Source organism: Hesperophylax consimilis, unplaced genomic scaffold (assembly GCF_061612785.1).
Source record: "Hesperophylax consimilis isolate HC1 unplaced genomic scaffold, BYU_Hcon_1.0 scaffold_32, whole genome shotgun sequence".
NCBI lineage: Eukaryota > Metazoa > Arthropoda > Insecta > Trichoptera > Limnephilidae > Hesperophylax > Hesperophylax consimilis.
Window position 1 is genome coordinate 2,781,758 of NW_028301262.1, and position 72,089 is coordinate 2,853,846.

At 35.5% G+C, this 72,089-nt stretch overlaps 3 protein-coding genes across 3 annotated transcripts; 1 reads left to right on the plus strand and 2 right to left on the minus strand.

Moving 5' to 3' along the window:
* Window positions 1-424: 424 nt before the first annotated feature.
* LOC149409297 (salivary endonuclease-like) lies at window positions 425-14,915 on the minus strand. The gene is made up of 6 exons (XM_089649966.1): window positions 14,561-14,915; window positions 12,523-12,707; window positions 11,903-12,194; window positions 11,250-11,503; window positions 4,365-4,520; window positions 425-1,193 (listed from the first exon to the last, which is right to left on the minus strand). Exons 1-6 carry the CDS (start codon window positions 14,802-14,804, stop codon window positions 942-944), a joined length of 1,383 nt encoding a protein of 460 aa, XP_089506092.1. The 5' UTR covers window positions 14,805-14,915; the 3' UTR covers window positions 425-941.
* A 13,807-nt stretch (window positions 14,916-28,722) lies between these two features.
* LOC149409298 (uncharacterized) lies at window positions 28,723-33,967 on the minus strand. The gene is made up of 6 exons (XM_089649999.1): window positions 33,952-33,967; window positions 32,640-32,882; window positions 31,207-31,836; window positions 30,710-31,021; window positions 29,599-30,113; window positions 28,723-28,968 (listed from the first exon to the last, which is right to left on the minus strand). Exons 1-6 carry the CDS (start codon window positions 33,965-33,967, stop codon window positions 28,723-28,725), a joined length of 1,962 nt encoding a protein of 653 aa, XP_089506125.1.
* A 5,192-nt stretch (window positions 33,968-39,159) lies between these two features.
* Window positions 39,160-40,229, plus strand: LOC149409299 (uncharacterized). Its single transcript, XM_089650001.1, has 2 exons — window positions 39,160-39,531; window positions 40,164-40,229. Exons 1-2 carry the CDS (start codon window positions 39,160-39,162, stop codon window positions 40,227-40,229), a joined length of 438 nt encoding a protein of 145 aa, XP_089506127.1.
* The last annotated feature ends 31,860 nt before the right edge of the window (window positions 40,230-72,089 follow it).

Consider the following 72,089-nt stretch of genomic DNA (forward strand, 5'->3'; position numbering starts at 1 on the left):
AACTGTTTTACAAAGGTGATGAAAGAAGCTTTTAAATTTTAAATATTGGAAATATCGAAGTCAAACATTAAAAAGTTAAAAAATGGTTCACCTTTTTTCGTCTAAACATTGAACTAAAATGACTAAATATGAAAAAAAATGAGTCAAATATATAATATATTTATCGTTCTTTGTCATTTTATATAAAAATTAATAATACAAAATCCAAAAAGTTTCATAATTTTTTTCTCAAATCCCAGCTTCTATATCATCAAGAAATCAATAAGACAGAGGCCTGAAGGGTTAGGTTTCATGATAGCCTCATGACGTTTTTTGTTTAGGTTAGGTTAGGTTAGGAAACAGTAACAACTGTAGGTTGGATAAATTATGTTTTAGAAAAAAATATATCATTATGCAATAGCTTTTTATTGTTAAGAATGCAAGATTATAAAAAATATTTACATTGATATCAGATCAGGTGGTCAATGTTAGAATTTGTAGAAGAAAAAGCCTAATAATGAAAGTTTAGGTTAGGTTGTTCCAACCTTAGGTCAGGTTGCGCAGATGTCCACTATAAGAGTCCAATGACAGCGGTGAAGTCAAGAAACAATGCTAAATACCCACGTAAGAATTCTGCCAGTTGGAAGTGGAGTTTGATTAGGTTGGGTTTCACAAATCTTAGGTTGGGTTGCACAAATCTTAGGTAAGATTGCGCAAACCTCAGGTCGGGTTGAACAGGCGTCTACGAGATAAAGTGTGCCGTTAGCGGTAAAGGCGAGCAGCCTTATGTCTGAGTTAGTTGATTATGCACCGGATGCTGAAGATTGAACCCTCGTCGGTATTCTACCAGTTTTAGTTAGGTCGTGTTACACAAATATTAAGTTAGATTGCACAAATCTTAGGTTGAGTTGCAAAAATCTTAGGTTAGGTTTCACAAATCTGAAGTCAGTTTGCACAGACGTCTAGGAGAAAAGTCCGCCGTTAGCGGTGAAGGCGGGCAGGCGGGTGACGACCGCCCTGAAGTCCGCGATATTGCAGCAGATACTGAAGCCCATGCCCACGTTGGTGTTCTGCCAGTTGAGCCAACTGAATGCGGTGTTGCCGGCGCACCGGTCGGTGCAGAACGCCAGAGCTCGCGCCTCGGCAAGAGTCACGTGCGGGTTGTTCAGTCCCAGGAAGGCGGTGGCCTTGCCGGTGCTGGGCTCGTGTACTACCTGCAAATTATAAGTAGCTTTTAATGAGATGGTGAAATGTTTCGTAGTCAATTGACTGTAATGTGTGTTATCTCGGAGGACAGGTGCTAATGAATATCAACTACAGTTACTAAATGAAACAGCAATATCAGGACTCTGTCATTTAGATTGTTGCCTGTATCTAGATTGCTGTAGACTGCACTGGATTGTTCAGGATACTGTTGGGGTGACACAGAGATGAATCATCATTGTTCCCGCATAGCCTGCCAAACGTTCAATGGATGCTGGTTAATTGAAAATGGCCTCGCGCAATCCTTTCAACAAATTTCTACCCGGAGCTAACTCATTCGGATTTCGCGGGGACCTGTCGTCCTGCTCACCGCTAGCGGACTCTCCAAACATCCTCAGACATGACAACATGATCAAGGTTCTTCAATGCTATCACACATTCTGCCCTCCTTGCTTTAGCCCCATCATAGCCCTGATGGTTGACAAGGGTCCATGCTCATTTAGGGTGGATCGATTTTTTGTTTTTGTGTTTTTCTTAGCAGCGGGGTGTGGAATGGATGCTCTATGGGGATACCTTTAAAAGTCATTATGACAGCATTAAGATATTTTGAGTGCAAGTACTGCCCCAAGTCAATTCAAATTTAAAAAAAAACAGCGAGAAACTAGAAAAAGAAGGGTTTAATCTTTGCTCAATAAAAGTAGTTAAAATATAAAAAAAATTACATTTCATTTACTAATAATATTATCTACTAATCAAGAAACAATAAAAGTACCATTGCTACACAAAAAATTACAAACAATGTTAAAAAATAAAGTCAAAAATCATAAAAGTTATTGTGTTTTAGAGTCCTTCTTCGAATTGAATACTGGCATTATACGACAAGATTCTAGCTTGTTTTGTATCCACCCTTCACGTCTTTCAGGGCCGCAAACAGTAGAAGATGATGCCGTTACCATTTTGATGCATCTTTCCGTGGCTTGCGTGTGACAGGGCATCAATCGGAACCTACACAAAATGTTGGATTCGATAATTTCGTGGTCTGCAATGGCATCAATTATTGTCTCGCTAGATATCAGTTTTGTAAGAGGTGGTTCTTATGGTTTTTCCCATTAGATCAAGTCAATATAGTCTGCTGCGTTTAAATTAAAATTAGGTAGCTTAAATACTCTTATTGGAGAGAACCCTGACCTAAGTTCTCGAATACTTTGAATCCGTCTCAGAGCCAACTCTCTAATTTGTTTTCGTTCGTCGTTTAACATACTAATAGGTATATTTTCGCTGTGTCCAAAATACCCGTTGCGTTGAATTACGGAATCGACCACCTTTTCCAAATGCTCTGGAAGGTAACGAGACAAGTTTATGGTTTCGTGGAGGTGTCTCGCCCAGTAAACACACGAAGGTTGTGTTTTTATTTTAAACCACATCGGAGCATACACTCTTAGCACAAATTCAGTCAATAACACCTGATTTTCTGTCGGATTCTTGGTTGAAATGTAAAATCGGAGAATAGTTTTGGCTGTTGTTAACCAACGCGAATGACAGATTTTACCCGGGTTTCTTTTCGCTAAGTTTTCGTTACATTGACTTTCGGCGATTGCTCGGCACATTTCCAATAAATAAAGCTGGTCTGTTCTAAGGTCGTCACGGGATTTTGTAATGTCCGGTAAGTTGCATTCTATTGCTTGAAATTCTATCACAGGAAGATGTTCACAGTTCTTGAGTAACTTTCCTAGTTGGTCGCTAAAGCTTCTAGGATCTGTTGTCGTTCCATCAAGGTATTCGAAAAGGTGTCTCAAACTTAACTCGTTAGCAAGTAACTGACAGACCAACCTCTGAAGTGGACGATAGAGTTTTCCTTCAAGAAGTCGAATAATGTCAGACTTAGTTCCATTATTAACTGCTTTTCCGTCACATCCGATGCCTACAATGCACGCTAAATCAATGGATTTTGCCACAAAATATGCAAACAATTTGTGAGCTATTGTTTTAGCATCACCGAACTAAACGCCTATGTGGCAAATGTATTGTTTGCCAAGTTCTTTCAAAAGACTGATATGTTTTTCTCTCACAACTTTTCTGCATCCATCCTCCATGATTAATGTTTTATACTTTCGACCGTTAAACGATATGCAAATGCACGAATCAAAATGGGGCTGATTGATGGCAGTCAGTGTGGTCCTAGCGTGGTCCTCATTTGCAAGCAGCGATATCAAATAACGTCTGGCTGCGTCTTTTGAAACCATCCAGTTTTTTAAGGTAACTCTCACTATGCTTTCTACATTTTCATGGTTTAAGAATCGCCCGATATTTTTCATGGTAGTCCTTTATTCGCGCCAAAATTGTGAGATGTTCCACAATTGGTAAAGACGCTCGTTTCTAAATATTTTCTATTTTAGTAGCAACAATTTCACTAGTATCTCTTACCAAATCCTGGAATGGTTTTTCTGTGCTTTGCGAGACGTGAATAAAATATTTCATCATATCTTCATAACTTGGTAACACACTAGCTGCTAATTACAATTGTTTATTGATGATTGCAATAACGCATGCAACACCCCCGCGGCCCCGCGTAACTGCGTGCGGGAATGCGCGGTGCGCGAGCGAGGCACGAAAATGGACTCAGCAATTTGTCAAATTTTTGCAGGAAAATAAATATTATCACATTTTTTTATTAATATTATTTAAGGCGCGGCAATTTTTATTCATTATGAAATATAAAAGAAAAAAATTAAGTATTAATATTGACACAAAACTGTTTTATAAAGGGACAATTTTTTACTAGATTTTAAATAATTTAACTGCTTTGGGGCAGTACTTGTTATCAAAATTTTAAATTGATATTTTGTATGCTTAATTGTATGTACCTAGAGCATCCATTCCGCACCCCGCGAAATCTGATTTATAAAAATAAAATTTTTCCATACAATGGCGATCCACCCTAAATTGCTCATCAGACGTGACAATTTTTAATTATATTATATTATAATGCATAGGCCCAGGCAGACGATGTCCTGCCACAGACAGCCTAAAATAAAAAAAATTGTAGTTGTATGTGTTTTTGGATGAGAAATCTAAAAAATATATATATGTTGAGAATTATTATTTTTTTAACTTAACATCAGCACCAATTATCGGGTCCAAAATTTTCACATCTTTATAGAGAGAGATGTGAAATATCTTACCTTGTAGTACCACAGCGGCACAGGGATCTTATTTCCTGAAGGACTGAGGTAAAGGTTCCTTGCAGTTCCACTGTTGTCCTTCAGTTGAAGGATACCCCAGGTGCCTGTGTAGACCTTAGTCCTTGCGTTTGCAGCCCCAATACGCAATCTCAAGTTCTGAAACATTATTTATTTATTGGATGATTTTTATAGCGCCGCTTTTGCGAAATATCACCTCAATAGCGACGTTAATGGATTACTTGCGAGATTCTCGTTTTTACATCTCGGTTTTTTGATTTGGTAACTAATTCTACAAATTTATTAAAAAAAATCGTAGGAACCACATTTTTTAGTATATTAAATTTGTTTCGTGCAAGATAAACATCTATTATCCGTCGATTTACCTTGAAAAAAACGAAAAACCGAAAGACATAAATAAATTATACGTATTATTTTTTGGAAAATTTAGAGTTAGTTAGTTAGTTAAGTTCAGCGAGTAGTTTTTGTTTTTTGTTATTGTTTCAGCTGTTTCGGCTTTCAAGGCCATTTTTAAACTGTGGTTTTAACCACGTTTAGACGACTTATTTATATGGTTCAATTTTACCCCCTACCAATTTAAAATGATTTATTACCGGTTAAACCGATTTACTGATAAAATAATTGTGACAATAGATTTCATATTCTGTGAGGTAATTTGAAGTCTGTTTTCCACACAGTAATGTTATGTTTATTGTTTAATAATGATGTATCTGCTATTAATGTATTTAAATTTGTTATATTGTTTAGGTTTTGTGAAAATATAAAGAAGCGGGGAGTAAATAATTTTCTTTACTTTTTAACTAACGTAATATTAGGGTCATTGGTTCTTTTATTGATTTCTAATTTTTTTTTTTTTTTTTTTTTTTTTTCTTTATTCATAAAAATATATTTGGATACAGGTTTTTTACATGCATTTCGACTACCACACTAGACACATGTCCGTATTATGGTAGTCGAAATTTGTGTATAATTATATAAATGTAATACATGATTCATTCAGTTGTAAAATAGGCATAGGTTAAATAGGTTTTACTGAAAATAAGAAAGCGATGAAAGTAAAGATAAATTAAATAATTATTTTGAAAAGAAATTTTAAACAGAATTGAAATGAAAAAAAAGAATAATAAAGCAAATGAACTTATTTAATGATGTCAGGTATTCTTCAAAATAATTCTTTCCCTTCATAAATAACCAATACTGAATATATAATATTATGTACATGATCACATACAGGAAAAGAATTGGAGTAGGTGAATCTTGTAAACATAAAGATAAAAATAAAAATAAGGTAGGATACAAATAAAAATAATAGATAATGCTAGGGATAATAGAAATAAAAATAAAAATAAAAATAATCGCATCAGCGTAATATAAAGTTTTTGATGAAAGTTAATTAAGAGATAAAATTTTTACTCGAAAAATAAGAACACTATTAAGTTGTAAGGCATTCTTTATAATATTTCCTTCCTTGAGCAAATAACCAGTTCTGTACACTAATGGCATAAAGATCATCAGTTTTCGATGTCTTAATATCAATACTCAGTAAGTTGAACATTTTAGGCGCTATATAAGAGAACTGTCGCTGGGCGAAGGCTGTTTTTGTTTGAGGAATTTTACATTTTTGGTGTGATGAGTAGCGGGTGTAAATATTGTGTTGAGTTTTGAGTGTTAAATCATTTTTCCTTATGTGTATAAGAATTGTCTTCACGTATAATTGTCTAATGTCTAGGATTGCGAATTTTTTAAAAAGTGGGTCTGAAGGGTGAGATGGGTGACATTTTAATATAATCCTTAGTAGCAGTTTTTGAATTAAGATCATGGGATTAATAATTGAAGCTGCACAGCCTCCCCATCCCACGATACCGTATGTAGCTATTGATTGGAAAAGTGCAAAATATATGCATCTCATTTTTTGAAGGTTTAGGATTGATCTGAGAGAGAGAAATATATAGCACAATTTGCGGAGTCTTTTTGTTGTGAGATTGACATGATCCTCCCAACGTAGTTGATCATCTATAACAACCCCTAGATATTTAATTTGGTCGGATTTTTTTAGGTTGGTGCATGAGCAATTATTGAGGAGAGGCGTAGGGGTAATATGGTTTTGTGGGCATGAGTGAATGATAAGATTAGGACAGTTTTGAGGAGTAGTGACTTTGCGTATGGAGAAAAGTAAGTATTTTGTTTTGTCAATATTAAGAGTCAGAAGGTTGTCGTCTAACCAATGTTTTACTTTATTTAGGCCCTTATTTGCTTTTTCCATAGTTGAGTTCCAATTATCAGATTCAAAGATGATTACCGTATCATCAGCAAAAGAAATTATAGTTCCATCAATTGCCAAGTTACATAAAGTGTTTATATATATTAGAAAGAGAAGTGGGCCCAATACACTGCCTTGTGGCACACCGTACGTGATTGGTAAACTTGTACTTCTATATTCTTTAGCAGAATTTATAAGAGACGATTGCGATCTATTTGTTAAATAGTTCTCAAACCATTTAAGGGGAGTACCTTTTATTCCTACCTGAAGGAGTTTCTTCAAAAGTATGCGGTGAGAGACAGTATCAAAGGCTTTGGCTAGATCCAAGAAAACAGCAAGGGGCTTGCGGCCTTTATCAAGGTTATCAGAGACTACTTTTGTAAAATTTGCAATTGCATCTGCGGCACTACGACCTTTGCGGAAGCCATATTGATTTCCTGAAAGAATGTTATTGTCTTCAAGAAATTTGTATAGCCTTCGTTTTACCGTTTTTTCAATTATTTTTGATATCGGACTCAGCAAGGATATTGGTCTATAGTTATTCACTGATGATCTGTCCCCTGATTTATAGATAGGAATAATTGTTGAGTGTTTTAAAGAATTTGGGAAGAGGCCAGTTTGAAAGCTTAGATTTATTACATGTTCAAGGGGCTTAGTGATGATTGGTTTGAGGTGTTTGATCAATTTAGTGGATATATTGTCGATTCCAGTTGAATGTGTGTTTTTGAGTGATGAAATAATTTCAGTGATTTCTTGTTCTGTGGTAGGAGTGAGATTAAATGGATCATAACAAAGATTTTCAATCGATATATTATTTGCAAGATTGTCTACTAAATTTAAACTATTGCCCTTTCTTTCTATATGTAAGGGTTTAAGTTCATTGTTGTCAAGCGGGACGTGATTATTCACTAAAAGATGTTCTGCGAATTTTGAAAAAGTGCTTTTATTATTATTACAAGCCCAGAAAAAAATAATGTAAAGGCCTATGAAAACTGCTTTTAAGTTCAAAATCTCCTACTTACGAACCCATTTTCGGTTATGATTTTATTGTATAATGTGGCAAATTAAGTTATTTATAAAATGATTGAAAAAAAAATTAGATATTTGTTCCTGAACATCCACAAAATAAAATAAAAGGCACTTTTTGGCCATGTTTTTTTCTTGCATAAATCAAAACAGGCGGATGGTGTTAAGCGGGAACTTAAACCTTATCGCCATCGACGTAAGGGTTGTTATTGATAGCGGCTCAATTTAAAATATTACACGACGTAGTGCATCGCCTTAAAACAGCGAATGATTTGAGACTAGACTATGTTGTTGTTTTTTAAGTTATTGATTGAATATAGAATTTCCAATATAATCTCCTTGTAAGTATGATTAAAATCTGTAATGATGGATGGCAGCTTAACACTAGAAAGACCGAAGCGGTCATTTTGACCGTTTCTCGATGTATTATGCTGATATTTTGCTTAAAATTTATGGTAATGATCTGATTTTTTTTTACTTTTCATGATTTATGATTTAACGACTATGGTGAAAAAAACAGGTATGTACCTTATTTATTTATCGGAATATAATGATTTATACCTACAAAGACCGCCGCGGTCATTGTGACCGCTTGGGCCATTTTAAGCTGGGTTTGTTTATGATCTTCTTTATCCAAGTTTAAATATACCCATTCCACCTTACACATGTTAGTACTAATTTACCTTTCTCTTTCTTTCGGTATCATTCTTACTCGATCTGTACTGTGGGTGTCGGTTGTTAGTATTCTACCGCATGTTGGTCTGTGCGTATGTATTTCAAGTCACCGAAAATTTCGTTTTATTTTTGTAGATTGTGTTCTAATTATTTTTGTTATAGTTTTATTGACACTTTGGAACATATTATCATATCGATATGAGTGCTCGTAGAAATCTTACCGAGTTGGATATAATGGAAGAACTAGCAAGACTTCAAAACATTGCAGAGGATCAGTCAGAGGAAGAATGTTGTGACAGTGAAATTGATGACACCGTTTTTGTTTTGGAGCCCAATATTTCTTTATCGGACGCTACAGAATCAGATGAAGATCTTCAGATGACATCGACACCTTTTCCTAGAAATCCGATTTCAAATCGTCGTGGTCGAGGGGTTAGAATAAGAGGCAGCCGTGGAGGGAGATCTACACAACTTGGAGGACGTTTTTCTGCAAGAGTAACAGAACTTCCGGAAATTGGAGATATTCAGGTTGCAGTTGACGGTACAGAATGGACGTGTACATCACATACTCAGAGTACTTCCAGCCAGCAAGGACGACGTAATCGAGAAAATATACTCAGAGAAGTTGCAGGCCCAACACCTTATGCGAAACGATATGTTGAAAACAAAAAAGTTCTAACTGCTTGGCGATTATTCATCGATGAACCGACCCTTCGACTTATAAAAATGTGCACCGAGACAGAAGCTCGTCGTCAGACAAACAATGATAATTGGAGCATATCTTTGGATGAGCTTGATGCATTTATTGCTGTCGTTTATGCTCGCGGGGCTTATAATGCTAGCCACCTGGATATTGACTTATTATGGTCGACATTATGGGGACCCCCCATATTCAAAGAAACTATGAGTAAGAACAGGTTCAAAGAAATTATGAAATATTTGCGTTTTGATTTGCGAACTACGAGATCTTCACGTCTGGCAACTGATAAATTTGCACTAGCATCGGCAATTTGGAACAAGTTCATTGAAAACTGTAATCTGTGTTACGTTCCTGGTGAAAATTTGACGGGCGATGAACAGCTATTTCCTAGCAAAACTCGATGTCCATTTACTCAGTATATAGCAAATAAGCCTGACAAATTTGGAATAAAGTATTGGCTTCTGGTGGACGTAGATAGTAAATACCTATGTAATGGATTTCCATATTTAGGTAAAACTGAAGAACGTTCAAATGAATCATTGCCAGAATATGTAATAATGAAACTATTACAACCGTATCTCAAAAAGGGACGAAACATCACAACTGACAATTTTTTTACTTCGATGAAGCTGGCAGAGAAATTACGAGCTGAACAAACAAGTATTGTCGGAACGATGAGAAGAGCCAGGAGAGAAATACCAGCAGTTTGCAAAACCATTTGTACTCCACGTTATGAATCATTTATTTTGAAGGCTAACAATGGTACTACACTAACTGTTTATCAAGGAAAACCGAAGAAAAATGTAATGATATTAAGTACAGTACATCCAGATGTTCGATTTGGCGACGGAACAAAGAAAATTCCCGAAACGATTGAATTTTACAATTCTACAAAATATGGTGTCGATATAATCGACCAAATGGCTCGTAAATATTCCGTAAGAGCTGGAAGTAGAAGGTGGCCTGTGCACGTTTTCTACAACATACTTGATCTAGCCGCTATAAATGCATGGATAATTTATAAAAAGATAACAAAAATAAATATATCTCGTCACAATTTTATTCTAAAGCTTGTTGAAGAACTAAGGTCAGCATATACAAATACCAGAGCTGGTCCAGTTGTGTTTGCTTCTAAAGAATTGACAGAAAGGGAACCAGAAAATAAAACTTCTAAAAGACGACAGTGTCAAATTAATAAAAAATGTAAACAAAATAAAACAACTGACACATGTGATAATTGTAAGAAATCTGTTTGCGGAAAGTGCCTAGGATATTATAAAAAAACAACAGTTTGTACTAAATGTGCACCTAATTTATTAAAATAAATTATTTCATTACATAATTATTGTTTTTTTATTTAATATTATGCCAAATATTACACAATTACAATAATAATAAACTCGTATGTTATCAGCGGTCAAAATGACCGTTGTGGTCTTTATAGGTATGGAGCAGTACCCGGTCTTTCTAGTGTTAAGATTATTCTTTGAATAAAGTGTATTTCGAGATAGCGTAACGATGGCATGTTTGGTGGGTGTGATTTAAACATAGCGTGCTTACTTTGTGACTACGGGTCGCACAGATTAAATAAAATAACTTAATCTTTAATCTTACGTGATAGAAAATGACTGCGGCCTTCAAACATCTGCAGAAACGGGCGGTGCGTTTGACATATTCCCCATCTTAACAAACGAATTGCTATATTTAGGGCAAAGGCTTCAGGTGGAGAAAATTCTGTACCTGTTCTACCATTATTTCGATGGAAGATGCTCCGAGGAACTGCGTCATTGATCCCGTCAGCACCAGTGCAAAGTCTGGATATACGATAAACGCTCGTAAACGTTTGTACACTGTTAACATTAAATTGTCACACGAGAACGGGTCGTTTGTTCAACCAAAACCTCTATTTTCACTAAGGAAAACGGCTGCGTGGCCTTCTTTATGCAAAACTTAAATTTCAATATGACCAACATACCCAACAAAATAAAAATAAAATGTTTGACTAAAAGGTATTGTAAATATCTAATACCGATATGTCCTACCTTATTTATTTGTATTTTAATTTATCAAATTAAGGCTAAGAAATAATTACTTATTAGTATTACGTCATCATATTTTTAAATGAAAATTATTTAAAAAAATAATTTTGCCTCATTTTACTAAAGACAGGTGACGTAAAGCTCCATCTTGGATACAGGAAGGTTACCTGTTCCAGAGTGTTCCAGTTGCCTCCGTTGAACGGTTGCCACTGCGGGGCCACGTTAACAAAGGTAAAGGTCGCCCTCTGCGCCGGAGAGAACACATAGTCGGTCTTGGCGGCGAGATGTCCTCGAGCAAGGAAGTAGGTGGTATTGATGTACTTGTTGGCGGCCCCAGAGCCAAGGATTGTGTCAAACGCGGCCTTCTGTGAGACCTGGGTATACAAGGTGTCCACACTCAGGCCGGGGTAGAAGGCGCCCTCTATGAAAAAAGAGGACAAAGTCATTTGAAAATGTTTCCACTGAGTGAATACAAAAACAAACTTTAAGACTTTGTGAGGTCTGCGAAAACCTAGTTTCCTATTGAGATTTTATAAGATCAGCTGTTCTGACAAGGTTAAGGCCAAAGAGAACAGACCGTCTCCAAAAGGGTCTCTGAAGGTCTAGCACGGACGATGGTCAATACCATATTCAGGAAATCCGTCATCTATCAGTATTAAAATTCCGAAGTACGATTGTTCAACTTGAAGCCAATCACTCAACTCATATTCCAGTTATTGATGCGAGCACTCGAGTCGTTAAAAAAACCCACACAGCATCCCAAAATATGACGCAAGCTGTGTGGGGAACTAATGCAAAATATGATGTTTTTTTAACTCACGTGAGAAGGAAGGTCTATCTACACCAGACATGTATACAGCGTTATCGGGGTTCTGGTCGTAAAGCACATAGAACACCTCGGCTTTGGTCTCGTGGAAGCAGATAGTCATGATGGTGTGCGCCTTGCCTGCAGCGGTCAGACCCACAGTGATGATGGTGCCTCCGTCCACGCAGCTGCCTCCCCTGGCCTCGGTGGGCTTGGAGTGTGCTGTGCAGGCCACAGTGGAGAAACCGATCGTGCCGGAGAGCCAGCTCGACGCTGAGAAGGAAGTTCCTCCGGTACAGACGAGATTCTGAAAATAACATCGAGTTATACTAGTTTTTGGACATAAAGCTACAAACAGGGTCGGCCCTAGACCAAACGCTAATAAAAGAGCGCTGTATTAGGTATTAGGTACACGTAGAAAAATGATTATTGATAGGTTTCCTGATAAATTTTTAGTAAAAACGAATGTATTATTAAACATAGTAAATACATCATCTATCACTAGCGCAATCCCTAAAACGATATGAAATAACTACGTGGGGACAACAAATTTTAGCTTAGATCAAAATTTCCAATATTCTTACATTATATATAACATTAAGATAAACCAAAAAATAAAATAAAAAACTTCTCACGGCTTCCACTGGCTTGCTGGTCGTTGAGGAATGGCTCAAGGTACTACTGGGGCAAGCCATGGTGACCACCTGTCCGTCGGAGAAGGCGATACTGCCAGAGTTGCCCGAGGGGGCCAGCAGGGCTCCACCAGTCGCGTACACGGGCTGTGGTTCTGTCAGAGACGATACAGTCACTGAACAGGAGGCTAAAACAGAAAATACATACATAATTAATTCCACACTTGATCATTTGTTTAAATTAAAGACTTCCTCGCTAAAGTAGGGGATTTACGGATACTTATTACCAAAGAAAATGGTTAGGAGCCCTGGAGATGTGCTTCTGGTGAAGAATTCATTCGTAACCTCTCTAGTTCCCTCATAGAATACAGTACAATTTGTGCTGGATGGTGGACGTGAACGTCAACAGTTCAAATAAGATTCACCTATTTATAGTTCCGGCAGCAATATCATCCCAAAAACAACAGTCAATCATCTCGGTGTCAAAACTGACACGAAAAGTCAAATAAATAGTACATAAAACAACTCTAATCAATCCGAAGAAACCTTCCTACAGAGGCAACAAAACTACTCATCAACTCTTGCGAAGTCTCACGTCTCGATTACTGCAACGAAATTTATGCCAGCCTTCCAAAATATCGAACTGACGAACTTCAATAAATGTTTAATACAGTAGCACGGCTCATAACCAGTTTTAAAATATTCGCACATTTCAGAACACCTTCGTTATTTTCACTGGCTCAAGTGCCCTGAAATAATCTAGTACAAATTGTTATGGTGGATGGTGTTTAAATCCATCAATGAAATGGGCCCACCCTACATCTCTGAACGTCTATGTGTTCCGGAAAACACTGTTCTGTGGCAATTAAATCTTAGATCACAACGTCATCCGTTAAATACTAAGTTTGGAGATCGCGCTTTCAGAATATCTGAGCCGGTCTTATAGACGGTGCCAAAAAGTCAGAGAATTTGTGTGTACTGTGTATATTTCTAAAAACTGTTTTTAAAGTGTGATAAAATACACTTTCAAATTTTATAATTATAAATACACAATTTTTGAAATATTCAAATTCTGAATGAAAACAAGAAAAAGTTTTAAAAATTAACGTTGTCGCGTCTAAATACTGATCTAAAATTAGTGATAATAAAAAAACACAACATTTTAACATTTTTTCTCAAATTGCGGTGGGAACTTTTGGTTTGATGGAGCTTTACATGTTTAGTATTGTGTGGTTAATTTCTATATATGAACTTCAAGCTTGGTGTTTTCTCTTTTTATAGCTCATATTTCTAACTGTGGGAGACACAACAATTTCTATGGGACCATAATATGTGATGTTTAAAAAATCGAACAAATTGACTATACGGGTACTACTTGCTTGTTCTCAAATGAACCTGAGTAGTTAAAAATTGACCCAGTTTTCAGGTAAACTAGAATCACAACCTCCAAACATTACTACAAACCAGTCAAAACCCCGAGCGACGCCGGGACTACGTCACCTCATACAATACAAATCTGCTAAGTATTAATATCATTGTTAATAATCAATAATTGGATTAATCTCCGTATTTAAAATGTCGGGTATCTCCAATTTTAATCAATTGAGATGATAAAAAATATCAGATTAAGTTAAATATAGCAATAATATCGTTTATTAATACTTTTATCAAAATAATCTCATATTAAAAAAACATCTCCTCTATTTTTTTTTGTTTGTATTGCTTAGTTACATAGCTGCGGGGATTTGAAATATTGCTAGCATTGAACTTGTAGATCCATGGAACATACTTCCACAACATGTCCTTCATTTTACCAATATAAATCTGTTGTAAGCTCTGTTGGACTCGTATTTGGAGGGAAGAAAGGATTGACTTATTTTCAATGGCAATAACTTAATTACTGTTAAACATTTTGTGAAATCAGATATGAGTGTATCATCAGGATGCTGCCTGCTCATTAAATAATAATAAAAACCGGGCAACGCCGGGGATTATAGCTAGTTACAATATAATGTAGTATAAAGCAATAAAAATAACTGACCTCTCGAATCAACTTCATCCTGAATAATGGTATTTTTCAGAGTCAATTCCGTCTTCTTTTGAAGCCAGAAGTCCAAATAGTCCTCAAATTCGTCTTCAGACAGTCCGAAAGCCAAGTCCGCTGGAGTCGGCAGTTGCTGGAAGTCCAGAGTGTGCCATCCAAGAGCCTTGACAGTCTCAGGAACCTCGTATGCATCACACGCCACCAACAAGGCCAAAAAAATTACACAATTCTTCGTCCACATTTTTTTTGCTTCACCGTGGACCGTTTTGAAAATTGATATGATCCGAAAACCAAAAGGCGCAGATGTAGACGTTTACAAAATAGGTGATTTTAGTTTACTTTTGATTTTGAAACCGCGGAAGTCGGATTCACAATGATATAAATTGATACTGTAGCAGTTTTATATGTTTTGCTTTGAAAACTTGTTATCTTGTTATAATTGTTATCAAATAAATAAAAAGTAATATGTTTTGGAGTGGATTTTATTCAATTTTCTAATTTGGATTGTTATTCGTAAATCTGTCAATTTTTTGAAATGTTGCAAATGGCGAAAACAAAAAATTGTCCAATGTAGCGATTTTAACCGCCCACAATGGAGTTCTGTTGCCTACCCTGTTTACCCTGATGTATAGCAATGAGGCATGGAACTGCCTCGAAAGTAGATTGAATGCTGTAAAAATGATATCCCTGAGACGTATATGTGTAAAACCAGTGAGAAATGTGGCTTATGTAAGCGTAGTGAGAGAGATATGCTTAAATGGTTTGGACATGTAGATCGAATGAACGAAGAAAGGAGAAAATATGTGACGAGAATGTGAAAGGTAGAAGAAGTTGGAGACGCCCGAGGAAGACATGGAACGATCAAGTTAACCAGATACTTGAGTCTGGCCATGTCAAGAGTCGGAATAACGGAAGAGTATGTATGAGTGTGAATGAAGCAAGTAGTGTGTGCCACCGGTCCTTTCTCTCTGCCTACACCTGAATAAGAAACGGCGTGATTATCTACACTAGCAACGATCGGGGACGCACGATGAAGACATGGCAGGAACAAGTGAACCAAAACTTGAGTCGTGCCATATCAAGAGTAAGAGGAATTATAGAAGAGTATATATGGAACGATGTTTTAATGTGAACAAGAAAAGAAGTGTGTTCCTAGATCGAGTTATTTGGCCTCTCTGCTCACCCCTGTTACTTAGTTACTCAATTATGTTTCACATTAAATCAAAAGCACACGAACGCCCTTGAGGAAAATAATTTCCCTCACTGCCTGTGTCATCTTTAGGAATGCTGTGTGAAGGGTCTTTTGGGAGAGAGCAAGGAGTGAACATAGGTCTTGAAATGGCCCATATTGTAGGAGGAAGAAAACACAACCGAGCTGTTGAACTCAAGAACGAGTCGTAGAAAAGACCATTTTTCGTGTGACACATGTCAACCGTGATGTCATGTCAACAAATTTTGGGCAACAATCAGATCTGAATAACCAGGTACATCCCAACCATCATCTCCCTCCCCTTTCCATCCAGTTAATTAATATATACTGATACTGTAAAAGACTTTCATAATAAACGACCCGATCTGAGGTAGATACGAATGGAGACTAAAAATTTTAATTTGCAATTTGTTTATTTTAAAAATACTTTCAGTAAAGCTTTTGTGTGAAGACACCGTTTTATAAAAGAGGATTTTTTTAAATGTACCTAAAATTATAAACTCCTTTCGATGTGAGCCAACCATTGATAATAGAAAGAAGGGAGATGCGCCATATTATATGGCGGACTAGCAAGTGCTCTCAGTTATCTCCTTGGTGAAAGACCACCATTCTGAATCAAAAGTTCATTGAAATGGCTTTATTCGTGTTTGTTGACCAGATTTGAATAGACAGGTACTTTCTGACCTTCCTCTTCCCCATCTCCTTCTCCTCCCTACACCTTCAGCCTCAGAACATACATACGTCCTTCACGAACGAATTAATAGGTTTTCTGATAAACTTTCAGTAAAATACGAATGTATTAAAAATACTAATATTTTGAAAATTCAATATTTGCAAATGCAGATGCATTCATGTGTTCCCATATATTAGGAAATTACTAAAAGTTTATCAGGAAATGGCCCGCAATCCTGTTTTTAACAGGATTACAAATAATTTGAAGAGATTTTCAATAAATTTGCATTACTCATTTTCCTCCGTGCAGTCTGCCTTGCTTCAGAAGTTTGGGAGCAGTTGAGACTAATGTGCGGTACTTACATAAAAATAAAATATAGCCATTTTTAGTGACTGAGATCTGATTTGCTAGGTACTTCACAACCTTTATCTTCCCCTCTCCCTCTCTTCACTCCAACAGCCAACGTGACCTTCATTCATTAGTAATTAATTTAAATCGATTACGTTCCGATACGCATTGGTTTTCCACGTGAAATGAAGCCATCTGATTGTGTGTTCGTGTAATGCTCTGTTATCTCTTAAATCTTTTTTGTTTTATCATATTAATGTTAGGAATATTCTATTTTAACACGACTATTTATTTTACAGAACATCATAATAACCGATGAATGGTTTTTCAGAAAATTACGTGATAGATTACAAGATCTAGAAGCAGACAAACTATGCCAGTGGCGCACCCAGGGGCTTTTCATCTCCCAAAATAAAATATAATAATAATAATAATTCAGTTTTTCAAGAAGAAAAGGTGTAGATCAAAAAAAGTATACTTCATTTTCCCCATTTTTTTCATAAAATAATTACATTCTATAATCTTTGGTAACAAAATATGTAAATGTACATTATAAAATTACATGTATACGAAATATTTATTTATTTATTTTACTCCTATTAAGGCTTTTACATACATATATTACAATATTTTAGAAATTATACTCGTAAATAGTGCAGGAAATGACTGTTTAAAACCCATAAATAAAAAAATATTGTTGAATTTGATCCACACAGTATGTAGGTACAAAATATAAAAATAAAAAATCAAAATAATTTTTTTCTTTCAGCCGACAAAATACTGTTAACGTACAAAATACTGTAATACTGTCTATTTAAATAGTTTTATCAAAATATTCCCCTACTTGGTGAAAAAAACTTCATTAAGGTATGCTTACATAATGAAATTGATGTACTAAATATATCAACAACATCGGAGTATTTGTTTCCTAGCTGTTGAATTCGTCGCATAGGAGTGTGATATTGGGACGTTGATATAGAATTGTTACAATAATATGGTAGGTACTGTCTTGTAACCGACCAAAAGCGATTACATATAATAAATCAGGGGTATCAAACATTGAATTAATGATTTTATACAAACAGGTTAAATCGGAAATGATTCTACGATCAGATAATTTTGTTAAATTTTATGAACAAAGTTCGTTATAGTAATTTGGGTTTTCTCTAGGAATGCCCATTTTAAAATTTACATGTCTTAAAAATTTATTTTGGATTCTTTCAATCGCATGTGAATGAACCTCATAATTTGGGGTCCAAACCGTGGAACTGTATTCTACATGACTCCTTACTAGTGACAAGCAATCTTCCGAACAGGCCTTCCATTGATATGCTTGGTGTAACTATAAGTGACCAGCTCAGGTACGGGGGCTCCATCGAAGCCAGAGTAAAGTTGGCCTCTCAGAAGCTGGGCGTACTGTACAGGGCCCGCAGATACTTTAATAGTACACAACTGCTGACCCTGTACAAATCGCAATTGCGCCCTACTGTCGAATTTGGCAGCCATCTCTGGTCCGGAGCCCCTAAATACCTGAAAAAAACCCTTGACTCTGTGCAAAAACGGGCGGTCCGTTTGATAGATTCCCCAATCTTAACAAATGGACTGCAATCTTTAGAGCACAGGCGTCAGGTAGGTATGCTGTCCTTGTTCTATCGGTATTACAATGGAAGATGCTCTGAGGAACTAGCGTCATTGATCCCTTCGGCACCGGTGCGTAGTCGGGATACACGCCAAACGCGCGCCCAACATTTGTACACAGTTGACATTTGTCACATGAGAACGGGTCGCTTCTACGATTCGTTCTTAAGTTCAACAGCTCGGCTGTGGAACGAAATGCCGGCCTCTGTATTTCCTCCCTCCTACAACATGGGACTCTTCAAGACCCATGTTCACTCCTTCCTCTCCACAAAAAGCAGTGGCGGATCCAGGGGGGGGGGTCACGGTGGTCATGACCCCCCCCCTGGGCCCCAGCCCAGGGGGGGTCATGACTACCTAGGTCCTGGGCCCATCCAGGACCTAGGTGGACCACTAATTAAAATTGTTAAACATAATGTTTTTATATATTTTTTGTCACAATAAAAATTTTATTTAAGTACTTTCAATATTTAATTAATTTAATATAATACTTTGTTTGACGGCAAACGCATTATTCGGGAACGAACGCATCGAAAATTCGAATGTTACCGCGTCACCGCGCACCGCCACCGGCGCGCGCTTCGGCCGCCACCTTTCATATTATTATGACACATTTCGTGTAACCACGTGTGACGCTTGCGCGCGCTTTGTTTCGACTAACGTCTAGCGTCTAGAAAAACCTAACCTCAATCGGAACGACTAAACTTTATTAATAAAGTGGTTACTTTTATTTGTTTACTAAGTTAAAAAAAATAAGTTCCAATATAAGTAATAGTGTTCTTAAAAATTGTTGCTGCAAATTCAATTCATTACAAGAAATGGTAAGTAATCTAATCAGTTTCTTCATTATGCCAGTGTATGTGTGTTTAAACTCAAATGTTATTTGTTAATGTTCTAAGGCTGGGGTTAGACTCGTAAGTTTTTTTCCTGTAAATCGCTCTTGAAGGCGAGTTTGGCCAAATTCCCAATGTAAACGACACCAAAAGTCACTTAACGTAATTTTAGTAAGTTACAGAACTTATTCTTTCGGAAGTTTTTTGACAGGTCTGGACAGGTCTAACGCGCCCGCGCGAATTACCAGCCTTCCTATACTTCCTAAAGCAATTCTTAAGGCGAGACACAACCTCGTTCATCGAGGTTTTGCCCAAGGCTAACATTTTAATTTATTTCGGCGAAATTATAATTGAATTTAAAAAAAATAAAATTATGCCGCACGAGGGATGCAAGTTATTTATATTTTAGATTAATAAAACAATACCTTACAATTAATATGTTTTACGTTCAACGATTTTAAAACTTTATAACCCGTGTATAACTATAAAGTTAGCGGACTTAGCGGTAAGTACCAGATTTTATTTTTCTAGATGATGAATTAATAACTTCGGAAGTGGACACATTTTTAATATTTGTAACAAATTCTTCAGAATCAATTAAAATGAAGGCTAAAAGTGTGGATAGATTTTCTTACTAAGATTACGAAAACGTTAGTAATTTTTTTGAGAAATGCATAGTATTATTTTTAATGATGGATTTTGAATGATTTACATGAAAATGTTCCGTCTCCGATTATGTTCCCTTAATTTTGTAAAATTCCACACTGATTATTTTTTTTATACGGCAACACTTTGATATCCGGTGAATTTTTTAATTTGACGTTTAACGTTCACTAGATTTATTGTTTCTTCTCTGCGAGCTTAACCACTTAACCTTTGATTTGACTTTTTGCATGAGTAGGTGGTTTGGTATATTTATGCTTTTTGCTAAAGATGGCGGTGTTTTGACAGATGTTATGAACAGAACTCCGTACAATTTCATGCCATTTTTGTGACATTCGTGTGGAAAACGTTCTTTTTTAAATTACTTTCGGCTAGTTAATTACCGTTTTTTTGCACATATAAAATTATGTCCCGTCTTTCCGGTTTATAAAAAATGGTCTGATTTTTCGAGTTGAAATTTTAAAAAAATCACCAGGGTTTCAAAAATACGATTAAAAAAAAATACGGAACGTCTTAGAATATTTGCCTAAACCGGATTTTTTTTTAAATGTGATGCATGTGGCCTATTATCGGTCCAATCCTTTCTAATCCTAATGTTTGTGTTTTTAACATTTACGTATTTGAAATTTTGAATACGAAGCCGGTTGCAAAAGCAAAAGACAATCTTAATGTTTTTTTATTTATTTATTTATTTATGAGATACAAATAATTACATATAAATTAAGGAAGCTTTGGCTGTCCAACTAGGAAATTTTCCCGTTTTAGGACAGCCAAATTGCCTGGTTTAGTTAACATTAGTTAACTAAACAATATAATTGTATAAATTGCCTGGTTTAGTTAACATTAGTTAACTAAACCATATAATTGTATAAACATTATCAATCACAAAAATTATCAATCGCATTGTATCAATCAGATGCATGGTAGGAATTTTTTTATTTAACTGCCAATAACAATGAATAAATGTGAGTACAGAACATTTTTGTTTATCTGTTGGTCATCATAATTTCGCTTTCGACTCTTCCTAAGTCTAGAAGCCAATAATTAACTAATTTACGCAGAATGTTTATGCTTTTCGATTTCCATAAATCGGGTAAGAGGTTGAATAATTTTGGACCAAGGTAATAGAATTGTCTTTGGGCAAAGGATGTCATAGTAGTAGGTGGAACAACTGGATTCCTCCTTGAATGACTAGTGTCGTGATAATGATCAATGGAAGGGTAGTGGTGACGTTGTTTTTGAGTGTGTAATATAATTTTTTTTTATGTATAGTTGCCTTACATCAAGAACTCGTATCTCTTCGAATAATACATCACTGGGGTACCTAAATGGTTTTTTTAGGATGACCCTTAGTAGTGATTTCTGTGCTTTTGCTAAGGGATCCAGTATTGTTTTGGTACATCCGCCCCATCCCAAAGATGCATATTCAAGTAATGAATTACACAGAGCATAATATAAACATTTCAGATCTTTTATGCAGAGAATATTTCTAATGCCCAGGAAAATATGAGTTAGTTTTCTGACTTTAGTGGAAATTGAGTCTATATGTAGGTCCCATCTCAGAAATTTGTCTATCATAATTCCTAGATATTTTATACTATCTACGCATTCTAGGGTGTTACAATTACAAGTAGTTGGGTTATTGCAGTGGTGTATAATAAGGTTTGTGTTTCTTTCGGTTGTCCCGCTTGAGTTGCACTGAAGCGGATGAATTTTGTTTTCTCCGTGTTGAGTGTGAGTAGATTATTATCTAGCCATTGTTTAACACTGTTTATACCAGATTCTGCTTTACTGTGAACTTCATTCCAGTTTTTACCTTCAAATAACAAGACCGTATCGTCTGCAAAGGTAATAATGTGGTCGGCAAGGGAACTGTTGCATAGCTCATTAATATATATATTAAACAAAATTGGCCCTAGAGTACTTCCCTGAAGTACACCAAATTTAATATATTTGCTGAATCGCTTAGAGTATCATTAATGTTCACTCTTTGGCTTCTGTTTTCTAAATAACTAACCATCCACTTTAATAGTTGACCCTGTATTCCAACGCACTGTAGTTTTTTCAACAGAATTTTATGTGATATAGTGTCGAACGCTTTGGCTAGATCCAGGAATAGTGCAGTGCATTTAATTCCTCCATCGATATTATTAGAGATGATTTTTGTCAGGTTAGCGATAGCATTTTCTGTGCTTAAACCTGGTCGGAAGCCGTATTGTCTATTAGAGAGAATGTTATTATCTTCCAGATATGTGCTAAGGCGATTTTTTACAATTTTTTCAATAATTTTCGAGACCGAATTTAGCAAAGAAACTGGCCGGTAATTATGTACATGCGATTTGTCACCATTTTTGTGAAGCAATATAACTACTGAATGTTTTAAATGATTGGGACATATTCCTGATTTAAAGCTTAGATTCGAAATGAACGCGATCGGTATTGCGATTGAGGATTTAATAAGTTTTAACAGATTTGATGAGACTTTATCAGGACCACAAGCATTTGATGACTTAAGATCGTCAATTATTTTCATGACTTCGTTTGTCGTTGTTTGTATATTGTCTATTTTTTGACCGAAATTAGAGTAAGTAAACTTAGCGAGATCAATTTCAGTAGTATTAAGTTTATCTAGAATTTTTTTCGCAAGAGTGACTCCCACTGAAGTAAAATAATTATTGATAAAATTTGCCATAATTTTTGGGTCTGAACAGTTTATATTATTAATGTACAACGATTTAATTTCGGAAGATTTATTAATTTTTGTTTTAGATATATTACGAAAAGCTTCCCACAGACGTTTTGGCGTACAGTTATTTTCGTAAATATTTTTTTTATAATAATTTTCTTTAGTCGATTTAATTAAATGTTTACATAAATTCCTATACTTTTTATAATGAGCTTGTAATAAAATATTTTCAGGACATCTTTTCGCCTTTTCGTGTAATTGATTCCTTCTGTGAATAGATTTGACAAGGCCAGGGGAGATCCAAGGTGTGAGTTTAACTTGATTATTTGTTATGTGTATGTGACTAGTGTGTTTAGATATATATGAATGTAATTTTGTGATAAATTCATTCATTGCTGAGTCAGTATCAATTTGGGCTAGAACGTTTTGCCAGTTTTCTGAACGCAAGTCTTCGAGTAAGTTATTGTAATTTGTTCGAGGGACATATTTAATTTTAGCATCAGTGGGAGGTTTGTTTTTAAGACAGAGAGCTGTGGTGTAGTGGTCTGAAATTGTAGTGTGAAAAACAAATGAGTCGATTGGGTTAACATTTTTAACATTGATATGGTCTAGGCAAGATTTACTCATGCCCTGTTCTCGAGTAGGGCTGTTAATTGTCTGATTGAATCCATTTTCAGTAAGCAGGCATAAATAATCGTTATATTGACGGTGGTATTCGGGAATAGTATTAATATTGAGATCGCCTATGATGATTTGACGTTCTATTTTTTTTGAACTATTAATGATTGCTTGAAGTGAGCTCAAAAAAGTGTCGATGTTTTGGAAAGCGGGTGATCTGTAGATTGCAAAGATACATAAGTTGTTGTTCAAAACAATTTTCAGACAGTTTGCTTGAGATAATAAAATTTCATCTACTTGTGCTTGTATTCCGTCTCTGATGTAAACAACGATCCCACTAGATTTATTTAAACTTATGTTAGTGTGGTATTCAGAGTAATTGTGTATAATTTTGGAGGTGTATTCTTTATTTATCCAACATTCCGACAAAATTATAACATCGAATGAGTTATTAAATTGATCAAGAAATAATAAAAAATCATCGATTTTTGAAATGCTTCTGATATTCTGATGTATGATTTTTAGACTATATGAGCCCCAATTGTATTTGTTTAGATTATTTAGATCATAAATAACATTTGTGTTATAATTTATATCGGAATCATTATAATTATCATATGGTAAACGAAACATAGTTAGTATATTTTAAATAAGTGTAGTATTGCGTAACATAGTTATAATATTTTAGATTAATGCGGTGCTGTGATAAACTTTCGCATGATATAAGTTTTAATACAATTTCTAATTTAGTTTTATTGACACCTAAAATTACTATGAATCTGGTGATAATACAAGTTCTTAGCAGGTAGTGGAAAGAAATAGACTTGGTGAAGCGGGAACAACGACTAAATATAATAGTAAACAAGCGAGACGAAATATACCTCGAGAGCGAAATTGGTACAATTTTATCACAGTGCTGATAATTTTGATTCATCGGAGATGAGAATAGCATTTGTTCCCGCCTCTTTTCTAATATATATGTTCCCTCCTTTAACCCACGCGAATCGAAACATACGTTCCTTGGCATATTGGCGTGTCTTAAACCAGAGCTGCTTTGATCGAAAGGTCAGTTGTTCGGAAACGTAGATAGGCGAGCGGGGACCGGCAATTCCAATGTTCAATGTGTTAAGTTTGTCTTCGATATTTTGTTGATTTTTATTGTAATTTTTCACATCCGCTAGCAGCTGATCTCTAGCTAGATTCGTCTTTAATTTGATAATTATTTCTCTCGGATGATTCTGTTTATTATTTTTTTTAGCTGACCGATAGATAGAGTCGATATCTTTAGTTTGAATCAAGGATTTTGTAGTCTGGCAGATGTTGAACATTACGTCTTGTAAATTCTCCCCGTTGATTTCAGGAATGCCTCTTATTTCGGCATTATTTGCTTTGAGGACACGCTCCTGAAATTCTTGACCATTCTCCAGGACCGTAATTCTGGCTTCCAAAACGGCGTTCTTCTTCGTGAGCTCATCATTCCGTTGCTCCATGTTACGAAATCTGGCAAGAAAATCCTCATACTGCGCACTTATGAATTGGATACTTTCTAGAATTTTATTATTTTGGTCCAAAATATCATTTTGTTTTTTTTTCCAAATTAGTCGTTTTATAAATGACTAACTCTTGCAGTTCTTCTAGATTAGTTGATGGTTGGTAGGTGGGCGTTGAAGCTTTGTTGGTCACTTTTTTTGATGGTTCCAAAGTTGCGGTATCACTGGTGGTCTCCGTTAAAATAGTAGCACTTGAGGCGGCTGAGCAAGTATCCTTTTGCACTGTTTGCACTTCTGTTGGGTTCGCCTTTCTTGAGTAAATCGACGGTATGTATTCTCATTTATGCCTCCACAGGCTAAATGATAGGTGCCTTTACACTTCGCACACACAAATATTGAATCGTTTGAAAGGACGGCTTCTGGACATACTCTGCAGTGCATCTTGAATAATATATTTACTTCCCGCCTTATAACGACACTACGATGATAACCGAATTAGGTATATTTTTTTAACTTTATAAATTATAAAATAAAAATAAAATCGCTTTTATTTTATTATTCTGGATTTGGTAAGATTCGATCCTAGGATCATCAAATGTCTGCACCAAATTCAGGTGACGTTTTAGACCACTGAACCAACTAAGGCTTGCGGCGAACTGTGGTTTTAACGGCTTATAATATAACCGAGCACCTGTAAATTAAATAATTTACTGTTCTTTTCAATATTATCAGTTCACTTTTGTAATATTATTATTTTTAAACACTATCACGGGCTCAATAATTATGAACACTTTGAAAATTAATTACTTATATATCACCAACAGATTGACTTTCAAATTAAACTGGGAGATGATATGACAAATTCACTGTAAAATGACGCTGATCTGTCACCTCACTTCAATATTTGTTCTTTTTTAATCACTTAATTGAAGAATATTTCTTCGTTAATTAGATGTGACACTATAATCATCTGTGGTAAACACGGATAAAACTTATACTTTGTTTTACAAGCGTTTTAAACTTTATATTTTAATTGTTTTGATCGGAGCGATTGATTTGCGTGTACGTTAGTTAGTAGGTAGGTAGGTTCTCGATGTATATGATATATATGATATACCTAGTGTTACCATATCCAACAATACCTACTTTTTACTTGTATATATTATTATCAAAATTAAATTATAACTTCTTGTAACTGTAACTGACTGGACCTAAGTCCTCCATCACAACACAAGCAAGCATTTTCGGCTTTCTGTGGTGGTGGTAGGAGTTATTGTTGGGTTATTCGTAACCCGGGAATGTTTGTCTTTCTTTAAAAAAAAAAAAAACTTGACCACGACTACGTGACCCCCCCCTGGCGCCAAAGCTGGATCCGCCCTTGACAAAAAGACCCTCCACACAGCATCCCCAAAGATGACATAGGCCCTGAGGGAAATTATTTTCTTCAGGGCCTCCTGTGTAGAGTTAATATTAAAAAATATATATATATATTTATTTGTTGTATTGTATTTATAATAACTATTTCTATTGTTCTCTTTTATGTATTTTATATATATATTTTTTTTTTCTATGTATATTCTGTATTCATATGTAAAACAATTGTTATTCTTTTGTAAAAGCCGCTATAATCGCCGCTATAATATAGGCTTTAATAAATAATAAATAGTAAATAAATAAATTTAATATAGATAAAGCTTTCGGAAAAATTTTTTCTAAATGATAGTCCTATCAAAATCCGCTGCGAGTTTAGAAGAACTAAGCACATTAGAAGAACTAAGCGCACAAAAAACAGACGCGAATATCGGTTTTATTTTATATTACCTATTTAGTGACGAATTTTTTTCTTTTCAATTGGGACTTAGATTTATTGGTCAGTGATCAAATAATTCCTAAAACTGTAAAATATGAATGTATAAGACTGTTATCATCATCATCATCATTACTTTTGGCTCTACAACCCCTGGTGGGTCTTGCTTGGCCTCCTCAAGAGTCTTCCTCCACTCATCTCGGTCCCGCGCCAGCTCTCTCCAGTTTCGAAGCTCCAAGGCAGACAAATCTTTGAGGACGTTGTCGCTCCATCTTAACCTTGGCCTTCCCAGGCTCCTTCTGCCTATCGGTCTTGAGCTCAGCAGGGACTTTGATTCTTGATGCTCGGTCATTCTCTCCACATGACCTAGCCACCGAAGTCTTCCCAGTGACATGAACTTTGTGACGTTTAGCTCCTTAAACAGAGTATAGAGCTGTTATAGTATAAGACTGTTATAGTAAATAAATAAAAAAAACGTTTGCCCAATTAACCCAAGTTCATTTCGAAGGCTCATAACTTCTTAAAGAAATCGAAAAACTAATTTGACTCTCTTCATAAACACTTTAAATATAATACATTTTCATAAAAAGATGTCCACCTCAATATCGTAATACACTGTATCCGGAAACTTATAGTACAATTGGGAAACTGATAAATCTACATCACATTTGCAGTCGGTTTTGTGAAATGACTTTTTATTAATGTGTAACGATCAATTGCTGGCAGAATGTACACATTAATTTTTTTCATGTCAATGGCAGAATCTATGAAGATATGGATTAACAATATGGGGAAATACTACTATAACCAATCTGAAACAAGTTCAAGTTGTACAAAACGCTATTATAAAATTACTAGTCGTCCCTAATATTATCAAACAAAGACATAATACACCGTTGCTGTTTCAGAGTGCCAAAATTTTAACTGTTAAGGCTATTCTAAGGCAAAAAATTATAATTCAGCATATATTTACCCCGCTGCATAAAGAGAAATTAGAACACAAATACAGTACTAGATTCACGCGCAATGAAGGGTTAATAGTTCCTGAATTTAATAATAAATACGGACAGAGAACGTTTGAATACAACATACCGAAGATATTTAATTTATTACCTGACACTATAAAGCAATGTAAGTCTATGAATAATGTAAAATATATGGTGAAAAATTGGCTATTGGAAAAAAAATATTTACTTTAATATGTACGAAAAAATGTTGAATCTGTAGATATATGATGTAAATTATAACTTCTCAAATGTATATGTAACTAAACTTTAAGCACCTGTTGACAAGCCAATTCAATTGGATTAGGAGGACTTTTTTGTTTATATGTATTAACTATTATTCAATAAAAAATAATATAATTAAAATAAATTAATATTAAAATTAAAATTAAAATTAAAGCTTTCTTTCTAGTAAATCCAGTCAGAAGTTTAAAAATCAATTTTTTGGGGGCTTATATCAACGGTTTGATGTATTTTATAATGTTTAATTATTGAAGACAATATTAGCGATTCCTAAACGAAAATCTGAAACAGAAAAATGAGAAAAAGATACGGTCACATCTAGGACTCGAACCAAGGACCCTTGCCTTGCCGGGGCACCGCTCTAACACTGAGCTAATGGGACCCTATCTCCTCCGGTCATATTTAACTGTATCATACTTCGAATAAGAACTATCAACATTGTCTTCATTTTTCTCACCGCACATTTGTATTGGCAACTATCTTTGTGTATGATCACTAGATTCAACCCGAACTAAATGCAATCTAGACAGGGTCTTTAGATAAATGTTAGCGATTCCTAAACGAAAATCTGAAAGATAAAAATCTAGTATAGTAGTATATTTGTAGTACGGAAGATACTTTCAGTGTTGTTCTGGTGAAAGAAAACAATTCAGAATCGAAACGTTGCTTGAATTGACTGAAATAGCTTTGGCTGTGTTTGGTGACCAGCTCGGAATAGCCAAGTACAGCCCCACCTTCATCTATTCCATCTCCTTTCCCTCCCATTTACCTTCCGCCTCGCAATATACCCCAATTTGGGATTCCATAGTCTCACTGGCTCCAGAAGGTTGGGAACAGATAAAAAGTAGAATAATTTTATTTTTTAAATATACCAAGGTTTATAAAAATACGTTATTTTTTTTTTAAATTTTTTTTTTAATACCTAACAAGTTTAGCATCTTTAATGGAATCATAAACTATTAAAATTTTCATCCACGTCGTACAACGTCTCATCTCCGTTGACAAAATCCTTTTGCAAATCCGTTGGAGGTAAAAAATACAACTTTGTAGGAAGCAAACAAATAATGCTCAAAGCGATAGTCATGTGCCAAATAGAGTGGACAATGTAATAATTAGAATTTGTCTGCAGAAGCGTGAAACAGAGCAATCCAGTAACTACCAAAATGAGTCCAGCAGGTAGAAAAAACAACCAATACTTCTTAACCACTCGGAACATTAGAACGTCAAAAGACGTAAATATGATAATAGCGGTCAAGACATTAGTACGTCTTTTCACGTAAGCGCGCGAGATTTTACAAAAATCGATTTATTTCCATCACTAGTATACGGATTGCCATGATTTAAAAAACAGAGTATCGATAATGAATAACGCTACGCGTCTGCATTCAAAAATATCTATGGAATCTTGAGGTGCATTATCTGAGTCGATTGAATCTGTCAGCTTGTTCGTTCGTAATTTATTGCGTTTTTAAATAATTTATTAAAAATATTTTAGTTTGGACGGTTAATATTTTGAGGTGACCAATAGTTTTTAATTATATTTCTTCAATATATAAAGTGTTATTTCTTTATGATACTCAGAAAAAAGTACATTTTTCACAGCTTTGAAATAATGGTCAGCGATTTTTACATATTTTTGACGTTTTCAGAAAATGTATATTTAGAAACGCAAATATTTACGTATAACAAAACAATGCGATAGTGAATTTCATAATCTTTCCAAAACATTTTTTAGAATGAAGCTACGTTTCCCAAGACGTGAGTTATGATGCTTTTAGCAAAAGTCGTGAATAACACAAAAATTTCCGCGTTTTGACAGTTCTCAAAGGAACACATAGCATACAAATGCCTTTGTCTGAGAGGCTGGAAATAAAGCTCGGGTATTTCTACAACGCAGTCCCCACGCAGTGAAAACAATTACTGAAGCAATGACGATGGGAATCAAAAACACAAGCATTGAGAATTTGTCTAACTCAGTTCCAAAAGCAATTATGACCGCGCCAAATATGTGTAAAACTGCCACGATGCGTTTGTCTAATGATGCCATTGCTACAAGAGTAACCCAAAAAGACAGGAGTCCACAAAAGAAGTCGCAGTACTGCAGGACTCCCATTCTGACGATGCAGAGGCCATAGGTGATGTTGTCACTCGCATCACATGCGTGGTAGAATGTGGAGAAAAACATAGTTGATAGGTAGACCAAGGCTTCTGCGTAGTAGGCTCTGCGGATGGCAAAGTAGACGGATGGTATGAAGAGGATGTTGCTGATGGTAAGGCAGAGAATTGCGGTGAGGGTTTCACTGGGAGGCGGCGCGTTGGTACCGTCTGAGCAATCTACGCCTGGAATTGAAAAAAAAAACCGTTAAATTAGTGATTATATGTCCGGAATAACACCATTTCACACCACCATCCTGGTCACCTCGAGTGGTTTGCTACGTTTGGTGACTGTCAGAGATGTTCGGAACCAAAGTGTGAGGTTTGTCTAGGTCTTGTGGCGGGCCGGATCGGTAGAGGACAGGAGGAAGCCGCTTTGACCAGCTAGCAAGGCAGTGGAAGGGATGGATTCATACGTCTCTCACACCTGGATATTGATTCTCAGTTTACTTTTCGCCCTCAGACCTCCACACAGCATTCCAAAGATGACATACGACTTAGGTGAAATTATTTTTCTCAATGCCTCCTGTGTAAAGTTAATGTGTAAAAAATACAGAGCTGTATGATGATATATCCTCTCTGCCTACCTCGGCGCAGAAACGGCGTGATGATTTATTGGTTAGTTGGCTTAGGCGATTTCCAAAAAGTCAGTCCATTTTACAAATATTCGGTGTTGTAAGATGAGGATGAAAGATAAATGTAATAATTGGAGATCATACAGTTATAACAACTGTATTTTGTATAATACTCGGCATTACCACTAAATAAAATGAAAAACTCACCGGAGTAGCCGCCAAAGCAGATGCATTGGGACAGCAGATATCCATTGAACACAAAGGAGTAGCACTCTCCGTATTTCCCGCAAGATCCTTGAATGCAGCTGGCCGAGAAAATGGACACATCTACAATGGCATTGCAGGAACCTTCTTCAAAGACTTTTACTAAACTATCTTCGGCATTTTTATTATTGACTTTGATCCCTTTATTTATTTGCAATCCAAATTCTGTCATATTGGCATTGATTCTAGCCTTTCTTTCATCAGTTAATCCACTGCTACAAAACAGTCCAAAAGACACGTACCACGCTCCTGAATCTGGATAAGGTATATGCACCAAATCTTCGAAGGTACTTGCGTTACCAGGACTCAATATTATTGTAGCATTCGATGAAATACCGTTGAAATCACAAGATCCAGTTTCTTGAGGAATCATTTTTTCCCCTGAGCAATGCACACGACAAATGTTCTTGAATCTTCCACATTAACGCTTTGGTTCATACTTAACTTCATTGTTAAAGTGCCCCCGATATCGACAACTGGATTAACAATTAATTTTAACGTTTCTAAAATTTCTGAATCAATTTGTAAATATGTTGGTTTGGCTGCATTAGAAGTTGACGGTAGATTGTAATCAATTGAAAAATAGCCTGTTTTCTTTTCTCTGACAAGTTCTGTTACCTTAATTTCCTCGATTTTATTAACTTTTAACACATTCTTACATAATTCCAATTGTTCCTCTTCTAGTCTAACATAGCCAGATTTGCTGTACGTTATAGATATATAATGCCATTCATAAGGAAAATGGTTGATGTTAAATTTAAAATCTAATACATCAGACAAATCTATAGTACAGTCAATTATGTTTTTGGCTTTGTCTTGACTCGGTAAGCTTTTTGCTTGAAATCTGAACACGGCCCAATTGCAATTTGTGCATTCGGAAACGATTATCAGTTGCAGTTCTTGGTTCATCTCTTGGTGGTCCAGAAAACACTTATACACGTCTCTGGTATCGTTATTGGCATTATTTCTGAGTGTGAATTTCATGGGTTGTCTGCAATCTATTGTAGAAGTGATAGCTTTCTTCGCTCGTATGTCTGTGTATAGAATGGTCCTGCATTGGATGGTGAGACCTGAAAATAATAAATATTTATCATTATTGGTCATATAAAATAAGAAAGATATAAATACTTCTTGTTCTTGTTAAAATCATCCTTTAATATATATTTAAAATCATAAAATGTTAACAATATAAGCCAATGATTAATATATAATATTAAATTTCATCTTCTATCTTCATATTATAATCTGTTTTTTTTTATTTAGATATTCTTCTGTTATTTATTTTTCATACTCATTCCATAGTACATAATAATATAATGTGTACCCAAATCGCCTTCAAATATCCAACACCTGCAGTGTTTTAAATAAAATTACAAATAAAAATGTACCCAACATCGATCCTTGTGGAAAGCCTAAGTTGTTTTCAATTGGCTCTGTTGATGAGTTATATACTACTGATAGTTTAAGATACAGATTTGAATGAACAAAGTCCATCTTTTTGATAATTCTATTGAATTTATTACACTGAAAAGAGAATGTCAGACATGGAAATTGACCGTTCCATTGGTACTTGATTATTGCTATTACGTTTAGGAAGGAGCACACAGCATCCCCAAAGATGACATAGGCCCTGATGGAATTTTTTTTCTTCAGGGCCTCCTGTGTGGAGTTAATATTACAAAAAAAGCCATTTCGAGGATAATGGTGGTCTCACACCAGGGCGATACTGGGAGTACTTTTCATTCTGCCACTCCCTTATAATATTGTTGTCAGTTTTGAATGAGAGTGGGATTTTACTGTAGAGTTTAGTACAATAGTATAGGCTTTTTAGAATAAATGTTTTATTTGTAGTTGTTTGCTGGATAATAAATACCTTGCTGTTCAATTGGGTCCAACTTCGGGTTTGTCCAACTCACGAAGGTTGCCCCGTACCACTCTCCGGGCTCGGGTGCGTCCAACCGTAGCTCCATCGTGTTGGTGTCCGAGCGCAGAAGCACCGCGTGCTGGGCGCGCCCGCCGAGCACGTGGGCCGGCGTGCTGCCGTTAGTAGGATGCACCGCGGGGAACGAGCGCGCTTTCAAGTGCACCTCCACGTCGCGCACCGGGCATTCTCCTGCTGCAAGTAAGTTACATCATTAATTATTAATTTATTTATGTTTATTGTTTATTGTTTAATGTTTATTGTTTATTGTTTATTGTTTATTGTTTATTGTTTATTGTTTATTGTTTATTGTTTATTGTTTATTGTTTATTGTTTATTGTTTATTGTTTATTGTTTATTGTTTATTGTTTATTGTTTATTGTTTATTGTTTATTGTTTATTTACATCGAATCTTTTTTTACGTTAGAATTTTTAACCTCACTAAGGCAAGCCTGTGTTGAGGTTAATAATTTTACAAAATAACTCAAAGATTATATATTGAGAACAATATAGCTACATAAACGTTTTTACGAATTGGGTAAATAAATATTAATCTAATTCCAACCAATTCATTACAGTATAATGTAGTAAACATGTAGGGTGACCATTATATTTACATATATTATATTGAAATATAATTGCAAAAAATATAATAAAACTATTATTTTAAAAAGGAGAGAAAAAATAAAGAAAAACATATTACATTATAAAAGGAAAAGGATGAAAAATATACGTTACAACATATAATGCCACAATTTAAAAGGACAAAGTTTAAAAAATTGGAAATCCTCGATAGCACAAATAATAAATGTAACATTCATTTAAAAGTACACAAGGAATTTGACAACTTAATGTGATCTGGAAGGCTTTTGAATAGAAGTTAAGCCTGGTACAAATAAGGTCTTTGCCCAAATGAGAATTTAGGGTGAATTGCAAAAATGTTAATTCTATGCCTCGATACAAAGGACTGTACCATCAAACCCATAGTTTCAACCACTTCCCCATTTATCAATAAAAATATCATTATTAGAATGAGAACTACACACTGTTCTATTCCTTTCCATCTTTTTAAAATAACGTGCTAGACCCTCCCATATTGTTCTTTCTTCGCTAAATAGCTATCCTCTCTTATATCAAGCCTTATTTAAAATTGTCTCCTCTCCATCTCAACATCATAATTATGCCCATTTAAATAAAAAATAATATATGTATAATTAAATATTCACCTACCCTTTCTCCAAATGGAAAATGTCCTATAATATACCTTCAACTTCGGACATTTCTCAACATTGTGATGGCATATGAATGATATTTTTTTGTTTTTTGTTTTTATGTTCTTTATTCAGTACAGTTTATACATTACAGTAAACGGGTAAATTTTTGGCCACCACACTAGGCACATGCCCGTGTTGTAGTGGTCATTTTTATGTTAAGTATAATAATACAAATTAAAAATAAGTTGAATGAAAACAGAATAATATAAAAATAAAATAAAATAATTTATACATCTAAAACAAGTATGAAGTATAAAGGAATTAAAAATAATGCAAAATATCTACATAAGTTTAAGATATATGAATATAAAAAATAGGTGTGGAAAACAGAAAAATTTAAAATAATATAAAAAGTATATCAAAGAGAATACATATTATTGAATTAAAAATAATACAAGGAGCATGTATCAAAAAAAAAAAATAAAGAAAAAATACAAGTGCATTTGTGTAATTAAAATAGAATTAAAAATGTAGTAAAAATACAAGTACATTAAGTACAAGTGTATTTCTAAAAAAAGAATACAAATACAATATAAAATCAAAGAAAGTACTATTTGGTAAGAAAGTAGGGATAAGCTATATCTTGATGAGCGATTTGCATGTGCGTGTTATGGTAACATAGGTGTATAGATATATATCGGCAATTTTTGTGTAAATCCACGTTTGAGCTACGGCTAAGGATATGTACTCAAATATGCACATACATATATATACATACACAGACATACATAAATGCATATATAAATACATTCATATACATCTATATATGAACACACACAAACGTAATGTGTATTCACATATATACATACATATACAGATACATGGTTAATTTTATTATAATGGTTTAGAAGTTAGGAACTCATGTATTCTTTAAAAAAGGCTCGTCCCCTTTCAGATATCCAGTTTTGGACACGTATAATAAAAAGGGATATAGTATTAGTAGATTTTATGTCCCTGTCCAACGCGTTGTATATTTTAGGGGCGATGTACCAGAATTGTCGTTGAGCGAATGTGGTTCTAGTTTTTGGGACCACGCATCCCAGATTTGATGAAAAGCGGGTGTTTACTTGGTGTTGAGGAGCCACTAACAAGTCATTTTTTCGTATGTAGCATAAGCTTGTTTTAATGAATAGCTGGCGAATATCTAAGACCCTAATTTTAGTAAATAGTATTTTGGAGGGATAGGTAGGATGACATTTAAATATAATTCTGAGGACTAGTTTTTGTACTGTAATTATTGGATTAATGACGGATTCTGCACAGCCACCCCATCCCAGAATACCATATGCTGCTATCGATTAAAAAAGGGCAAAATATACGCTTTTTAGAGTCGTTAGGTCTAAGATGGATCTAAGAGAGCAGAATATGTGGGAGAGTTTACGAAGTCTTTTTGTTGTTTCTTTTATATGGGTTTCCCAGCGTAGTTGGTCATCGATTATTATTCCCAAGTATTTAACTTCCTTTGAAGATTTAAGAGTTGAGCACGTGCATTGAATATTAGGTGAGGTTTGAGGAGTCTGTATGTTGAGTGAACACGAGTGGATGGTAGGTTTGGGGCAGTTATTGGGAAAGCTATGTTTGGGTATGGAAAACGTCATGTATTGTGTTTTGTCGATATTGAGTGTGAGGAGGTTTGTGTCTAGCCAATGCTTAACTTTTGTTAGGCCAATATTTGTTTTGTTTGTAACTGATTGCCATGTTTCATCTTCAAATATTAAGACTGTATCATCGGCAAATGAAATTATCTTGCCTCCAATATTCATAGTGCATAATGTGTTGATATATATGAGAAATAGAATTGGCCCTAGTACTCTACCTTGAGGGACCCCATAGGACATGGATAATTTTTTGCTCATATATATTTTGTCAGAGTGGATAAGGGTTTGTTGTGTACGATTTGTTAAGTAGTTTTTAAACCATGTGTAGGCTATCCATGTAATGCCGATCTGTTGAAGTTTTTTAAGTAGTAAAGGATGGGAAACCGTATCAAATGCTTTTGCGAGGTCAAGGAAAACAGCAAGTGGTTTGCGACCTTTGTCAAGATTTTGGGAAACATTTTTTGTGAGAGCAGCTATTGCATCCGAGGTATTCCTCCCTTTGCGGAAGCCATATTGGTTATCCGATAATATTTTATTATTTTCAAGGAACTTGCAGAGTCTATGTTTCACCGCCTTTTCTATAATTTTAGAAATAGTGCTGAGTAATGATATTGGTCGATAATTGTTAACAGATAATTTATCACCTGTTTTGAAGATAGGGATTATTGTGGCCTGTTTTAAAGAGTTAGGGAATATTCCAGTTTTAAAGCTTAAGTTGATAATGTGTTTAAGAGGTGGGGCTATAAATTTTTGAATGTGTTTGATAATTTTTGTTGAAATTTGATCTTTCCCGGCAGAGTTACTGTTTTTAAGAGATGAGATAAGTTCTATTATTTCTAGTTCAGTGGTGGGAGTGAAGTGAAAAGGGTTATAGCTGAGATTATTGACATGTATATTTTTTGCAAGATCTTTCTCCGAGACGTTGTTTTGGTCTAGAATATTTTTTGCTAATTTATGTCCGATATTGGAGAAAAATTGATTGAAATGGTCGGATATTTTTTCAGGTTCGGAATTGACATGAGTTGTTTGGTCTTCTATGTTAATTTTAACAATGGGTGAGTCGATTTTATGAATATTGGCTATATCTTTTATGATATTCCAAAATTTTTTTTTGTCATCAGTAGCTTCACTGATTTGTTTTTTGTAGTAATCTCTTTTAACACTGTTAATAATTTTTTTGCAGTTGTTTCTATAATGTTTATAAAATATGAGTGAATCATAATCATTGGGATTTTTTCTACAGAAATTATGAATCTTGTCACGTTTTCTGATACAGTGAAGAATACCTGCAGTGATCCATGGTTTGAGTTTTGTGTCGGATTGTTTTTTTTTACTTTTTGTGTATGATGTTGCATCGGCCAAGTGGTTTTGTAAAGTATTTGTAAATATTTCGCATGCAGAGGTGGTATCGGTACAAGAATAGACAAGTTCCCAGTTTTCTTTAGAGACATTATTTAGGAGAATGTCATAGGAATTTTTTTTTTGAGGGAGAGTATTTTGAGGTAGTTTGTGAATATTTTGGTTGATGGAAGTGATGGTTGCATAGTGATCTGTGACAGTTGACTGATATACAATGGATTTGCTGTCTAGTTTACTCTTAACAAAGACGTGATCTATACAACTACTAATGTTTGAATCTGATTCTCTGGTTGGGGCTGTGACGGCTGGGAAATATCCTAATAAAGTTAGTGTATTTAGGTATTCATTCGCTTGGGGATGCATTCTGTTGATTATGTTAATGTTGAGATCACCAATAAGATAGGTGTTTTGGCTGTGTTCTATATTTGTTAAGATTTCATGCAGAGATTGTATGAATGGGGTTATATTATGTGTGCTTGGGGATCTGTATACAGTAATGATTGTTATATGATTATCAAGTTGAATTTTAAGACAGTTTGCGTTCTTAATTGTGACCTCTTTGACTGAATGTGTGATGTGGTTTTTAATGTAAACAATAACGCCATCATTTTGAGTTTGGTTTTGGAGTGTATTATAGTGATTGTAGTTTTTTATCGTTTTTGGGACGAAATTTTCTTTAATCCAGCATTCGCTCAGAACAATTACATCGAAATCTGAGGCAAGGTGAGTGAGAAGAATTAAGAGTTCATCAAAATTATGGTTTATACTTCTTATATTCATAGAGAATATCGTAAGGGTAGAGTTCACTAGTAATAATTGACGTACTACTTCAGTGTCATTAGTAGTTGTACATGGAATCGGTGTTATGTTGTCTAGTAAGTCTGTTATGTCATCCATTATTTGATTTTTTGTTTTGTATTAAATTTAACGTTATTGATTTTGACAGTAGATTACTGGAAAGAGGTGATTGTATTGAGTTTGTGGGGACTACTTTAACTCGTCCCACATATGATAACACTAAATAATTACTCCGCCGTCTGAAGCCCCGGGAGAGCCAGACGCGGACGGGAACGCAACTCTTTGCCATTCTAGTTTCAACTTTCGACCAAACCACCATTCTCCACTACCACCGTCTCTGCGTTCACTTTACTTGTAAATTCATTCTCGCAAATAAATTCAACACAGATCGCAGACCTTTATCTTTCAATCATCAGAATTCCTTGAACACAGATTTACGATACCGGCAGCCATCGTAAATTATATTTATCCTGCCATACTGGTGATCCCGACTTTACACAGCCATACTGGTGATCCCGACGTACACGCTGCCACACTGGTGACCCCCGACATTTCTGGTGATAATAATTTTTAGTGGACACGGTAGGTCGATCGTTGAAGCTGGAATCCTGGACAATCGAGTAAGTAACTTCCAATCTCATTACTTACAATCTCATTTTCAACATTTTCAAGTCCAGTATATTTATTAGAGTCTGATTGTCGAATTATAAAGCACATTTAAAAAAAAACATTATTGTCCCACAAATCCTGATACTTAAGTATATCAAATATACCCACTAATCTGAACCAAAAAACTCGTATATTCGAATAGTATAGTGCCAAAAAATCTCAATTTCAGTGAAACACCGCACCAGCAGCTGCAGACCAAGCATCAAATTCACCGCAGAACGCAACAATCTCTGCAGACCAACATCAATTTCATCGCAGATCAAGGATCTACCGGATTTACTACGCAGGCAGAACTTCAGTTCCGGACCTCGTAACATCCGCCTCAAAATCAATGCCCAGTAATCAACACCAAGTAACGAACCATAATTAATCCTACATACAGTGATTTTACAGTTAAATTTCCGAATACGAACATTCTAAAATAACTTTTAAAAAAAAAAATTTTTTTTGCAAGTGTATAATATTGTTACATGTTTATTAAATTAAGTGACCAGACAAGTTGAACTCGTCACAGTACATTCACATTATTTACATTGTATGCTCTCTAGATTAAGGGATTTTTGAAATTTCCGGATACCATCAATCTAATATTTTTGAATTTTTAAAATTTTTTTTCAAAACCTAAATTTACTGTCGTCATTGCTTTTGTTTCCTTGCTATTTTCACACATACATCTGCCTATTTTATACTGCCTATTGCTTGCCGTATTATCAACACAATATGTCATTCGAGAATAACCAGACATCGAACGAAATCCACGGTAATAATTCCACAATGGACACAACAATAAACTCTGTCTCGGTTAAACTACCCGCGTGCTGGCGCGACAACATTGCACTTTGGTTCGCACAAGCTGAAAGCCAATTTTCTAACTCAAGACTAAAGGATGACCTCACCAAGTACAACATTATTGTTGCCGCTTTGGATATGGAGACCCTCAGGACCGTAAGCGACATCGTCATCAATCCTCCTGCAGCAGACAAGTACACTCATCTCAAATCAGCACTCATCGAGAGATTACAAGATTCTGAAGAAAAGCGACTCACTCGTCTTCTAACCGGACTTCAGCTCGAGGACAGGAAGCCTTCTGGACTGCTTCGACTCATCCATGAACTCGCTGGTCCCGGGCTATCGGAGAGCCCAATCGTACGCGTACTTTGGCTACAAAGACTCCCGCAACACATTCAAGCCATACTTACCGCACTACCCGACGACAATCTGTTGCAACTAGCATCCACAGCAGATAAAATCTCGGAAGTTTATCAAAAATCTGAATGTGAAACTATGGACAATAATCATCATAATAGCATCCCGAACTCGAATCCAAACATCAGTGCTATATTACAAAACTTACAAGAACAAATTTCGGCACTCACTCTAGAAGTCAGTCGACTTAAAACAACTCGGAGAGATGATCATGGACAGGCAAACATTTATTTCGAAAACCGAAATCCCAGCACCCGCCGCGAATGGCGTCATCCATCGACATCATACCCAAATTCCGCGCACCGACCTCGTTCTAGGTCACGCGGTAGCCAGTTAAACACCAATAACACGACACTCGGCTACTGCAGTTACCATGCAAAATTCGGTAACAAATCATATAATTGCACCAAACCATGTACCTTTATTAATAATAAGTCAAGAAACTACAATGGAAAACCCGCAGTAGAGACGTGCGATTTTCCGCAAAAAACTTGTCGTCTCTTCATTCACGAACTCGTGACGCGACAGAAATTTTTAATTGACACTGGTGCTGACGTATCTGTTCTCCCAAGATCAAGCTGGAACACGACCAATACGGTCACAACAGATACATACCCCACCACATTATACAGTGCTAGTGGGAAACATATAAAAACATATGGTACAAAAACCATAAATCTCCAATTTGGCCTCCGCCGCGATATGAAGTGGAAGTTCATCATCGCAGACGTCTCGAAAGCCATTTAGGAGCAGATTTCTTACACTTCTTCAACTTAAGCGTCAACTTGAAGAAAGGAACCCTAACGGACCAGTCAACAGGATTGCAGATTAGAGGAGTTTCGCTGCAAGGACCCTCATCTGGCATTTCAACGCTGCCACACTGGTATGGAAAACCGATCTACACCGATCGCAAACCGATTACGTTTGCGTTCAGCAAGAAACAACGTCAAGCATATCTCCGGTCATCTCAACACCGTAGCAGATCCACCGACGTCAAACACATCTCCGGTCATCACAACACCGTAGCAGATACGCTGTCTCGAATAGAAGAGATAAACAGCCCCTTTGTTCCTCGAGACATGAGAGAACAAGCAATAGCCAACGTACACAACGTATGCCACCCAAGCGCCTCCGGCACCTCCAACAGCATACGTCAGAGATTCGTCTGGCCCAAAATGGCAAAGGAAACCAAAACCTTCGTCAAACAGTGCGTCGCTCGCCAGAAAGCAAAAGTACCACGACACACAACTGCACCCACAGCGACGTACGGAAGAACACTTAGACTACCATCTGAATTCTTCACCACAACCCACCGCGAAGAAACCCACCGCGAAGAACCCGACACCTACGTCGGATGCCTACAAAAAAGGTTTAATGAGATGAAACCCACTCCCGCTAGTAACCAGTGGCGGCTCGTGACTTTTGGGTGTACTAGAGTTCTAATATTAAAAAAATGGCATTTCTGATGTTGTTATAGCTGAAAACGATTTTTAATTTTTTTTCGAAAACCGATTTTTTGTATGAAGATTTTCAGGAAATTTCAGTATAGCCGTGTGCCGCACGGAATTCCTGAAAATCTTCATACAAAAAATCAATTTTTCGAAAAAAAATAAAAAATCGTTTTCAGCTACAACAACATCAATAATGCCATTTTTTGTAATATTAGCACTCTAGTAACACAAAAGTCACGAGCCGCCACTGCTAGTAACCACAGCGCTGGAAAATTTTTCATCCACAAGGATTTACCGCATTCATCACACGTTTATTCATCAATAGATCGACTGAAACCTGCATTCTTTCAAAGTACAGAAGAAATCCCATCAAGAGGAACCGTCACACAGCCTCTAATAACAAAAATGACAACTCGATCCGGAAGACATGTTCACTTCCCGGACAGATATCAAGCGCAGTAATAATTTGGCAATATCATAAGGCACAGTAATTAGCAAAAAAAACTAACCAGAAACCTTAGATTGACGTATCCATAAATTTCATAAATTAATTGTAACTATCATATCGCAAATGTCAGACAATCTAATAAATTACTGTTACTAAAACAAACAAAAAAACAATAAAATTTACTATCAATAATACGCATATATAAGCATCCTACAATAAAATCTTTATTATGTAAATATTCACAATACTATGTACTACGTCAAAAGTGCATTAATAAAAACAACAATAGAACTGTCATAACAAGCTATTTTAAATCATCGTAAACAATCATAGTATACACAGGTAGCTCACTACTACGCTAAGTACATTGCGACTAGCGCTCGCCGTTTATCAATAATTATGTTTACCTGTATATCATTTATGTACCTATTTACTACGGCGAATAAAAATTCGTACGGCCACAGCTACTATGCAACGGCGGCATGGAGCCACTATTGTTATTACTTTCCTGTCGCTAACCGAGCGCAATATTATCACAACATTATGTACCTTAGATTATAAATGGACTTGTGTTTTTATAAATTATGATTGACATTGTAAAATATTTATTGTTGTTATTATGTATTATATGTTACTATTGTATCGCGTAGAGACGCTGGTGGGGAGGTATGTGGGGACTACTTTAACTCGTCCCACATATGATAACACTAAATAATTACTCCGCCGTCTGAAGCCCCGGGAGAGCCAGACGCGGACGGGAACGCAACTCTTTGCCATTCTAGTTTCAACTTTCGACCAAACCACCATTCTCCACTACCACCGTCTCTGCGTTCACTTTACTTGTAAATTCATTCTCGCAAATAAATTCAACACAGATCGCAGACCTTTATCTTTCAATCATCAGAATTCCTTGAACACAGATTTACGATACCGGCAGCCATCGTAAATTACATTTATCCTGCCATACTGGTGATCCCGACTTTACACAGCCATACTGGTGATCCCGACGTACACGCTGCCACAAGTTATTTGATCGATTAAAAACAATGATGGGGTACATGCTTTTGTTAAATGTCTTTGGGCTAGAAAAATCCAATAATATGTTTTTGTAACAGAGAGTATCAAGTAATATATAGATGAATATATAACAATATACAGGAGAATCAAGTAAAATAAAAGTATACCAAAGGATGAAAATTGATCATAAGTTATTTGGTGAGGGAGATAAAAGGTTTTTGTTTTTTTCATTGATAAGTATTGTATTGAGTTATTTGATCGATTAAAGACAATGATGGGGTACATGCTTTTGTTAAATGTCTTTGGGCTAGAAAAATCCAATAATATGTTTTTTGTAACAGAGAGTATCAAGTAATATATAGATGAATATATAACAATATACAGGAGAATCAAGTAAAATAAAAGTATACCAAAGGATGAAAATTGATTATAAGTTATTTGGTGAGGGAGATAAAAGGTTTTTGGTTTTTTCATTGATAAGTATAACGGGCGTCCCAACGTCTTTGCGTACATATACTTGTCCCCCTCTGGTCCAGGCAAACTTAAAAATATTGTCTCGTGTAGCCTTACGTGCAAGAAACCAATGATGTTTAGCTCGAAATGTCAAGTGTTCATTGATGTAAATCTGGGAGCTCTTTCCTGCCATTCCTATGATATTTGTGTTTAGTTTATCCTCCCGATTTGCAGATCGCTTGTTAAATGTTTTTATGTCATTTAAGAAGATGTCACGGTCATCGTTTGTTTTGAATCTGAGGATTATCGGCCGTTGTAAATCTTTGTTGGTTTTTTGTCCAGTACGGTAGGCTGCTTCCACTTTTTTCACTTCTGTTCCGGCATTTGTAATTTTTTGGATATTGAAAATAACATGTTTTAAGTCTTCTCCGCTTATTTCCGGGATTCCTCGTATTTCTACGTTTTTCGACCTGTTTTCCCTGTCTAAATTTTCAAATTGTCCTTCTATTTGCTCTAAGCGCGCTTCAAGATCACAGTTTTTTTTCAAGTTTTTTGTTTATATTCTCGAGTTTGTGGACTCGAAGTAGGATATCCTCGTATTGTTTACTCATTGCTGAGATTGTGGCGAGAATTTGGGTGTTTTGGTCGAATATTGCGTTTTGTTTTAATAGTAATTCGTTGTCCAAAGTTGAGGCACCGCTGGCAGTGACATTGAAAGCCGGAGTGTCAGATAGGCATTTCTTGCATTTAATTTGGGCGCGTCGCTCCTTGGTGAGTCGACGGTATGAGGTCTCTGCCACTCCGCTGCAGTGCAAATGGAATATTCCCTTGCACACAGCGCAGGTAAATACGGACTCGTCGGAGAGAGTGGGCTCTGAACAGGCATTGCAATTATTCATGTTGTGGTTATGTGGTTAGTTAGGTGGTAAAGTTGTCCTTGCGCCTGTTGGCAGGCAAAATTCGTAACACGAGTGATAAATTTTGAGTAGTAGTGAAGACCGCTGAAGAACTAAATTCACTTTTATATTGGGTTAGTAAATGATCCAATGTGCACTAAAAACTTTGATTTCAATTATTTATAAAAAAAATATATTATTTTGATGTTTATAAACACTGTCACCATCTACTGGGCAATAGTTGAATTAAAAATATTTTCCTTCGCAAGTTTGCAAGCGTTGCCATCTATTGATTCGTAGGCGTAACTCAGTTTATTTTATAAATTTTATATATGTAGGTATTAACTGACATCTATTGACTAGTAGATTAAATATGTCATATGTAGGTAGTGCATCCAAATAATATGTTAAAATCTCGGTTTTTTAATTTTTTGTAATGATTTTCTATTAAGAATGCGATTCAGTACATACATAAAATTAAATCCAGAATTTCCGCCGCACTATGATGCACAGATACACAAGTTATATGATGTTTACATTAAACTTTTGCGCTTTATTTCACTATTTTATACGGAGCAAAATTATACTTGACGTCTGTCCTTGACTTTGTTGTTAACTTGAATGAATTTCTTAGGACAGGGCTTTGTCAAATGGGACCTTCTGGTCTTGGGTGACATTTTACTTATGTTTTAGGCTAATGAATTGGGTTTTAGGTAGGTTCCGAAGCAGAATTAAATTGTCTATGGTTGCCCCTTTTTTTAAAATTTCCTCTATCCTTTGTCGATGGTGTGCTGTGACGTCGGAGATGCGTGGTGTATTCAAATTTGCCAGATCTATGGTTAAAACTTGACGAAAGCAAACGTATGGAAAGAGGGCGGAGTTATCAATCTATAGATAGTTGATTTATGGCCAATATTAAAGAACAGTGGTCGACCAATCTGATTTTGTAATAACTGCCGTTGCGAAAATGATAAGGGTGATTGATAAAAGCATTAGTACTCACCAGAAACTATCACAAGTATGGGATGATAAATTCAACTACGTAACCCACGCAGTGTAAGGGATACAAAGTATAATTAGAGAGTGTGAAACGGCTGGCGACGAAGAAAGTCAAATGTGTCAAAAAGGTAGATTAGTTTTACATAGACAATAATAATGTCATAGACAAGCATTATGATATCGGCATTAACACTGGTATATTTAAAAAAAAAACGATGGATGCATAAAAATACCCACGGGTTCGTTAATAATTATTGCTCTCTGGCGGCCAAAATCTGAATTGATTTTGCATTTAGAACAAAGGTGGTTGGCTTTGGCCATAGATTTTTGTAAGTTACAACAGACCAGGCATGATTTAGTCTGTATAAAAAGGAAAATTTATATAAAAAACGCAATTCTGTTACGATGAATATAATTAGTATAAGAAGATGAGAAACTCTAGTTACAGATTTATATAACACAGAGGTTATTGTCTGATGGGGCGGGTAAAATTACTTTTTTATGACTGTATAGAAACAAGTCAGCTTCATAATAAATGTTTTCTGTGATATATTTATTAACTAAGCTCTAGCGCATTCTTTCTGTCAACATTATTGTTTTCCGAGGCGTGTACGCTTCTTCAATAATTGAAATGGCAACACGGAGGTGTCATTTCAATTTAAATTTTTTAATCCTAATTCTGTAGTTTCGATGGAAAAGCCTGTAGCTAGCTAGTTGTCACCAGGGGCATTTCTCTCAGCTTTGGCCTTGAAACTCTTTTGAAACCGCCACGCCCACCTCATTATTCTTATAGAAAACTAATAATATGGCTTAAAACTCAGATCTCATTGGTTAGAGCAGAAGGATTCTTTTGATCTCTCGCTCTCTACCATAATGACTCGTGTAACAGATAGAGATTACGGAATTTTGTCGTTAGACTTTTTTCAAATCATTCAAACAAAATGAGAGTGGTTTATTTATACACGCGGGTTGTCATTTGTTGCCGAAATACTATCATTTCGCCTCGAAAATATTGCGTGTTAAAGTTGTTCGTGATAAAAATACAATATAAGCCAGTATAGCGTTAGCGAGTTACAAACATATATTCAACCTACCTACGTAAGTTCAAGTTAAGTGAATTTGACAGTTTTTAGGTTATTCGTTCGGTTTTTTGCTAAACAATCCTTCATACTTGGTATTTGTCTACCTCCACAACGTATAAATGTTATTTATTATATCGACCAATTTATTCATGTTATTGATTAGTGTTATCCTGTATTTTCTTATTGTTTTGGTGAAATAGTCAGAAAATAGTCAGAAAAATGTCGGAATTCATCGTACTGTCGGACAATCATTTTTTGAAAAATTTTTTCAGTGTTTTTGCAAATTTCTTGTCATTTTGGGTTTCTTCTTCTCAGATTAACAAGTTTCATCTTAAGGAATTACACTGTAAAAGTTTATTTTTATTTTTAAAATAGTTTTTTGGACTGAATGAATGGAACGAATGGAGTAGGCCGAGAGCAATTATATTGTCTATGGTTGCATCTTATTTTTATATGACCTTGAGTTTTTTCTACCTTGTCTACTACTCCGCTCCGCAAGGTAAGTACTGCTTGTATATCTGTGGTTAAGTACCTTATAATTCTATTGGATACAAAAAGCCCGAAGATATCGATCTAGAGAGTGGTATATTAATGGGGATCTCTGTTTTTCTTCAACTTTCGAGGTTGATGGATTCCTCGAGAGGTGTAAATGTTTTCTCCGAAGATATACAAAAAGACGAAACTAGTAAACGCAAAATCTCACAACCAACAAATTAGTGACAACTAGTTGGCGACAGGCTTTACCAAAGAAATTACAGAATTAAGGTAATAATTTTGTGTTTGAGATGAAATCTCAGTGTTGCAATTTCAATTAATTAACCAACGTTCACGTAAAGGAAAATATTAATGTTGGCAGATTGAATGCGATAGGGCCAAAATATTATTTTCCCCGTGAAACTGAATTGGTGCTATTCTGTCATAAAGTGGTAAGTTTACCCGCCCTATTAGAAAACAATTTATTTGTTTTATTAACCTGTAACCAAAGTTTCGAATCTTCCAATACTTATTATATTTATCAGGTACATAACGGAATCGCGTTTCTTTCATACAAATTTTCCAATTACGACAGGCAATGGCTGGAACCAACCACCCTCACTTAATTGCATAATGAATGCATTTATTAGCCGCCAAAGAGGAATAATAAATGAACCCGTGGGTAACTTTTTTCATCCATTGGCTTATGGTAAAAATTAATTAAGGCAATTCTGCAGATGGAACAGTACTTGTCTACGATATTATTATTGTCTATGTAAAACTAAACTACTTAATATTTTTTTGACACATCGCCTTATGACTTTTTCATCGCCAGCCGTTTCAACTTGTTTCTACTTAATATTCCTTTAACTGTTTTACCCACGCAGTTAAATTTATCATGAAAGGCTTGTGATAGTTACTGGTAAGAACTGATGCTTATATTAATTCCTATAATCATTTTGATAGCGGCCGTTATTCCAAATCAAACACTGTTCTTTAACTTTGGCTACGGGATTTGGCTATCGAATGCGAGCAATCTTAACATACGCCCATCGGTGCATCTATGTTATGGAATCCATTGGCATTTTGTTTGAGGAATGTTTAAACTATCAGTTAGACCTCAACCTTTTTCAAAAAAGTTTTACGAAAGCATTTAAATTATCGTATAAATCAACAGAAATGAAGTGTCAACTTCAAGGTCAAGATAGTCACAATATGTATCACTTATTTCAAATGTCAGTTTCATATAAGATATCATTGTTTTGACAGAATATTCCAAGCAAACAAAATATTTAGCTCACCGGATTACGTCACAACTATGTTTGTTTCAGGTATATATATTTGTTTGGTCGTTTACCAATTACCAAACCCTGCGACAGCGGTGCCATGGATCTAGTAAATCCAGAAACTGTTTCTATCAAAACGGAACCAGGTCCCCAGGAAGAAGGCGGAGGTGAAATGCCGTACACGTATATGGATTCCGACCACCCAGATGTAAAGAAGGAATGTTTGCAATATGCGGAGAGTACTCAGACAGCCAGTTAGTTGCATTGCTTATGTTAAATAAATTGTATGTTAATCCAAGTCCATTTTGGATTGCCATGGCGACAGTGTTTTTAACGCTGTCCTCTTTAGCGGTAGTTATTTTAGTTTTCATCATTATATATCTTTGCCGGAAACAGCCAAACTATAACATTAGATAAACTTAATAATTTTTATTTACTTTTGTGAATACCCCACACGTGTCCCAACTCTTGAACTCTCAACCTCTTGGCGTAAATTTATGTTGTGTGGCTGAAGTATAAAGGACGGGATGGATATAGGGAGGTGAAAGGTTAGTGGAAGTGCCCGACTGTTCAGATCTCGTCATTTCAATCAATGTTTAAATGATGAATTCTTCATATTACACCAAGTTGAAACAGAGAGTATCTCCCACTCAGGGACGTGCCATAAGAATATATTGTGAATTACCATGAATCAATTTAATAAAATTTGCTTAGGCACGCTGGGATTTTATCCCGGGACCTCCAAATTTCTAGTCGAGAACCATTTATTTTTACTTTTATTTTATTATTTGGCACAATATCTTACATTTCTTAATACAATTTAGTAATGATGGCCTCACTGGGTGGCTAACCCGTGCTGAGGCCTCCATTTTATGATACAAAATAATATTCATAATACATTTAAGGAAAATGTATAAAATGTTGGTGAAGAAAAAAAACATAAGATAAGATAAATTTAATCTTAAAAAAAATTGATTTAATATTCAAGTAAATTTAAATGAAATAAAGTAAAAAATTGGTTTATTTATATTATATGTTGTGTGTTTGTGAGTGATGTGTGTTTAATGTTAGTTCTGTTTGTTAGGTACAGTTTTTATTATTTTATGTTATGAAATTTTGGTAATTATGTCTTTTTTGTTCTGAAATCCATTTTTTTAATTTTGTGTCTGAATTTATTTTTGTTTACCTCAATTTTATTTTTAAGTCTTAGACTGTTGAAAGATTTTATAGCATGGTTTTGATAGTGTATTTGTCCAAATTTTTATTTACCGTCGGAGTTCTTGTGTTTTCTTCGTTCTGGTCAAAAATGTAGTTTAGTAGTGTTTTAACGTAGGCGTTTATCTAGTACGTTGTGACAACTGTTGAATATTTGGTCTGTATCAGTCAATCTATGTTTTTTTACTATAACCTTTAAGATCGTTTTCCGTGCGATTTCTAACGAATCGATGGCCGAGTTTGTTGCTCCTCCCCAAGCAATAATTCCATATTCTATAAATCATTGGCAAAGTGCAAAGTTTATTTTTTTCCATTGTTTTATTTTATATATTTTTTTTCATGTTTAGTAAAAGTGTATTGTTTTGAGGAGTTTATTTGTGATTGGTTTGATGTGACCATACCCTACGATCACAGAAACCATGCTTACAATAAGTGCTCGATTCCTCAAGTTTTCACCTCATCCTCATAGGTTTAAAATACATATTTTTGGAATAAAACTCCCTTAAATTAAAACAACAACTCCATACTGAAGGTGCTCAAGAGCAAATGCTTTTTCCTTCTGAAGCGGACATCTGGGGTCGTTCTCATTATTTTTCTTAAATCATCGTTGAACTCTCTTCACCTATTTATCACTTCTGCAGGGTTCATCAATTATGTATTTTATCTTTTCTATTTTAAGCTTCTTTTAAATGTGTTTTACATCGATGATCAATGTAGGTACATGTTGTTTTATAGCTTGCATTAATGTGGAGACTATTACCGTCAAAGAGGAACTCGGACGCCGAGAAGATAATGATGGTGGATTGTCTTGTATGGAAATTGACATTGACCTGCAGGATGTAAAAAAGGAATGCTTAGAACGCTTTGAAAGAATTGACCAGTCCGGTAAAAATAATTTATTATTGTTTATAATGTCTGCCTTCTTATTTTTTTATACATTTTTATCAATTTTCTGTGCTTCCTTATGCTAAGTGTTGATATTAAGTCGTGTTGAGTCTTTATAATCGTATTTCTTTATTTTTATCTACAGATCTGAATACGCATCCGATGGAAAAACAATTACTTTGTCCTCATTGCACCTATTCCAATTCTCATAAGTCGATTTTCAAAAGGCATTTAAGCACCCATACAGGAAAAAAACATTTGTCATGTTCGGTGTGCAGCAATTTATATTCTCGAAAGGGCAATCTGATGAAACACACGCTGACTCACAGACGAGAAAAACCTTTTTCATGTGCCGAGTGCGATTATTCATGTTCTAAAAAAAGCAAACTGACGAGACACATGCTGACTCACAGTGGAGAAAAACATTTTTTATGTCCTAAGTGCAATTATTCATGCAATCAGAGGAGGTATCTGACGAGCCACATGCGGACTCACAGTGGAGAAAAACCTTTTTCATGTTCTGAGTGCAACTATTCATGTTCTCGAAAAAACCATCTGACAAGCCACATGCTGACTCACAGTGGAGAAAAACCTTTTTCATGTTCCGAGTGCAACTATTCATGTTCTCGAAAGGGACAACTGACGATCCACATGCTGACTCACAGTGGGAAAAAACCTTTTTCATGTTCTGAGTGCAACTTTGCATTTTCTCAAAGGGCCACTCTGATGAACCACATGCTGACTCACAGTGGTGAAAAACCTTTTTCATGTTCCGAGTGCAACTATTCATGTTCTCGAAAGGGCCAACTGACGATCCACATGCTGACTCACAGTGGTGAAAAACCTTTTTCATGTTCTGAGTGCAACTATTCATGTTCTCAAAAGGGCCAACTGACGATCCACATGCTGGCTCACAGTGGTGAAAAACCTTTTTCATGTTCTGAGTGCATTTATTCATGTTCTCAAAGGGGCGATCTAAAGAAACACACGCTGACTCACAGTGGAGATAAACCTTTTTCATGTTCCGAGTGCACTTATTCATGTTATCAAAAAGGCCATCTGACGAGTCATATGCTGACTCACAGTGGAAAAAAACCTTTTTCATGTTCTGAGTGCAACTTTGCATTTTCTCAAAGGGCCACTCTGATGAACCACATGCTGACTCACAGTGGTGAAAAACCGTTTTCATGTTCCGAGTGCAACTATTCATGTTCTCGAAAGGGCCAACTGCCGATCCACATGCTGACTCACAGTGGTGAAAAACCTTTTTCATGTTCTGAGTGCAATTATTCATTTTCTAGGAAGGACCATCTAAACAGGCACTTGCTTACTCACATTGGAGAAAAACCTTTTTCATGTTCCGAGTGCAACTATTCATGTTCTCGAAAGGGCCAACTGACGATCCACATGCTGACTCACAGTGGTGAAAAACCTTTTTCATGCTCTGAGTGCAAATATACATTTTCTCGGAAGAGCTATCTGACAAGACACATGCTGACCCACCGTTAAAGAAAACCTTTGTCTCGTCTCAAGTGAATATAATAATTATCTTTTGTGACGAGCCACATGCTGACTTACAATTAAATTTGATCTCTTGTCACGGAACCCCGGGCAGCATCAACACGGACCATGGTCGTCAGTTCGAGAGTTGTCTCTTCAAAAAACTTGCAGAAAAGTTTGGCATCAAACACAACAGAACTACTGCGTATCACCTACAGGCGAACGGGATAATAGAGAGATGGCATCGCACACTCAAGGCATCCCTCATGACATGTGGTGACCGGAACTGGATCCAAAATCTCACCCTCATATTGCTCGGGTTGAGAGCGACTGTTCGTGAAGAACTAAAAAGGTTCGCCTGCTGAACTCACTTATGGCGGAACACTAAGGCTACCTTGCGATTTTTTCACTGAAACCCCCCGTGAGGAACCCGACACGTACGTAGGACGTCTACAAAGGAAGTTAGAGCATATTAAATCGACTCCTGCCAGCAAACACAGTACTAGAAATTTTTTCGTACACAAAGACCAACTTGTCACCACGCACGTATTCCTAAGAACGGATAGCGTCAGAAAACCTCTACAGAATCCATATGAAGGTCCTTACATGGTAGAAGAGCGCAACGACAAAACATTTGTCATTTCAATAAGAGGCAAACCTAAACGCGTCTCCATAGACAGACTCAAGCCTGCTTTCGTCCCGGTCGAAGAAAATGTCACTATGGACACACTTGTCGCTGTCACACCTGTAACCAAGACGACCACTCGCTCCAGTCGGCAAGTACATGTTCCAAAGCGATTTGGATCGGAATATGCACGAAAAGACATTTCTATTTGGGATTTTTTTCTATAACTCATGATAGAAATTAATTTCTAAATTTCGCCTAGCTTTCTCTTGCAAACCATATTCTTAAAGTATATATCTTTTTTTCTTAAAAAATACTGCAAATCAAACATTATTAAATTTACACATTTTTGTTGGAAATTTGACTTTAATATTGTTTGTTATCAAATGATAGAATCTAAAACTTGATAATTATTATGTATTCACGAGTGTGAAACATTTTCTATTCGATGAACACAAATCATCATGTAAACCGCATAATTCATGCACCTTAAAACGTATAATAATTATAAAATTACTCTACGTTCGGATGAAAACTTTTCACCGCTTTATAGCATTTATATATGCATTGCTACTCGATTAATAGCATCAACCGTCATCACAAGTGTGATCGACTACCAATGTAATGAGCATAGTTTTTTTTTTTTTTTTTAAACACGTACCAAGGTACTTTTGTGTACTTTCAAATATGATTCTCTGGACGTATAATGCACTATATACTTCTAGAGAACCATATAATCGAAAATTTCTGTTATTTAATATCTCTTTATTATTTTTTTCATGCAATAACAGTAAACAGCTGATGTATCACTTTCCTAACTAAGGAACATCAACCCACTTTGTCATACGTATGTAAATAAGCAAGGTTATTCGACTTTTTGTCTCCAAAAAACACATATTTACATACCGATGACAGACGTGTTGTATAGTTAATTTAAAATTACCAATTCACCGCTACAGATTAGCGTAACACATTATATTTCTAATACCATAATGAACACCTAACTTAGGTTACCTTATACATGTTCTTATTTAATTAAGATAACTGTATTATTTATGCTTATATTGCTCTAAACATTTCATACTCTAGTTCTCACTATACATTTATATTTTATGTCAAACAAATATTTCTCTAAACCAGTGTTTCCCAGCCTTCTTTATGCCACGCCCCACCGTATTCTTTTCAAAAGTCAGATGACCCACCTGCATCTTTTTTAACTAAACAGCAGATAAACTTTCAAATCATACTGTAATATTTTGTAAACATATGAACCCCCAATGAAATTAAATAAAACCTATTCTAATTCATATATTATAACTGAAATTAAATTTCTGTAACTATCCATGTTCGCAGAAGTCAAGCTTAATGGCAAAAATTCGCATTCATACTAAGGAAAAACCATTCTGATGTTCTTACTGTAACTATTCAAATTCACAAAAGACAAATTTAATCACTCACATTTGCATTCACACTAAGGATAAACCATTTTCATGTTCGTACTGCGATAATTCATGTTCACAAAAGTCACGTTTAATGAGTCAGAATAGCACTCTAATGCTTAAGAAAAACCATTCTTACTGTATTTATTACACATATTATCACTCATATTTAGGATAAACCATTCTCATATTCTTAGTGTAACTATTCACGTTCACAAAAGTCAAGCTTAACAAGATACATTCGCACTCATACTAAGCAAAACCCATTCTCATGTTCATACTGCGATCATTCATGTTCACAGATATCCGGATAGCTTATTGTTACAAATTCGCACTCATGCTTAGGAGAAATCATGTATCATGTTCTTTTTGTAATTATATATTTTATTTTAGGAAAATTAACAGTTACTTGGTTGTTTAATACATGTACAATTTACTTTACTGAAAAACCAATTATAGATTTCCTCGTTATACTTATACATTGTGTATTAAACAATTAAGCGGTATATTATCTACATCCTGCACATTTTCTGTCTTTTTAAATACTTATTGAAATTGAAACCGGTTTCATTATTTATTGTTATTAAGTTTAATTTGTAGAACTCCATTTTATTTTTGTATATATACAATAATATTATTATTGGGTTTATAAAAACAGTTTATTTTTAAACAAGTTCTGCTGTGTAATTATTATTACGCGTGACAGCTGTTTCGCCCTCTAAAGCCAGTTTGATAATGCCTTTAGAGGGCGAAACAGCTGTCACGCGTAATAATAATTACACAGCAGAAATCGGTTTCATTATATTTTATGTAAAATTTGGCGTATATTTCAATTTTGCACATCTCAGATATTTTTTGTATGACCGACGAGTATTCCCCTTTATATGTGGAATGCCTACCTGTCTCATCTCTAAAGCGTGGTGCCCCACCTCTGAGGCGTTATGCCCCACCGGTGGGGCGTACGCCCCACCGTGGGAAACACTGCTCTAAACGCAGAAATGTTTCCTAAGCTAATTATGACTACATATTTTCGATTCAATTATCATGTATAATGCTTATTTCAAGTTTATCATAAATGATAGGATTAAATATTTTTATATTCTATTATATAATAATATCATGACCAGCGCTACATAGTACTAATTTTTACACTCTGCGTAAAAATCATGCAGTTGCACTGAACATAGTTCAGCTTACAAAAATTTCACGATTTATACAGTGATCTAAACCACAAACTGGAATCAAACTTTGATTTCCATGCACCACAAAATAATAAACAAATGCTTCGAGCAATTAGTTCGTCGATGCACCTGACACCGCAAACGCGGAATATTAGCAAACTTTTAGCTTAAAGCTATTTTGTAAATAATTTAAAACTACAAACAACTTATTATAATTAAACTTAGCAATATTACCTATAGTTGTTATAAGAAAGCTAATACTAGTAAACAAAACGTTATGTTTCCATTTCATCACATATTATAAATATTGTATTAGAATTAAGTACTTTTGCTGACCATCTATCTTCTAATAATTGTTAAGCCAACAATGCCTTACAATGTGTTCCCGAAAACGTTGCAACTTTAAACGCTTAAAAAACAATTTGTCATCTCACCAAGTCCAATCATAACTTCTCTGAACATTTCTTACTCTCCTGGACACATTGGAGGCTGCTCACATTCTGACTGAAGGTGCCTCAGTCAGGATATGACCAATATATATATATCTCAACTCCTGTAGTATGTCGTGGACACTGGAGGGGAGGCTGTCGTGATCTAGTAAAGCACCCCAATATATTGCTAATTATTCAGAAGATGGTCACCCGTTACAAAATGACAACACCGGCCGCTCGAGTCACCGAGGGTCCCAGCGGATACGCCGGCGACCGAAGCGCCATTCTGTTCTTGAGCGTCGTATAACCAACACGTTGTTATCCATTCAAGTCACTTTCGCTCTAAAATGTTATTCGTAACCTTCTGATTAGTAAATTATTAAACGTGGAAATTTCTTTCATTACTCCGAATCAATGACCCCGCAGCACCGTGTAAGTATTCTGGCGAACCACGACTCCTGCAACATAGAAACCCTCAACAAATGTATAAACAATCACATATAATCGGCCACCTGCGGCGACCCATAAACCAAAACTGACCTACTTACGATTTAACAGAAATGGGACATCTGCTTATCGTGCGTCTCTTTCCTTCATATGTTAGTTGAACTCGGCATACTAGAGAAAGCTATATTTTGCGAATATTTACATTTACAAAACATTATTTACATTATTTTTTACATTAGATACATTTGAAGCAGACATAACAGTAATAACATAGCATTATGAGAGCATATATTTAAAATGAGTAGGTACAAGTGTTATTACGTTATTATGTCAGAGATTAAAACAACAGATGACTTAACCCTGCATAGCAGAAACATTTTATGGTTACACCGCATTAAATGAAGGGTGATTTCAAAATAATGCTTTAAATCCGGGTTTCTTTATTTATTTTACTTTTAAATAGTTTTAATTTTTTTTTTTTACTAACAAAATTTTTGATACATGTAAAATTCAGGTAGGTACATACATAAGTTCATAAGTACTTTGATCTTCAGTAATAATTTATAATAATTTGATCAAAAAAATTCAACTTCTGACTCGAAAACGAAATCACAAATCAAAAAAAATTATACTACAAAATCGACTCCAAATGTGATATAGATTCACTAGTTTTTCGCTTGTACTACAAGTTTCCGGACACCGTGTATAATGCAGAGAGGTTTTGCGAGTGTTTTGGCACAATTAGCTACAAAGCATGATGGAATGTCATCACACCCCGCGCTCGTGTTTATGTCAAGAGCTTTTATTTCTTCTAAGACTATTTCTCGTGTGAATTTAACCATTGGATCTTCCAGAATGCGACTTTTACATATTGCTCAATAAAATTAAGCCTTCAGGCCCGTTCCCACAGTTCTTTTTTTAAGTTTGCGTAGTTTCCCACATTTGCACATTTGACCCTACAATAAAACAATTCATTGGCCTGGTATTTTTATAAAAATATTGTCTTGTTTATGTATCATTTATGATTTAAGAATTCGTGACATTTTACTTCAAGCGGCGGTGGATTTCACCCAAGAGCTGTTCGCCCCATTTTATGATCACCCTAGTTAAACCATTATGCCTAAAAATATTTGCCAATACCTTTCCCACCCCTGTCCCATATTAATAAAAACCCCAAATAAAGTTTCATCTCCCTTAAAATAATCCCTTTAAAATATTTGTATTGTTTGAGTCACGTCTGTATTATTTAGGATAGTTAAGTGCATTACATTTTATGTTTAAGAATGTTGGTTGCCGACGAGCGGGTGGAACAACTTTATTTTTGTAATATGTCCTTCAGAATTTAGTTTAGATACCTCCCAGAAAAGAGGCAGGATTGATATAACTGGTAGGTACAGGCATACCTATGCAGGAGGGCAGTATTGAAATAACTGGTAGGTACATGCGTACCTATGCAGTCAGTCGTGAGATAATTACTAGGTTTAAGTAAGCCTAGAGAAAACTGAAGAATAAAGGAAACTAGACCTTTATTTCTTTCAGTTTAAGTTTGAGCAGAGGAAAATAAGATCCTCTGCAAATATATTGTGAATTAATAAATTTCTATGTCAAGAAGAAGAAGTGTTTTCCTGCATTCCATCTGACGGCGTGTTCTCGTACCACGATAGCAGAAACAACCATGGTTATATTTATGTTATTTTTATTTTCTGGTATGTCGAATGTAGGTAGGTTATTATCGTTTATGTTAACTGATTGGAAATATTCCATATGTCTTGGCCATTTTCTGCTTTGTGGATAATTACAACTTTTTGCCGGTTTAGTTAGTACATAATTTATTTTAATATTGTTCAAAATGTTGTAGAAAACGTCACTTGCGTGTTGAGTATTCAAATGGGTCAGTTTATGATCCCAATCAATTTCGCTAAGTTTTGTGTTTATTTCTGAATAATCCGCTTTTCTGAATTGTAATATTTGCTTTGTGTTAGATTTGAGTTATTTATTTTTTTGGTAAGAATCGAGATTAGCAGTGTTTTACGATAAACATCTTCTGGTACTAATGAAATATTGTTATGCGTAATTTTCATTAGTATGTTGCTTACAGCTAAGTCAAGAATGCGATTATTTATATAATTACTTTGACAGTTATATTGTTTAAAATTATTAAAAGTTTGACAAATCACAAATTTGCTTTATAACAAACCGTTCTTGTAAATTCCTATACTAAAGCTGTGTTCTGTATAGTACCCAATCTGGCATTTTAAAGATTTGCGAAATACTAACATACTTAACTTCCTTCATGGGGCCTTTAAGAAACCAAGGAGGAGTAGAGAGGAGAGATGAGGCCGTCTTCCCTCGTGGGGCCCTAAGGGAACCAAGGGGGAGTGGACTATTTCGTCGTGGGGCCTTCGGGGAACCGACGGGGAGTAGACTCTTCCCCCACGGGGTCTTCGGGGAACGAAGGAGGAGTGGAGAGGAGAAATGAGGCCCTCTTCCCTCGTAGGACCTTAATTGAACCAAAGAGGAGTGGAGAGATGATATGAAGCTACCTTCGCAAACTCTTCCTTTGTGGTGCCTTCACGCAACCAAAGGGGAATGGAGAGGAGAGATGAGGCTCTCTTCCCTTGTGGGGCCTTCAGGGAACCAAAAGGGATTGGAGAAGAGAGATGAGATCTACGATGACACATTATAAAACCAGAAGACTTAGCCACATATCCAATGACAACCCTGGTGAACTTTATGAAAGGGACCGCGTGAACAGTTACTACAGGAAGAAGAAAACAGCGAAGGAATACTTTCTAGACCTTAGTTAGGCATTTGACAGAGTTTTCCACCCCTTATTATGGAAAAAAAACTAAAAGAAAGAGGGATACCATGGAAAGTGGTAAAAATTCACGAATCATGCCACCGTCAGCAGGAAAACCTTGTGAAGTGGAAAGATGGATTCTCAGAACCCTATTTCTTGGAAAGCGGGGTCAGACAGGGAGGATGTATGTCCCCAATACTGTTTAACATATACATGGATGAACTAACCCACAGGTTAAACAATGCTGGAGTGGGCTGCCACATCGGAGGTCTAACAATAGGTATTAACAATATGAGCTACGCAGATGATATGGTTTTGATGGCACCATCAATAAGGGGATTACGAATTCTCCTGAAAATCTGTGAAGAATTTGCACACGAAACCAACATGATTTATAAATCGAAAAAAACAGCACTGTTGGTCATAAAACACAGGGAAGGCCCAAAAAACATTCCCCCCGCCTTTTTGAATGGTGAGCTTCTGAAAATAGTAGAAACCACAAAATATCTAGGACATGTCATCAACAATAAGCTTACGGATGATGAAGATATTGACAGGCAGAGGCGAGTATGAGTATAAAATGTAAAATGCTCAGTAGTACCTAAATGTCGGCTCTGTAGTCCACGAGTGAAAAGGACGCTCTTCATGGCCTTTTGCGAGCTCTGGGCAAATTTCAAAAAAGAACAATGGAAAGGCTTTGGGTGCAATATAACAACGCTTATCAATTGATGTTTGGACTACCCAGATACTGCAGTGCCTCCTCAATTTTTACAGAAGGGCGAGTTCCAGGATTAACAGCTGTATTAAGAACCAGCATAGCAGGACTGAGGGGAAGCAGAAACCATTCCAGAAATATTCTTATCATAGAATCCCGTCTGATTTCAGGTTCGAACATTGAAAACCATTGGTGAAAGATACTTGCTCCCACAATCTTAGATCCGATGGATTCCCGTGCTTCTCTGATTTAATCTATATATTTATTTTTTTTATTTTTTTATCTATTTTCTAAATTTTCCGTTTATGTAAATATGATCTGTACTTATACCCTCTATGGGATGTGTGAGATTGCACTCACCTCCACACATCCTGGAATAAAGATTTTTTTTTAAATTCCGTTTGTACCGTATGTTTGCTTTCAATTGCGAAATGACGCTCACAAACAAACGCACTTCTTGCTAGCACCGGATTATCGAATCGGTCGAATAGAATATCCGTCTGAGCAACCTTTAACACAACACTGCATTAATTTATCACCTTGAAGAATTCTAGCACGCAACATTATTTTTCAATGGGTAAAAGAAAATTAAAAATATTAACTCTTAAAACGTAAACATCGGGTGCGCCTGTTCTCACATTGCTGGAGGATTGGGGGCGGAGCTACGAAATCCGAACTTCACTTCATATCTGCCCGGCAAATTTAAACCTGTGACAATGAGAACTTGGCTTTCTTGGTTGGTTGTTATTTCTCCATAAGACTGCATAACAATTACATCGAAGAAGGCACTTTGTCATAAAAATACAAGTAGTGCATTCAAGTTTAAATGATCTTAAGAGTTACTAGTGAAGTAGGCCTATCGTAAAGGAATATCAGGATAGGTCACGGATTAAACACAAATTTCTTCTACTTTGTGATTTTATTCGGAAAACCTAGAATATATAAGATTAAATAACAATTGTGAGGTCAGGCTTCTGGCAGAAAGCTTAAATAATACAAACATAACCTACAAATATCATCATCATCATACAAGGTCATTTAAACCTCTCCAGAATTGCATCATGTAAGTATTCAGATTTAACCAGCATTTTCCATAATGTTTGCTGACGACAAAGCTGTGGAAATTATATGAAACCCTTGCAGGAGAATTTGAATAACTTCTAGTGCTGTGGCAATAATAATGAACACTTAAATTTGTTGAATATGTATTTTGTGTATATATTCTTGTATTTTTGTTCAAGGTCAAATTAAATCCTATTAAGTTGTTGCAGTAAGACTGGGTTCGATTCCTAGTTGAGACCGTTACTTTTTATTTTTCTGTGTCTTGTTCTGTTTCATGTTTTGTTTATATATATTAGTATTATCTTCTACTTCAATGATAAATCAATGCTCAATACATCGGTTGTACTGACCCTGTTTTGTATTACTGTGGTGATCTGCCGTGCCGATCACTCAGATAATTTGTAAATAATATACGGTTTGATACTCCATATTATTTGGTTTATTAGTATTTATACAAGTGGACAGTATTCGAGATATTATTGCAAAGAGAGGACGAGTTACAACAGACACGCCTTTTTATACGTCTCGGTCATGCTGTCTCACTCAGATATGCCTGTCTCTTTCATACCGACAGACATACGTTCACCACATCCCTCCACACTTAAATCAGCAGACAGTAACACAACATGATTATCATAATAATAATTATAAAACATACATACACATATTTAATTATTATTTTACAACATTTACTTTTTTATTCATAACCATGTTCATTCGGGAGTTGACTGCTGCTTATTATGATTTCTCTGTCCTTGGTCGAAGGCGCTCCTTCCAGTTCCCCGACGTTGACGCCACGGGTTCACTGGAGCTGGAAGGAAAAAGAGGGTCACCCATTAGATTGTCATCCGAAACAAAGTCGGAGACATCGTACTCATCGAACGATAGCCTCCTCGTCTCAGACTCAGGGATTAAAATACTAGGGTTCTTTTCCCATGATACACACAGTTTGGACAATTGATCAAAATGTCTTTTCCAGTACATGATTTTATCATTCAATTTCACCTCAATTAAATATAGTTTATTTCCCAAACGTTTATGTACTTTCCCTGGTACCCACTTATCATTGTTTTGGTTTCTAAAATCCCTAACCATAACTTTCTGATTAATCATAAAATTCGTAGATACTTTGTTATTCCTTTTATAATAGAATTTCTGATTTTCCTGACATTTTGACATTTTCATTCTGGTATCTATATCAATCACATTTTCCTTTACCTTCCCCCCTCTAGGTATAAAATTATTCAAATTTGACCTTAACCTTCTACCAAACATTACCACTGCTGGCTCTAACCCTGTTGTACAGTGTGGTGCATTCCTATAATCTGTGAGAAAACATTCTAACTTCTCATTATAACCTGACTGAAATTTTTTTTCTAACAATATTTTCTTTAAAAAATTTTTACACGTTTTGACCGCATTCTCTGCCAATCCATTTGATTGAGGATGATTTATAGGTGTTGTTAAATGTTTAATGCCATTTCTCTCGCAAAACTGTTTAAAGTCTGCTGACATGAATGCTGCTCCATTATCAGAAACTAAGGTTTGTACACTACCGAAATAACTGAATAATCTCTTTAAGATTTTAATGGTATTATCTGAGTTAGGTTTTTTTTTATTTTCTAAGATAATTTTTTATCTCTAATAATAATTTATCCGTATTAGATTCTGCTTTAACTTCCTCAACATCTATTGGCATCTCGCTATTATTTTTGAATAAACACAAAATTCTTGAATCAAAGTTATTATTTTCCTCAACAGGATCTCCTACAGGTACGCGAGATAAGTAATCCGAACAATTTAATGTTGATTTTACGTATTGAACTTTATAATTGAAAGATGAGAGAATTACACCATAACGTTGTAATCTATTACAAGTTAAAACAGGAATTCCTTTTTTTTCACCAAAAATTCTACATAAAGGTTCATTATCTATTTCTAGAATAAATTCCCTTCCGTAAATGTACTCGAAAAACTTCTTAAAAGCAAACACAATTGCACAAGCCTCGAGGTCTAAAATTGAATATTTCTTTTCCGCTTCTGTCAGTTTACGAGAAACAGAAGAAATAGGTCTTTGTAAATTATTTTCATACACATGTAACAATGTTGCACCCAAACCTTTCGTTGAGGCGTCCGTAACTACCTTCAAAGTAACATTTGGATCGTAATGTGCTAACACTCGATTATCACATAAAATTAATTTTATTTTATTAAAAACTTTTACGCAATCTTGATTAAAATCAAAATTCGTATTTTTTTTCAATAATTTGTGCAAAGGATCTAATAACATAGACATATTTGGCACAAAAGATCGGTAAAAATTTACCATTCCTAAAAAACTGCGTAGCTCTGATAAATCTTTTGGTTGCGCGACTTTACTAATTGCGTTCGTTTTATCTTCCATAGGTTTAATCCCTTCCTTCGAGATTTCAAACCCTAAGAAACATACCGATGAAGCGTTAAAATTGCCCTTTTGAATATTTACGCACAAACCGCAATCTTTTAACCTATTAAGAACTGCATTTAAATTAGCATTATGTTCCTCTATCGTTTCTCCTGTAACCATAATATCATCCAGGAAAACCGCTGTTTTCTTCAAACCTTGTAGACATGAAGCTATAGTTCTACAAAATATTGCCGGTGCACTGTTAATCCCAAACACTAGCCTAGTGAATTTAAATAACCCTAAATGTGTAGAAATCGTAGTATATTCCATACTTTCTTCGTCTAGTTCCAACTGTAAATAAGCTTGACGTAAATCAATTTTTGAAAATATTATTCCGCCCGAAATTTGTGATAATAAAACTTCTATCTTCGGCATGGGATATTTGTCAACAATCAATTGTGGATTCACAGTACATTTATAATCCCCGCAAATTCTAATGCTTCCATTGCTTTTAACTACGGGCACGATAGGAGATGCAAACTTGCTATAACTAATCGGAACTAAAATTCCCTCTTCCTGTAAACGGTTCAATTCCGTTTCAACTTTCGCTTTCAAAGTGAAAGGAATACTTCTCGGATTGCAGAATTTTGGTTCTGCATTTTCTTTCAATTTTAAATGAACTTTAAATTTATTGAATCTACCTAGTTTACTTGAAAATACCTCCGGATATTTACGCACTAACGTATCGACACTATTATTGTTTACGTCGTGAATATTATGCGTGAGTATTTCACTTTTCAACTGTGAAGAAACCGTCTCGAAACCCGTAAAACCAATGTTAAATTCTTTTACGAAATCTCTACCTAGCACAGTGGTTGAACCATCCTTTACAACACAAAATTCCATTATTTTAGTAATACCATTGAAATTAATTGACAAAATTAAACATCCAAGTAACTGTAACTTACAATTATTGTAACCCTTCAGGGTTAAATTCTTCGGCTTTAATTGTACATCTTTAAAATGTTCCCAATAATCTTTATCCGATAGGATCGATATTCCTGCACCCGTGTCAAATAATCCTTTTATGATGATACCGTTATTAACTTTTAACGATAAATAAATGGGATCGGTATTTCTTGTTAACCTTGAATTTATTGCACTTGAATTCACAAACACAGATGAAACTTCCTCCCGTTTTTTTCCGCGACAATTTTTACTAAAATTTCCCTTGTTTTTGCAATTAAAACACGTCACGTTTTTTAATCTACAATTACTGGAATCATGATTATTTAAATTACAATATTTGCACTTCAACTGTTGTATACGTTCTACTGATTTCTTTCTGGGAATTGTAACATTTTTGTCTTTCGCCCGCGCCGGTGAAGTAGAATAATTCCTACCTGCACTTCTACTAAAATTTTGCTTACTTCTAGAAATAAGCCCGACACTCTCGGATTTAATACACGTAATATTTTTATGAAATGAATCCATTCCCGATGCGCACTCTAATGTACTTTTTAAAGTCAGCTTCTCTGCATCTAAAAACATTTTTTCTTTAATAAACCAGTCACAAAAATATCTTTTAAGTTTTCTTCCAGTCTGCTTTCAAATTTGCAGAATCTTGTTAGACAACGTAACCTAGCTATATAATCATTTATAGATTCCCCAACTTTTTGTTTCGCTGCAAAAAAATTTCCACGTTCCTTAAACACATTCTTTGAAACACCAATGTGGTTTCCTAATAACAAAAATATATTTTCAACCGATAATTCTGTTATTTTTTTTGGAAAACATAAATCTATCAGTAGATTAATCGTGTCTGTGTGTAGGTGGGATATTAAAACCGCTCTCTTTTTATCCTCGGATTTAAATTTGTCATCATTGACGAGGATCAACTGCTCAAACTGTAGCACGAACGTCTCCAGCCCGTCCCTAAGGTGACAAAACCTGGGTAAACCCACTCCCTCCATTTCCACACAGATTACCAATAATCAGAAAAAACAACAACAAACAGCACTCAACTCACGAATCTAACGATTGATGCTGCCGCTGATCGCCGCCCTTCCGCGTCCGACCGTCTTCTGGCTCCGTCCGGATTCCTGGTCGTCCTTCTTGTCCGGTCACCACCGCCACGCCTTTCCGTGTCGGGTCCCGGTACAAGCTGCCTGAATCCGTTTTTCATCCGGTTTCTCGGCTGCTGATTCCTTGAGCTCAGCGCCTTGAATCTCCTCACCAGTTCCTTGCCTTGATGCTCCTTCAATGTCCGATACTGTCCGTGAAGCTGCCCCCAAATTATTATTTTTTTTATGCGACAGTAATCCCTTCCGTGGTGCTTGGTGGGATTATAACCAAACTATGGTTCTTTCAGCTGCGCCTACTGTGGTTCTTCCTCCAGGAAGAATTTAATGGCTGATCAGCTTCCTTTTTTTTTTGGCTGCTCCAACTGTAGTTCTTTCAGCTGCGCCTACTGTGGTTCTTCCTCCAGGAAGAATTTAGCGGCTGTTCAGCTTCCTTTTTCGGCTGCGCCAACTGTGGTGATCTGCCGTGCCGATCACTCAGATAATTTGTAAATAATATACGGTTTGATACTCCATATTATTTGGTTTATTAGTATTTATACAAGTGGACAGTATTCGAGATATTATTGCAAAGAGAGGACGAGTTACAACAGACACGCCTTTTTATACGTCTCGGTCATGCTGTCTCACTCAGATATGCCTGTCTCTTTCATACCGACAGACATACGTTCACCACAATTTATATTACTGTCCATTGTCATTTTGAAAATAAAAAGTATTTTTATGTGTGCATAGCTGTGGGTTTTTTTTATTTTCCTTTTCCTGCATTCCAATATTTTTATTTTTAAAATATAATTTTTGTGGGCTATTGAATGAACGATGTTCGCTGGGTGTAGTTATATTGTTTATGGTTACACTTTTTTTAAATGGCCTTGAGATTTATTTATGGTCCACGATATATTTACCTGTCTGGACCAAACGACCGTTTTATCTGTGGTCGTCTAGGGTTAAGGGGGTGACAAAATGGCGCCATACAAAAAGCCCGAAGATATCGATCTAGAGAGTAGTTTATTTATGCTGTGCTTTGTCACTTGGTATTTGTAAAGGTATTTTGGCTTTAATGTTTTGTAAATATGTAACCTTCGACTAAACATTCGCACATCTAAAGAATACTTTCAAACTCGTTATAAAGTAAAAGTAATACAGAAATACCAGATCCTTACGTAAAAGCATGGATCCCACCACGATCAAGGTAGAACCAGGCACAGATGTGGCTGTGATGTGTACGGATATCGATATAGACCATCCTTTTTCAAGAAAGAATGTACGTAATCTATTTGCAAATATATTTCACTAAATGATGATCGCCCACAGTTCACTGTCACTCTAAACCTAACATCACTCTTCTTTTAGTGTTGCTCAATTTAACCGATCCTATATACTTATTTACGATTTATGGAATCTTTTGGTGGATTTTTAACTTCATTTTTTTAAGAGATACCACATAGAGCACACCTTTCTGTACGATGTTCGGAAGAGGAAAATATATCGCCACTACGTTGGCCTTCGTCGTCAGGGAAGTCTGTGAACTCGTGTAATTGAAGAGTCCTGCACTAATTCATGAAGGAAAGGCGGATGAACAGTTGCTAAAGGAATTCACAATGCGACCTAAAACATGTCGATATAATCATTCGAAAAGTTTTGGTTAAATTTCAAAAAGACAGTCAAATTTTTAATTTAAAAGTCTAAACCATACGAAGCATCATAATGTATCCATTTTTAAGAAGTTTTTCTGTTTCAGGTGAAATTAATACAACGGACAATTACTATCTGAAGGATGTCGCCATCAAATCAGAACCGCGAATTAAAGAAGAAGAAAAAAGTACAATTTCGTGTACAGAAATTGTCATCGAACTCCTAGACATTAAAAAAGAATGCTTTGAGTTCTCTGACAGAATTCGCCAAACGCCGGGTAAAACAATTATTTTAAATATTTTCTATGAATACACAAGCGCACGCACCCGAAACTGCGGCCCGCGAAGCTTTATGGTGCGGCTAACGAGCATTTTCTAAGCAGCCTGCTGACCCAAAAAACTTACTTTCAGAACGCTAGAACGGTTTTCTTTCGCGGTGTTTCAGAAACGTGTTTTAACACTAGAAAGACCGAAGCGGTCATTTCGACCGTTTCACGATGTAATATGACGATATTTTGGTTAAAATTTATGGTAATGATCTGATTTTTTTTTACTTTTCATAATTCACGATTTAACGACTATGGTGAAAAAAACAGGTACCTACCTTATTTATTTATCGAAATATAATGATTTATACCTACAAAGACCGCCGCGGTCAATGTGACCGTTGGGGCCATTTTAAGCTGGGATTGTTTAGGATCTTCTTTATTCAAGTTTAAAATATACCCATTCCACCTTACACATGTTACTACTAATATCATATCGATATAACATAATATCATATCGATATGAGTGCTCGTAGAAATCTTACCGAGTCGGATATAGTGGAAGAACTAGCAAGACTTCAAAACATTGCAGAGGATCAGTCAGATGAAGAATGTCGCGCCAGTAAAATTGATGACACCGTTTTTGTTTTGGAGCCCAATATTTCTTCATCGGACGCTACAGAATCAGATGAAGATCTTCAGATGACATCGACATCTTTTCCTAGAAATCCGATTCCAAATCGTCATGGTCGAGGGTTTAGAATAAGAGTCAGCCGCGGAGGGAGATCTACACAACTTGGAGGACGTTTTTCTGCAAGAGTAACAGACCTTCCGGAAATTGGAGATGATGTTGAGAGATGGTTGCAGTTGACGGTACAGAATAGACCTGTACATCACATACTCAGAGTACTTCCAGCCAGCAAGGACGACGTAATTGACAACATGTACTCAGAGAAGTTGCAGGCCCAACACCCTTATGCGAAGCGATATGTTAAAAACAATAAAGTTCTAAAAGACTTATTATAGTCGATATTATGGGGACTCCTCATATTCAAAGAAACTATAAGTAAGAACAGATTCAAAAAATTATTAAATATTTGCTAATTACGAGATCTTCACGACAGGCAACTGATAAATTTACACTAGCATCGGCAATTTGGAACAAGTTCATTGAAAACTGTAATCTGTGTTACGTTCCGTATGAAAAGTCCGGCGATGAAAAGCTATTTCCTAGCAAAACTCGTTGTCCATTTACTCAGTATATAGCAAATAATAATAATAATTTGGAAAAATATTGGCTTGTGGTGGCTGTAGATACTAAATACCTATGTAATGGATTTCCATATTTAGGTAAAACTGAAGAAAAAATCAAATGAGTCACTACCAGAATATGTAATAATGAAACTATTACAACCATATCTCAAGAAAAGACGAAACATCACAACTGAAAAATTTTTTGCTTCGATGAAGCTGGCAGAGAAATTGCGAGCTGAACAAACAAGTATTGTCGAAACGATGAAAAGGGCCAGGAGAGAAATACCAGCAGTTTGCAAAACCATTTGTACTTCACGTTATGAATCATTTATTTTGAAGGCTAACAATGGTACTACACTAACTGTTCATCAAGGAAAACCGAAGAAAAATGTAATGATATTGAGTACAGTATATCCGAATGTTCAATTTGGCGACAGAACAAAGAAAATTCTCGAAACGATTGAATTTTACAATTCTACAAAATATGGTGTCGATATAATCGACCAAATGGCTCGTAAATATTCCGTAAGAGCTGGAAGTAGAAGGTGGCCTGTGCACGTTTTCTACAACATACTTGATCTAGCCGCTATAAATGCATGGATAATTTATAAAAAGATAACAAAAATAAATATATTTCGTCACAATTTTATTCTAAAGCTTGTTGAAGAACTAAGGTCAGCATATACAAATACCAGAGCTGGTCCAGTTGTGTTTGCTCCTAAAGAATTGACAGAAAGGGAACCAGAAAATAAAACTTCTAAAAGACGACAGTGTCAAATTAATAAAAAATGTAAACAAAATAAAACAACTGACACATGTGATAATTGTAAGAAATATGTTTGCGGAAAGTGCCTAGGATATTATAAAAAAACAACAGTTTGTACTAAATGTACACCTAATTTATTAAAATAAATTATTTCATTACATAATTATTGTTTTTTTATTTAATATTATACCAAATATTACACAATTACAATAATAATAAACTCGTATGTTATCAGCGGTCAAAATGACCGTTGTGGTCTTTATAGGTATGGAGCAGTACCCGGTCTTTCTAGTGTTAATATAGTATAACAAAATCCAGGTATAACATAGCTGACCGGTTTCACTTTTAAATTAAAACTAGTTTTGTGTTCGAAATTTAAAGATAAAATTACAGTTGTGGCTCCATTTGCAGAGGCAATTCGAAAGAAACCATTCTCGTCCAGTTAACAAAATTCTAGTTGCAGACTATGTGCTGCCAAAATCAGAGGAAACAATTATCAAATAAACAATTAAGTAATTTTAGAGCACGAAAGCCCAGTTTTGTTTTCCGAACAACGTGTTAACATTCTATTTGCGGATTCATTTGCCTACGCATTTTGAAGGAAAATTTTTATTTTTATTGGTAGTTGAAAACTTTGGTTTTCGAAATTGAATGTTTAAAAATGTATAAATCCTTTAAAAAATATTATTTTTCTTCTTTTTAAATTAGATTCATTTATTAAATTGAGAGGTGATGCGTGTAAATAAGAATACTTGTTCAAATATGGTTTTCTCTTCTAGGTGCATCTTTCGGAGTAAATAACCCCATTTCCATTTAAAAAAAACACGACGGAGAAGATAGCAGCAATTCACAAACCTTCCTTTGTTCTATATGTAACCGGACACTTACTTCGAAGGTTGGCCTAGTTGTTCATTTACGCATTCATACTAAAGAAAAACCATTTTTATGCTCTTACTGTAATTCTTCATTTTCAAATAAGTTCAACTTAACTAGACACATGCTTACTCATACTTAGGAAAAACCATTTTCTTGCTCATATTGTATCTATTCTTGTTCACGGAAGTCAAACTTAACTATACACACCCGCACTCATACAAAAGAAAAACCATTTGCATGCTCTTACTGTAACTATTCATGTTCTCAAAAATCACTATTAACTACACACACGCACACACATACTAAAGAAAAACCATTCGCCTGCTCTTACTGTACCTATTTATGTTCAAAGAAATCTCACTTGGTATCGCACATTCTCACTCACACAAAAGAAAAAACATTTTCTTGCTCACATTGTAAACATTCATATTCACGTAAATCAGACTTAACTATTCACACGCGCACTCATTCCAATAAATAACCATTGTCATGCTCTAATTGTCATTATTCATGTAACCAGAAATACACTTGAGTGCTGTTTATCATTTTTTTCAATTTTCGCAACTTCTCCCAACCGTCTGGAGCCAGTGAAACTATCGCATCCCCAATTGGATTATTTCGTGAGAAGATAGTGGGGTGGGAGTGGTAGGAAAGATGTAGGTACGGAAGTACCTAGCTATTCAGATCTGGTTACCAAACATGGTAATATGGTACATGCTAATGGCTAAAGCCATTTCTAGCAACGTTTCAATTCTGAATAGTGGTCTTATTTTAGGGAAATACTGAGAGTATCTTCTAGTTTAGAACGTTCTGCAAATATACTGTAAGAATTGGTATCTTTATATGCAAGAGAATGTCAAATAATAGTCTATATAACTGTTTAAAAATAAAATTTGTATGGATTTTTTAAACAAATTTTTAGGTTTGGTTTCCACGGAAAACATCATATTTGGTTTTCATTTTACGTTTGGTTTTTTTTAATTTCGTTTTATTTTTATTTTTTTCGTTTTCGTTTTAAAGATGTATACTTATTTTATATTTATTTGTTGCATGACGAAAATTTGCCAAATTACCATAACCATCAATTTGGGAAGCGGGTACTGATTCTGGTACCGTCGCTTCGGAGGCATTTATCGGATAACCAACACCTAGTTTAAAAATCCATTAATGCTAAGACATAAAACTTCTATGCGACTGTTTATGTCCGCCATTAGAAAAGGGCAACCACATAAGGTATCTAGACATAGAAATCGATAATAATCTCAAATCAATAGAATATATAAACTGTACAACTAAAGAATTAAAAAAACAATCAAAAATGTTCTTGATAAAAGAGAACTCATCAAAATCTACATGGCCATATGTCAATCTTTATTATAATATGGAATAATTGGATGGGGAAGTGCAAATGACGCCACTTTAAATTTCTAATTATTACGCAAAAAGCCATCCTGAAAATACTACTCGAAGAACCTATCAGAACTTGCCTAACAAAATCAATAGATCCTTCAATAAAAAATACATCCAACAAGAAAAAAAACAAACAACTTTTGGACAAAGAAATTTCATATACTACGGAATAAGACTTTAGTATACAAGTCTCCTACAAGAAACAAACAAATGTCAATATATTCAATGCGTTCATAAAAAAGGATCCGGAACACAGTGAGACATGAAATTGACAGAACATTGCAACCAAACGCAGACTTATTGAAGTGAGATAGATAAATAGATTACATTAGTTGAGATGATATTAAAAAAAAAATACTGAAAATGTTTTAAGTCTTACCCAACATGGAAAATCTCAGTTGGGGAAACATTATGAAATACAATTATGTTAAAAAATATATGTAGGTATATATAAATATAAGTCACCCCAAAATTTCTCTACGAGGAGTGAGTGTTTGTCTTGATCTTGGCAGTGAGTGCGTCTGCCCACCTTCAACGTCGCGGGAAGACAGTGGTTGAAGGAGACCCTTTGACCTCTCCAACAGGACCCATTCCTACCCACCCCTTATTCCTGTTTCCTGCCTAGACCTCCACATCCTTTATTTCCTTAAAAAGACCCTCCACTCAGCATCCCTTAAAAGGATAAGCCATAAGGGAAATTATTTTCCTCAGTGCCTCCAGCGTGGAGCTAATATAAAAAAAACATGATAAAATTGCACGGTCCTTAACCCTAGACAGATAATGTACGTCCTTGGGACGTAGATGGAGTACAACACAAAGCTTCTTGTCTGTCTAAGTCGATTTATTCGGCGGCCAGAGCTAACGTAAGATGGTTGCCGAGATATGGCTATAATGAAGGTCGGAGAGACGTATGATTATCTTTTTGTGAAAGTTTTGCGAGACACGTTTTTTGTGTAATTAATATGTATAAGAGTATTATATTATTATTTTGGTAATATAAAAACACTGATAAAAAATTGGTCATAGTGAAAAGTGCCAAGAAATATCAAACAAACACTAACTAACTAACTAACTAACGGTAAAAGGTAGGCAGAGAGGAAGGACCGCCAAACAACTTGGTCTTGGCAAACACTTCTTGCCTCATTCACATTCATACATCGTCTCATACATACTCTTCTATTATTCTGACTCTTGACATGGCCCGACTCGAGTATCTGATTCACTTGATCGTGCCATGTCTTCCTCGGGCGTCCCCGACTTCTGCTACCATTCACATTTGCAGCATATATCCTCCTTACACTCCTATCTTCGCTCATTCGCTCTACATGCCCAAACCATCTAATAGACAAATACTAATAGTTTTATAAAATTGTTCTATAATAGAAGTAATTTTTATGTTTTCAAGTAAAATTTTCTAAA

Excerpts from the sequence above, each read along its gene's own strand:
- LOC149409297 (XM_089649966.1), bottom strand. The coding sequence starts at position 14,804 with ATGTGGACGAAGAATTGTGTAATTTTTTTGGCCTTGTTGGTGGCGTGT. Across the intron at positions 4,521-11,249 it reads ACTGGAACACTCTGGAACAG|AACTTGAGATTGCGTATTGG; the intron begins GTAACCTTCCTG and ends ATAATGTTTCAG. Across the intron at positions 1,194-4,364 it reads TGCCGCTGTGGTACTACAAG|GTAGTACACGAGCCCAGCAC; the intron begins GTAAGATATTTC and ends TATAATTTGCAG.
- LOC149409298 (XM_089649999.1), bottom strand. Across the intron at positions 30,114-30,709 it reads CTGCTTTGGCGGCTACTCCG|GCGTAGATTGCTCAGACGGT; the intron begins GTGAGTTTTTCA and ends TTTCAATTCCAG. Across the intron at positions 28,969-29,598 it reads TTGTATGCTATGTGTTCCTT|TATTGGTTGTTTTTTCTACC; the intron begins TGAGAACTGTCA and ends GTGGTTAAGAAG.
- LOC149409299 (XM_089650001.1), top strand. The coding sequence starts at position 39,160 with ATGGACACAACAATAAACTCTGTCTCGGTTAAACTACCCGCGTGCTGG. Across the intron at positions 39,532-40,163 it reads GGCTATCGGAGAGCCCAATC|ATCAAGCTGGAACACGACCA; the intron begins GTACGCGTACTT and ends TGTTCTCCCAAG.